The sequence below is a fragment of the Strix aluco genome, chromosome 26 (genome assembly GCF_031877795.1).
Source record: "Strix aluco isolate bStrAlu1 chromosome 26, bStrAlu1.hap1, whole genome shotgun sequence".
NCBI classification, from domain to species: Eukaryota; Metazoa; Chordata; class Aves; order Strigiformes; family Strigidae; genus Strix; species Strix aluco.
The window spans coordinates 2,348,676-2,414,779 of record NC_133956.1 but is presented as its reverse complement, the minus strand read 5'-3'; the positions used below and the strand labels follow the sequence as shown (position 1 = coordinate 2,414,779).

General features: G+C 55.3%; 3 protein-coding genes across 7 annotated transcripts; 2 read left to right on the top strand and 1 right to left on the bottom strand.

The window, feature by feature from the left end:
* Positions 1–12,399: 12,399 nt before the first annotated feature.
* RIMS3 (regulating synaptic membrane exocytosis 3) lies at positions 12,400–27,912 on the top strand. 3 transcript variants are annotated; one of them, XR_012620981.1, is made up of 8 exons: positions 12,400–12,469; positions 15,263–15,532; positions 17,655–17,796; positions 17,900–18,012; positions 19,558–19,659; positions 19,766–19,905; positions 20,109–20,753; positions 20,871–27,912. XR_012620981.1 is itself a non-coding variant. In XM_074807209.1 (7 exons), exons 2-7 carry the CDS (start codon positions 15,313–15,315, stop codon positions 20,319–20,321), a joined length of 930 nt encoding a protein of 309 aa, XP_074663310.1. In that variant the 5' UTR covers positions 12,400–12,469; positions 15,263–15,312; the 3' UTR covers positions 20,322–27,912. The 3 variants fall into 3 exon arrangements, 1 of the variants encoding a protein (XP_074663310.1); XR_012620982.1 differs by having other exon boundaries at positions 20,109–24,195; positions 24,795–27,912; XM_074807209.1 differs by having other exon boundaries at positions 20,109–27,912.
* Positions 27,913–28,653: 741 nt separating this feature from the next.
* Positions 28,654–47,820, bottom strand: SMAP2 (small ArfGAP2). 3 transcript variants are annotated; one of them, XM_074807207.1, is made up of 12 exons: positions 47,638–47,747; positions 43,042–43,149; positions 41,745–41,864; positions 34,226–34,359; positions 33,563–33,648; positions 32,624–32,702; positions 32,187–32,273; positions 31,635–31,716; positions 31,048–31,148; positions 30,779–30,944; positions 30,197–30,519; positions 28,654–29,780 (listed from the first exon to the last, which is right to left on the bottom strand). In XM_074807207.1, exons 3-12 carry the CDS (start codon positions 41,758–41,760, stop codon positions 29,655–29,657), a joined length of 1,200 nt encoding a protein of 399 aa, XP_074663308.1. In that variant the 5' UTR covers positions 41,761–41,864; positions 43,042–43,149; positions 47,638–47,747; the 3' UTR covers positions 28,654–29,654. The 3 variants fall into 3 exon arrangements, with proteins under 3 accessions (XP_074663308.1, XP_074663309.1, XP_074663307.1); XM_074807208.1 differs by lacking the exons at positions 43,042–43,149; positions 47,638–47,747 and adding an exon at positions 40,313–40,621; XM_074807206.1 differs by lacking the exons at positions 41,745–41,864; positions 43,042–43,149 and having other exon boundaries at positions 47,638–47,820.
* Positions 47,821–50,237: 2,417 nt separating this feature from the next.
* Positions 50,238–64,549, top strand: COL9A2 (collagen type IX alpha 2 chain). Its single transcript, XM_074807210.1, has 32 exons — positions 50,238–50,369; positions 52,270–52,344; positions 53,165–53,200; positions 53,296–53,358; positions 54,711–54,764; positions 55,015–55,050; positions 55,270–55,293; positions 55,440–55,493; positions 55,828–55,881; positions 56,089–56,136; positions 56,421–56,477; positions 57,089–57,142; positions 57,434–57,487; positions 58,193–58,246; positions 58,474–58,527; positions 58,616–58,669; positions 58,871–58,924; positions 59,138–59,191; positions 59,472–59,525; positions 59,721–59,765; positions 59,916–59,969; positions 60,349–60,402; positions 60,481–60,534; positions 61,180–61,251; positions 61,347–61,382; positions 61,610–61,654; positions 61,858–61,890; positions 62,152–62,298; positions 62,868–62,922; positions 63,003–63,191; positions 63,349–63,426; positions 63,759–64,549. Exons 1-32 carry the CDS (start codon positions 50,298–50,300, stop codon positions 63,962–63,964), a joined length of 2,073 nt encoding a protein of 690 aa, XP_074663311.1. The 5' UTR covers positions 50,238–50,297; the 3' UTR covers positions 63,965–64,549.
* Positions 64,550–66,104: the final 1,555 nt, after the last annotated feature.

The following is a 66,104-nucleotide window of genomic DNA, read 5'->3' as shown; positions in this document are numbered from 1 at the left end:
GGGCCTGCGCTCCAGAGTAGTATCAGCACTAGCGTGGCCAGCAGGGACAGGGAAGGGATCTGACCCCTGTGCTCGGCACTGGTGAGGCCGCCCCTCGATGAGTGGGTTCAGTTTTGGGCCCCTCACTCCAAAAAGGCCATTGAATGACTCGAGCGTGTCCAGAGAAGGGCAACGGAGCTGGTGCAGGGTCTGGAGCACAGGTCTGATGGGGAGCGGCTGAGGGAACTGGGGGGGTTTAGTCTGGAGAAGAGGAGGCTGAGGGGAGACCTCATGGCCCTCTCCAACTCCCTGAAAGGAGGGTGCAGAGAGGGCGGATGAGTCTCTTGAGCCAAGGACCCAGCGCCAGGACAAGAGGGAATGGCCTCAAGCTGCGCCAGGGCAGGGTCAGACTGGCTCTTAGGAAGGATTTCTTTGCAGAAGGGGCTGTTGGACGTTGGAATGGGCTGCCCAGGGCAGGGGGGGAGTCCCCATCCCTGGAGGGGTTGAAGAGTCGGGTTGAGCCAGCGCTGAGGGATCTGGTGGAGTTGGGAACGGTCAGGGTGAGGTTCATGGTTGAACTGGAGGAGCTTCAAGGGCTTTTCCAACCGAGATGATCCTGGGATTCTGAAGCCTCAGGCCAAGGCAGGCTGGCGTGGGGCAATGCCCTGGGCAGGGAGGCAGCTGCCTCGCTGAGGGCCTCTCAGCTGAGATGTTGAAGGAAGCTGAGGCTGTTGCTCATTGTCTCTGGGGGCCTGGCTCTCCCCAGGCAGCTGCCTGGCAGCACTGTGACCACAGCCAGAGGGTCTTGCCGGGACCCTGCTGCTGGGGCTGGCAGGTAGAGCCCTGCATGCCTCAGCCAGCCCAGCCACGGTGGAGGAGCTGCTCCTCCGTTCGCCTGTTGGCTCACCCAGCCCTGCCTGGCATGGCCCTGAGAGCTGTCCAAATTAAACCTCGGTGAGCTGTCCAACACTCTTCACGCAGGCCTCTGATCTATCATCACAGGGTAACTTTCTGCTACTATCCTGCCGGAGCTGGAGCCGATTCAAGCAAAAGTCTGTGCTCCAGTTCAGCCAGCTATCTCATTTCCCAGGGACTGCTTTTCTGGCTCAGGGACATGTTACACTGAAGCGTGACTCAGGCTGCTTCAGTATTTTTCCCATGAAAAAGTGCACCCTGAAAATGACTCCATCTTTGCCTCTTTATTGTCTTTCTGGTGCCCAAATCATTTGCATCCAATTGACCATTAGGAAGAGGGTTTGCCTGGCTGGTGCTTTAAATGTCATTTGAGGTGGGAGAGGAAAGTCAGGCCCTGTGTGGCTGCTGCACTTTCCCTCACCCTTTCCCTGGAGTTTCCAAAATTGGTGAGGTCTGCTGGTGAAGTTTCTGGTACGGCGGTTTGCTGTGTGAGCTCTGCACGCTGCACAAGAGAGAAGAAAAACCCTCCTGCGTCCTGCAAACACAGAGAGTTCAGATCTGTGGTTTCTGTTGCGTGACATTTGCCCAAATGTAGGAAATGGGACGAGTTTCTGCGTACGCTGTGGTTTCAGAGCTCGGCTGCCCTGAAGGCTACGTGTTGGCACCGAACTAGGAGATATCTTGCAGCAAATTCCTGCAGTTTTATTGAAGTCTTGCAACTTCATGATCTCAGGGCACTTGTAAAGCAGCCAAGAACAATAAAAGTTATGCTAGTTGGTTTTGTTTTTTTTTAAAATTCTCACAATTTCTAAGCTAGCCTTTTTGTTGTAACGTTTAAGGGTGATGATATGCAGCGCTATATGGCCCCTCTTCAAAATGACTCATTTATAAATCAATTAGCCAGCACTGCTGCTGACTTTGCTGCCAGGCACAGCTGTCAAACCAACCAGCTGTTTTTCCTGCCAGGACCAGGCCCCACTCGAGGGCTTTCTGCACAATACCCTGCTCCTCCTCCCGCTGAATCCTTTTGTGTGCCGTCGCGCTGTGCCTGTGATGCTCCGTTTCCTCCCCACCTGCTCTCTCGGCACCAATGGCCGCATTGTCTGGAGCCGCTCAGCTTCCCCGCGAAGGATCGCAGCCATCTGCGAACACAGAGGTCTCTGTGTCAGCCTGGCCGAAACGTGGAGGAGCCAAGAAAAACAAGAAAGAAAAAAAAAAAGAGTGCTTTAGCGCTTTTCCTCTCCCTGCTTTGTCAGTGCTTGCATAAATTTGTTCGTGGTTTGTTGAGTTTGCACTTAATGAACATCTGCTACCTGGCCAGCCGATTCCCTCCTGCACCGCGGGGACCCCGAGGAGTGGTGCTGCACCGACTGCACCCCCCGGGCAGGTTTGGGAAGGGCTGGATTTGTCTGACACTTCGGAAAATCATTCTCTTGGAGCAGAGGTGACCTGCCTGGCCCTCCTCGGCTCAGCCCCCTCCCGCTACAGCCGTCCTCTGGACTCATCCCAAATAAGCTGTTGCTTTGCAGCAATTATCCCCAAGCAAAGAAAAGTGCAGAAAAGAAAAAACTGGGTATAAACATGTATGGACATGGACACGCTACCTTGTAGATTTGGGGGAAAAAAAAGGCTATTTAAGGCCAGATTTTGGGCCCATTGGCCCTGCAGGCTGCCCCATCTGGGTTCACACCTGGTGCGGGCTGCAAACCGGGCTCCCAACCCAGCTTGCACGTGCCACGTCCCACATCTCCCAGTTGGGGACCATCTATATGATATTTAAGTATATTTAAGTTAAAAGTATATCTCTGTATGCCTGCGCACATACACACATTTTGAAGCGCCTGTAGAAACGTCTTCTGTGTCGAAAGAAAAACCCAGAAAGCTAATTTGACACGAGGGAGATGATGTTTTGGGTGTCGCAAATGGATTCTTTAGGAGACCAAAGGACCTGAAGGACGATCTAGTGTCAGCCGCGGTGCTGTGGGTCACCAGCAGCTTTCGTACTCGGGTAGTTTGAGGTTCAAACTGGTCTCCCAGAGCAGCGAGGGGCTTTTACCTCCTCTGGCCCAGATAGGAGCCCCCAAACAACCATCACACTCTCCCTAATTCTCCCAGCCCTCCGTCCCCAGGGCGGAGCCAACAGAAGGTTTTAAAAACCCCCAGAGTTGTGAGATCTAGAATTCTTCACACCTGCAGATGAGCCACTCGGCGCCGGGATGCTCAGCCCGGCTCTAACGTTCCCAGGGACGTGCTTTCACCTTGCGGCAGTGGGGAGAGGCTGCAGCTCCCAGCTCAGCACTGGGATTCGGTTCAGCTCGTCTGGTCCCGCCGCAGGACAGCGGCGTTCCCGGTCCCTGCAGCATCCCGAGGAGAAGCAGATGGTGTGCTAGTGCCTCTTGCCTGGCGGGTGCCCAGCACAGATCAGCCATGCTGGCTTTCCCAGTAGGATACTGGTGAGCCCACGTGATTGCTCCCTACAGAATGGCGAAAGGAGATTTTACAGCATCTCGGCGTAGCTCTTTCTCCTGCGAGAAGTGGGACACAGCACCGGAGCGAGACAACAAGCTGCAGAGCTGACGCAGCACCGACAACCTCCCCAAGCACCGACAGCAACATGCTCTTCCCTGTGGGCAAGGGAGAAGCCCCCCTGCCCACCTGGGGCCCACCCCACAGCCTGGCTCTCTGGGCAGGGACTAGCAGCATCATTCTGGAAAAGCCTCTCCAAAACATGCCGGGTTTACCCAGTCCCAGCATAAACCATCCTCTCCCCATGACCCTTCACGAGGTGCAGCCCTCTCCCTCTGCAGCGCCCAGCCCCAGGGCAGCCCCGCTCCCCTGGTGTTTCTGCCCCCTCCTTTGTGTTTTCTGTTTCCCGTTACATCCACCTCTCACCGGGACGAGCAGCAGCCACGCTGCGGACAGATGTCAGCCCTGCAGAGGCAGGGGAAAGGTGGCACGTGGCACCCACGAGGTCTGCAGAATCCCGGGGTCACCCTTGCAGGGACACCACGGTTTGGGGTGCCTACGATGGCAGGGCTTGCAAAGCCTCTTCCGCGCGTTCCGTTAGCCCGCAGCCAGCACACTCATCCCCGTGCCGCATGCTGCCGATAGCCCCTGCAGTGCTGCGAAGCCAAGCCCCATGAATCCTCTTACATGGTCTTTACCGCGTTAAACCACCCCCTTTTCACCGGCACAAAACCAAAAGGAGAAGGTGGTAAGGAGCTGACAAACCAGAGCACTGAGCTCCTTAACGAATTAAAAGACATTAGAGATGGGAGAGCCCTGATGGGATCCCAGCACAAGACCAAGTCCGGGGCTTTTGTCCATCCCGCTCCCGGGAAGCGCTTCCCAGGGGACTGGCTGCAGGGGCTGTCGGTGCCGCACACCCCCGGACTCGAGCACAGGGGAATGAGCCACCGAGTCCCTGCCAGCGGGAGGTCAGCGAGGGATCCCGCAGCAACCTGCCAAGGGAAGCAGAAAAGCAGAGACAGTCAGACAGTTTCCTACGAGTCAGACTGAAAACTTTGTCATTATTATTTTGTTATTGCCATGAAACTTCATGTTTTATCATCGAAATGTGGCAGCTGAAAAAAAATCTTAAAGGGAGAAGCTTTTCGCCACTGAGGCACATGTTTTCACTATCTCTTCCCCCAAAACAATACGTTCCCTGGACTGACACTTTCCTCACAAAACTGGAAGTTTGCTTTGATGAAATAGCCTTCCCTACCAAGATATTTTCAGCTAGTTTTTCTAAATATTACTCATAAAGGCCCCCTCCAGACAACCTCTCTCCCTCCCTGAGTTTGTTTATATGCTTTGAATTCTGTTAGGAAACCATCTCCCTACTTCAGCGATGTTTTATCCAAGTTTCCATATTTAGTTCTTTCAGCTATTCCTGCTCCTTAACCAGCTTTCCCGTGCACAACGCCGGGACCCGCCACATCTTGGCTCTCCCTGGTGTCCCCTTTCCCTCCAGCAGCCGCCGCAGGGGGAATTTTCCCCCCATTTTCCCTCCATCGATGGATGCCCGTTGAGCACCGTACTCACCAACCCACCCCGGGGCCGTGGTCCCAAATCACCCCCCAGACCCTGACCCCCATATGGGGAACCCAGCGGAGGCTTTGCCCACGAGGGCCGGGTGGTTCCCCGCAGCCTGGGGTGCCGGTGGCAGCCCCGGGACCCCCGGCACGACGAGGATGGGGAGCCCACCCACCGGGAAATCCAAGCCCGGCACTATTTTAGGGAGGGACAGAGTTAAAGTCGGCGAAGGAGGGTTTCCTCCTGGCACGTGGCTCTATGTCAGCCGCGGTGTGCAGCCTGCAGAGGCAACGCAGGGAAAGCACTGGAGGAATTTACCATGAGTAAAAAGAGACGCTGCTTAGAGAGAAATTAGTGTTTGTATTCAGGGAGCCAAGGTGAGTCCAAGGGCAGCACAGAAACTGGGGCCGCCTCTCTGCTCAAACTTTCTTCTTTGGAAGGAACCAGGGCACAAGAAGTGCCCCCTGGGTCCCCGTCCCCCCAGGAGGGCCACGCTCGCACTCTGGTGGCAGCCAAAAGGGATCGGAGCTGGGAGGTTTATGTGCTCCCTCAGGAGCAGGCACCGCGGCCACCCAGGCTGAGCAGGGACCGGCTGGCAGCGCTTCAGGTCTGGCTGGAGGCTCCCGCGGTCCCGCGGGCAGCTCTGGGAGTCTGGTGGGTGGGTGCGGGGTCTGGCTGGTGGTTCTTGGGGTCTGGGTGGCCACTCTTGGGGTCTGGTTGGTGGGTGCGGGGTCTGGCCAGGAGCTCTTGGGGTCCAGCTGGTGGGAGAAGGGTCAGGCTGGCAGGTGGGAGAAGGGTCAGCTGGGTGTAGACTCTGGCTGGTGGCTCTTGGGGTCCAGTTGATGGGTGTAGGGTCCAACTGGAGGCTCTTGGGGTCTGGTTGATGAATGTAGGGTCTAACTGGAGGATTTTGGGGTCTGCTTGATGAGTGTAGGGTCTAACTGGAGGATTTTAGGGTCTGCTTGATGAGTGTAGGGTCTAACTGGAGGATTTTGGGGTCTGCTTGATGAGTGTAGGGTCCAGCTGGAGGCTTTTGGGGTCTAGTTGATGGGTGTAGGGTCCAACTGGAAGCTCTTGGTGTCCAGTTGGTGGGTGTAGGGTCCAACTGGAAGCTCTTGGTGTCCAGTTGATGGGTGTAGGGTGCAGCTGGAGGCTTTTGGGGTCCAGTTGATGGGTGTAGGGTCCAGCTGGAGGCTCTTGGGGTCCGGCTGGCAGGTATAGGGTGCAGCCAGCAGCCCTTAGGATCTGACAGATGGGCGTCGGGTCCAGCCGGTGGCTTTTGGGGTCCAGCTGGCAGCTCTCAACGCGCAGCTGCTGGGAGCAGGATGCAGCCGGCAGCTTTCGGGGGGCACCCGGCAGCGCCGGGTCGGACCCTCGGGGGGATGCCAGCCCCTCTCGGCGGCAGCCCGGGCCGGGGCTCCCCCGCCCGCCGCTCCCAGCAGCCCGCCGGGGCCGAGGGGAGGAGCGGGCACGGGCGGCGGCGGCGGCGGCGGCGGCAGCGGCGGTGGGTGAGTGCCCGCGGCGGCGGTGCGGGGTGGGGCGCTCCCGGGCGCCCGGGACGGCCACCGCCTCGGTCCCCGTGGCCACCGGCGGGGAGCGGGGCCGCACCTGCCTCGGAGCATCCCCCGCGGCGGCAGGGGTGGGGGGGTGGGGTGGGGGGGCAGTGATTTTTGGGGATGCCCGTCGTGGATGCGGTGCCAGGGAGGAGCAGGATGGGAGCTCCGGTAGCCACGGGGAGGGGGAAAAGGAGGGATGGAGGGGTCCTGACCCCGGTGGGACAGCCCCGGTGCTCCCCCTGCACCCCGCGGTTGCCGATGAGGTGCGCCTGGCACCCCTAAAATATACCCCAGGCTCCGAGCCGAGACGTGAACACCCCAAAACCACCGCTGCACTGGAAGTGTGGGGGCTGTGACCGCGCTCCCCCCATCCCCAAGGGTTCCCTGGCTCGGGGCGCTGCCGGGGCTGGTTTACCGGAGCCCTCCCCAGCTCGGGGCGGCGGGCAGCGTTTCCCAGCCAGCGGCTCGGGAACGGGAGCGCTTTCCCGTGCCATCCATCATCCCCGCTGAAAGCCCGTTGACGTCAACCCCGTCCCGTGCACGCTGGTCCCCGCCGCTGGGGAAACGGGGGGTAGGGACAGGTGAAAGTGGGGGGTCCCGCCTGGGAAGGGCTTGCCTCGAGGCCTCATCCGCACTCCGAGCAGCCCACGTAACGCCGGTGCTCACCTCTCCCAGTGTCTCCAGCCTGTGCTTCGTACATCGATTTGCCTCTGCTCGATCCAGAGAGCCCGCTCTGCCCTCCGTGATGTTTTGGGCAGATTCTAGGGAATCTGTTAAAGAACTGGTGAGGAAGAGTGAGAGCGATGCCCTGGGATGGGCAGAGGTCCCTGCGCTGCTCCCTGCTTGCTCTGACTGGGGTTACCATAAGTGGGGAGAAGCCCGAGGGCAGCATGGGCATCACTTGTCCCCCACAGTGGGGAAGCACCCGAATGGGCAAGGACCTGCCCAGCTGCCGTGTCTGCTGAGCCACCAAAATGGTCCCCAGAGCCAGGGCCACCGCTTGGGTGCTTCCACCGAGCTGCAGCATTGTCCCCGCAGGAGCTGGTGGCTGTGCTGGGCTCTGCGATGGCCAGTGCCTGCTCCCAGGAGCCCGGGAAGCATCATGAGGAGTCTTTTGAGACCGAGCAAAACAATTAGCCCTGGGCTGAATTGCATCACTTAGTGCACAGGGAACATCCCGTGGGGCTGCGCTGCTTATTTCATTAGTGTGCTGGGAGCAGGAGCCTGTGGATCCCGGCGGCGCGGGGATGGGCTTCGCTTGCAGCACAAACCCAGCGGCTTTGCTGCCAGGCCCGGCAGCCCAGGGTCATCCCTCCGCCGCAGGACAAGGGGCCACCTCCCCGACCCAGCCCCGGCATGGCCGGCTGCGTCGCACGGCCCCTTCCCCGAGCAGCAGAGCAGCTGCTCCCTCACCTCTTGCTTCCAGCCCCGGTTTAGACGCGTGCCCGTTTCTTTCTGCATCAACACCTCCTGAAAGCCAGCCCTTCTGCTGTGCTTACGCACCTCTCCCAGGGAGCCATGTACCTTCTCCGACAGCCCTTTGCGAGGGCAAACTCCTGCGCTCCGCTCTGCGGGCACGGCACTCCCTGCGCTCTCGCTTCGTCCCCCTTTCAGCCCCGTCCTCACAGCACCGGGCGCAAGAGCCTTTGTGGGATGTGGACAGAGGATGAGATCGCAGCATCTTGGTCCACTCCCTGCACCCCAAAAATCCCCCGCACACCCCAGGTCTGTCCTCCCTCAGCTTCTGCTGCCCCTCGAGCTCAGGCCCTCCGCGGGCTCCCTCCTGCTCCAGCTGCGGCACAGCCCTACGGGAAGCATCGCATTGATTGAAGATGCAGTTTAAGGTTATGAAAACGCCTATTTTTCCTGCTTATTAAAACCCGAGCCGTGTGGCACCATCTCCTTACAGCCATTTCAATGCACTTAAAAACGTTTCGTCACAGCGTCTCAAGTAGCAGGGAAACAGGCTCATTTAATAATTATTTTAAAGTGATTTAGCGCAGGATTGACAACCCCGCTGACACTGCTCGCTGCCTGCCGGGTTCAGGGGCTCCCCGCCTGCCCCGGGTGCTGTGTCAGACCATGGAGGGACCATGGTGGGAGCCTCCCCAGGCTCCTCATCCTTCCCGCGGACAAATGGAGTCCCAGAGCTGGAGGTCTCTCAGCCTGCAAATTCCAAATCGCACCTATTTTAGTTAGTCATTGCGTGGTGGAGCGATGCGAGAGCAGTTGGCCTTCACTTCGGGTACACTCGTGCATCGCCCCTCTCCCCAGTGCCCCACCGCCCGTCCTCCCGCTCTGCCGGGGACGCAGGTGCTGGCGCCAGTCCAGGGACCTGCCCCAGCTCCTCTCACCAGGTTGGGTGCAGACCGTGGCGGAGCGATGGGTGTTTGCCAGGGGCAGTGCCAAGGTCCCGCCGTCTCTTGGCATCACTCCGGCTCACAGAAGTCTTCCTACGGCAAGCAAGTTTTCTGCTGATCCCTTAAGAAGCTTTTTGCTATAATAGTGCAGTCTTAGCATTTAAAAAGCAACTTTTTTTGCAGACAGCCTGCCTTACCCCCTGGCTCCTGCTGGGCTCTGGAACAAGCTGGGAGCTGTGGGCTGGATGTGGCCAGGCAGGGTGGATCGGACCCAGTCAGATGGAGTCTGGGCTGCTGGCACCAAGCACGGGGCAGAGTATGGTCAGTACTTTGATTTAAACCCGAGGAGACTTCAGAGCTCTTGGCCCGTGCGGGATGCAGAGCCCCTGAAAAGCAAAGCAATATTTGCTGATGCAGAAAGGGGAGGGAAAGGGGGGGCTGTTGGGTGCTGGCTGCCGGGGGAAGAAAATCAGATGTTGTCTGCAAGAAGAGGAGTGCTGGTGGGAGCAGCAGAAAGCTGGAGCTGATAGCAGCCCTTCCCCTGGAGGAAGCAGCTCCATGAAATATTGATGGGATTCACACACAGCAGACGAGCGGTGTGAGCTGCATTGCAGAGCTCGGAGCCGTGCAGCCGGGAAGGCAGCGGCTGCTGGGTAACGGGAAAAACTCCTTCCCACAGCCCCTCCGTGCTGGTGGAGACTGGTACCAGCCCTGGCCGCGCTGTGGCGGTGCAAGCCCTCAGTGCCCGAGCACCAGGCGAGGGGTTGGGGTCTGAGCAGAGGTGACCCCACCGCTGGGGGCCACCAAAGGCCCTGGGCTGGTTTCTTACATCCCCACTGCCTCCCCGTGGAAGTGGCCCAGTTTTGGGGGTCGCAGCATCACGCTACCCAAGGCGGCTGCTCCGCGCTTACTCCTGCACGTCCCCAGCGAGGTTCTGCTCCCGCCCAAGCTGCCCATCGCGGCCAAAACCAGCACCGGGGTGCAGCAGCACTGGGCTCTGCCCTGCGGGAGCCTGGCCCAGACAGCATGGCTGCGGGATGAGACCGGACCACCAGGGATGCCCTGGTGCTTGCCGCAGAGCCATGAGCCCTCGGCCGCCGGCAGCTAACCTGGCACGCTGGGCTCAGCGGGAGCTGCTGTCCCCGAGCCACAGCCCCGCCGGGTGGCTTTTGCTCCTCTGATTCTTTTATGTTACCTAGGAAACGACGGGATTCAGCACAGATCTGATTTAACTGAGCAGCAGACGTCATGCAGGGACATGGGGGAAAGGGCTGCTGTGGTCAGGGCACTAGCCCGGGGCTCCTGGTGTCTTGGAGGGGGCTTAGCCCAAGATCAGGCCACCAGGCAGGGACAGATATGGGTGTCCCTGGCTCCCACCCCCCACCCCGTGAATGATGGCCACGAGGTGGGTGCGGGAAGGTGCTGTGTTCCTGCCTGTCCCTGCGGAGGTACTTGGTTCCCTGTCCCGGTGCTCCCGGAGGGATCCTGGCTGTGAGATGGACACGCGCTTTGTGCGTGGGGATGGAAGTTAATCCCCGCGGCCGAGGTGCGCTGGGACGTGGCGGGACGGGGGAAAACACACTCCAGTGTGGCACAGTCGGTTCTTCTGCATCATTGCTGCACTGGAGACCCCCACGCAGGGCTGCGGCTCCATTAGCTCCTGCTCTGGGTCCCAGGGGGGCTCCCAATCCCCCTCCCTGCACAGGAGGAGAGCATCCGGAGCAGAAAGGGTGTTCAGACCCGACCTGCTCCCAGGCTTGAGGAAATCCATCACACTGCTTATCCCAGAAGAGAGGGGGTGGGTCGCTGGAAGAGCTGGTCTCCATGAGCCATCTCAGCCCTTGGGGACGTCCCCAGGCCACAGTGCTGGCTGCTGTCACCACCATCCCATCAGCAGGTCTATGCAGGGGGCTGAGCTTTCGCCCACACCACGACCACCAGCACTTCCCACCCCTCCGGCTGCCGCAGACGGACCCGACTGCGCGGCCGCCGTCTCGTGGGCCCAGGCACTGCCCACACAAGCAGCTCCTGGTGTTTTCTACTCCTGCTCCCACCCAATCCTGCCTTTTGGAGAATCATCCGGACTGAAGCAACCCAGCAGGAGAATGCCCCATGGCCTTCCTCCTCTTCTTCCTCCCAGACACAGGCTTGATGAACCTCGCTCACACAACAGTCGGGTGTTTTTCCAGGGGCAGGGGCTGGAGCACCCTCAGGCAGGAGGATCCCTCCAAACTTCTCCCCTCTGAGCTCCACTTTTCCTACAAATGGAACACATTTGGACCCATCCTTTAATTTCAAGGTTTCTGTTGCCCGTGGAGGTTGTGCAGGAGGATTAATGCTGTGCCTGCAGCAAGTTGCAGCCAGAATATAACTTTTATAACCTGCCTGAGCAATGAGATGTTTAACCCCAGTAGCTGGAATTGCAAGTTCTCAGCTCATGTGTGCTGAATTATACTTCTTGCAGGGCAATTAGATTTATATGAGCAACTGCCTATCAAACCTGAAGCAATTAATTAGAATTAAGTACTTTTAGGGGAAATAAGCCCTTGCCTTACTTCCTAATACAAGGAGGAGCATGTGCTTGCGAGCTGTGCTGCTGCAGCTTGCCCCAGCGCGTTGCACCCTGCTCAGAACTGGCAGTGCCTCGTAGTGGCAGCTCTACAAGCTTTTCTTTCCCCAGAAGTGCTGATTTTAGGGCCTACCTGCTCCAGATGTCAGCAGCACTTCAGTGCTCTCCCTCCAGGCTGGAGGCAGGCCCAGAGCAGGGGTTTGGGGGCTGCAGGGGCAGCCCCAGGGGCAAGAGGACCTGCTGCCCCACTGCTGGGGCTTGCCAACCCCATCTCTCCCTGGCGACACCCACCCTGAGGGCTTTGAGGGAGAAAACAGCCCCAAAAAATCCCTCTGCCTCCTTCCCTGGCAAGGCAACCCCACCATGCTCATTTATCACCTCCCTCCTCCTCATTCTCCTCCTCCTCCGCCTTCTCCTCCTCTCCCCACCTGCTGTCAGGGGCCCTTCCCCACCTGTGTGGGGGCACCCACTGGGCTCTTCTCTCCTTCCCCACAGCCTTTGCCAAAGCACCCCACTTTTCCCATCAATATTTTCCCCCTCATTTCTATTTCGGTGGGATATTTGGGGCCAGGGCTCCCTCGCAACCCCTGACACCGTCCAGTCCGTGGGATGCACCAGCAGTGGGGCTGTACAGCCCCATCCACTCCCTGGGGTCACCTGTGACCCCCCACCCTCTGTGCTGCCTCGCTCCCCGCTTTTCCAAGCTCCGTCATCCCCCGGCACGGCCGTGACACCCGGCTGGGGGGACCCAGCGGGGTCATGGGGTGCCCGAAGCTGGGCACAGGGATGCCCCCAGCCCCACCGAGGAGCATCCCACCCAGCTCTGCCCCAGCTCGGGGCTGGGAGGAGAACTGGGTCAGCGATGTAACCATGGAGATGCTGAAGGAGATGCTGAAGCAGCGCCGGCACAGCCCCGCTCTCCAGAACCCTTTAAAGATTAACCAGACCCGTCACCCTCCGTCTCCAGCCGGGGATGGGGCTGGGGGGCTGAGCCTCCTCGGCAGGGAGAGCTGGGTGGGTGCTGCCCAGTCCTCCTCCACCGGCGCAGGGCGGTAAGATGCCTCCGTCTCCTCTTTTCCTTTGGGGTGCCAGTGTGGGGAGGGCAGGGCTCGGCCTCGGCAGCCTCACCGGGGCTCCTGCGCCGCAGCGGCGGCGATCCAAATGCAACAGGGAACCTGTTTTCCTGCTGGTTGTGCTCAGCTGCGCGTTGTGCATCGGGCGCTGGCTGCGTGTCCGCCGAGCAGCCGGGGGGGTGCTACAGCCATGACACCTCTCCCGGCTGCTCGGCCGGTGCCCGGTGGCTCCGTGCATCCCGCAGCCATCGCGGCCCGCGGGGGAACCGGGGCTGGCTCGTGGGGGAACTTCTCGGGGCTCGCGGTGGTGGTTGTCGTTTCCCGCAAGGACGGTGCGTGGTGGCGGTAAGAGCTGGTGGGGGCTGTGGGTGCTGCCCCCCACCCTGGCGGCTTGGGGACGTGTTTCCATGGCAAGGAGGGAGGGGGCTCTCTGAATCCCGGTGGTTTGCAATATAGAGAATAAATAAAATACAGAGGGAGCAGGGGTGAAGGGAAACCTGGTGTCGTTCCTTGAATCCCCCACCCGCTGGGGAAAGGGAGCTGGGGGAGAGGCAGCGTCGGGAGCTGCGGACTCTGGTGCTCGGGCACAGGCTCCGGCCGAGCTCATCTCAGCACCGAGCACTGGGCACTTCCCTGATCGCCCCGTCCGGCACCCGCTCTCCGCAGAGGCCAAAGCGGATTGTGAGAAGAGATAAGGGGTAAAATTATGGGCAGGGTAAAGAATATCCTTTGGGCTGAGGAGCGCGCGCTCCGCTTCCTTTGCGGTGGATTATCCTTGTGTGTGTTGCATTGGAAATGATCCCATTAGCGCTCTCCTGATCTAATTTGCTTCCACCAGAGCCCAGTGCTCTCGTGGTGGCCGAAGCACCGGGCGGGGAAAACAGCAGCAGGAGCCTTTTGTGTTTTCCTGGCCGTAGAAATAACGGGGCTCGCTTGTCCCCTGACTCTTCTCACCGTAACGTTGCGTGGAGAGGCCTGAGCTGGGCGCTGCGCCTGGCTGAGCCCTCGTGCAAAGGGACGTGCATTTGCTTAGGCACAGTCTAGTGTCGGGTTTGCAGGTGGGGAAACTGAGGCGAGGGGAAGGGAAGCGGCGTGAGACCGGGGATGCGTGGGGGCTGCACCTGGGGAAGCGTCTGGGGCCCGTTCCCTGCTGCAGGGGCTTCCCAAGAGCAACCCCAGCCCTTGTGAGTGGCCGCAGCGGGTTTGGAGCCTGGAGGGTGCCTGGAGGTGTGGGAAAATGCTCATTCCAGGGGTCCCAAAGGTCCCAAAGGTCGTAGCTCAGCCCTGACCCATCTTGAGCAAATGCTGAGCATAGGGTGAGTGCTGCTGGCTGCTCTCACCCATCTTGGCTTCCCGTCAGCACACGGCCACACCGGGTGGCTCCGGGCTGAGGGGCTGGTGCTCGCCCAGTGCCGATGGCTTTATCTGAGGGGCTCGAGCCCTCGTGCAAGCGTCTGTTCAGCAGCGAGGGCAGAAGATCCCACATGCACACGAGGGGAAGCGTGTGCTACGGTCGTGGCATACCCCACACCTTGCCAAACGCAAGTGGCTGTGCCGGGGTCCTGCTGGGCGTGAGGAGGGGAGGGTGACAGCGAGGGGTCACTGCCACACGCTCGCCCGAGGGAGCCTGGGCAGAGCAGGGGAGGAAAACACCAGCCGGAAGGGAAACGTGGATGGGCTGCTGCTCTCTGGGAGCTCATTAACAATATTAATGACTAATTGCCCACTTGCCCCTGTTCGCATCCCTTCTGTAATTGATAAACTGTGAGCTCAGCGGTGCTGGAGCTGAGCCCACGGCTCCCGTCAGGTCTTGGCCCAACCGTGCCCCTGCGAAGCTCCTTCCCCTGATGGCAGCAGAAACCCCCCACCTTGCCCCACTCCCCCACTCCCAGCCATAACTAATCCTCTACGTTTGTGGCCACCTTTCCCTCTTGAAAGAGAAATATTTTTCCAGGCGCTCCCTCCATCCATTATCATAAAGTGGCTTCGCTTGGCCTGGAGTTAATAATTCACCTTTCCTTGGAAGATGGATGCTCCCATCCCACTGGAGTTTAAATATTCATGGTGAAGGGAAAGCAGCAGCCACTGTGCTGGGGTGGGGGGAGGTCTGGCAGCTGCGTCGCAGCAAAAGCCACAGTCCCTGTCACCCCGTCACCCTTGGCACATCTGCGGGGCCCCTCCAGGCACTGGCTGCTGCCAGGGCATCACGGTGGACCCCAGCAGCAGCCCGGTGAGGTCTGCGGGGTCGGGGCCACATCCAGCCCCCGGGGCAGGCAGCCATCTGGGGCTGGAGCAGAGGCACGCCCGGAGCAGCACGTAGGGATGCTGCAGCCGCTGTTCGGAGGAGGAGATGCGCGGGAGGAACTTTGCTGCTTGCAATTTTGGATACCTTCAGTGGGGGTGGACAGGGCTGTCCCCAAGCCTCAGAGTCCCACTTGTAAGCGGGGTGGGTTGGTGACACACCGAGCGCTCTGCCCACCTGGACTCAGGGGCTCCCCACGTCCCCCAGGGCGCTGGGACAGGGCTGGGGGCGTCACCCCATGACCTGGCTGCATGGGGGGGGGTCCTGCACCCCTTCCCTCACCAGCCCCTGCCCCCATGGGTGGAAAAAAATGGTCCCGATGGGTTGTGTCAGCGGAATTTCATGGCTTTGTAAGCGCCTTGGGGGACTGTCTATCCCTTGGGGCTGCTCTGGGTGTGACAGCAGTGACACGGCCAGTGCCACCACCCGGCGTTACTGGTCTTCACACGTCCCCCGGCTTCCCCCTGCAGCTGATCCCACCCAGCAGAGCCGGGGCGGGCGAGCACGCGAGCGGCTGACCATGTTCAACGGGGATGCCAGCTCCTCGGCGGCCAGGAATGTCGTCCGCAGCTCCAGCATCAGCGGCGAGATGTACAACCTCGAGAAGAGCGCGCGGGGCAGCGCCGACTCCGTCGCCGTCACCGCCAGCAAGAAGAGACGCTCCAGCCTGGGCGCCAAGATGGTGGCAATCGTGGGGCTGTCCCAGTGGAGCAAGAGCACGCTGCAGCTCAACCAGACCGGTGAGCACCCTGCGCCCCCCGCCGCTGCCAGCTCCCCCCCTTGGCCCTTTGCTTTAGGAGCCCCACGCGCTCCCGACTGCCCAAAGCAACGCTCGAGCTGCCCGTGTCTGACGAAGACACCTAAAAAATCCCCTTGTAAATCCCCCTCCTCGACACACCGGCACTTCTCCAGGTGCCAAAACCATCTGCAAACCTGAGGTGGGGATGTTGCCGGAGCTCTGCCAGTGTGGGGGATCTGGGGTCAGTGTCCCCCCCCAGAGTAATGGCCAGTCCTGGCTGAGGGCAGAGAGGGAGGGAGCTCGGAGAACGGACTTGTCAAATGGTCTGGCTCTGGGAAATATTTAAATGCTTAAAATAGCTTTTTAAAGGGCAGGCGAAGCAAAATGCTCATTTTAGTGCAGGCCTTTTCTCTAGTTACTGCTTTTTTCTTCCAGTTCTTGTTGGCATTTCATGATTTGGGAACTGTTCTATAAAGAAACGAGTTAATTTGGAGCCCTCCAACCCTGCACATCCGCAGTGTTTCTGAAGGGGTATAATTATCCCCAAAAGCCAAGCAAAAAGTGCCAGAGCTGGGCAGAACCTCACCTGGGGACGGCAGGACCGGGACCCTCCTGGCTGCCAGTGCCCAGGGGAGCGACGCCCGCTCGGGGGGGGGCTGCCAGGCTCAGGCAACCGCTTCCACAGGGGCAGCCCTGGATTAGCAGGACAAACCTGGCTCCCCCAGGAGCAGCCGCGGCACGGTGCCGACACACACACACCCCCACATGGCAGGAGCGGGGCTGCCGGCGATGCCAGCGGTGGATACTCGTGCCACACTCCTCCTCCTGCCATCTGCCACCGCCTGGGACATGTGGCTGCGGGGATGGTGGAACCGCGTGGAGAAAGACAGAGATCAGTCAGTGTGGGGGCTGGGCCCGCTTGCGGCACTGGGAGTGCCTGTCCTCTGTGGTACGGGGACATCGGCACATGCTGATAGGGCCCTGGGGATTTTTTGGAGGCTGCGAGGTGGCTTGGCAGCAGCACAGGCCAGGCAGCGGGCTGGGATGGTGTCAGCACGTGTGAGCTGAGTCTGGCAGGTCTCAGCAGGTGGGGGAGATGGCTGAGGCGATGGCATCCGTGGGGGGACGGGGCTAGGACATGGCGGGGGCAGCCTGTGGCTCTCCAGCTCGGTGTGCGTGGCACCGGGACGTGTGTGCCCATACAGGGTCCTGCGGGGTTTCATCCCCAGGGAAAGTCTGTAAAAATCACGATGCAGAATGTACTGAGGGCTTGGGGAGGAGTGGCTGGAGAGCTGCCAGTCAGAGAGGGACCTGGGGGGGGGTGATTGCCAGCCGGCTGAATAGGAGCCAGCGGTGTGCCCAGGTGGCCAAGAAGGCCAATGGCATCCTGGCTTGTATCAGCACTAGCGCGGCCAGCAGGGACAGGGAAGGGATCTGACCCCTGTGCTCGGCACTGGTGAGGCCGCCCCTCGATGAGTGGGTTCAGTTTTGGGCCCCTCACTCCAAAAAGGCCATTGAATGACTCGAGCGTGTCCAGAGAAGGGCAACGGAGCTGGTGCAGGGTCTGGAGCACAGGTCTGATGGGGAGCGGCTGAGGGAACTGGGGGGGTTTAGTCTGGAGAAGAGGAGGTGAGGGGAGACCTCATGGCCCTCTGCAACTCCCTGAAAGGAGGGTGCAGAGAGGGGGGATGAGTCTCTTGAGCCAAGGAACCAGCGGCAGGACAAGAGGGAATGGCCTCAAGCTGCGCCAGGGCAGGGTCAGACTGGCTCTTAGGAAGGATTTCTTTGCAGAAGGGGTTGTTGGGCGTTGGAATGGGCTGCCCAGGGCAGGGGGGGAGTCCCCATCCCTGGAGGGGTTGAAGAGTTGGGTTGAGCCAGCGCTGAGGGATCTGGTGGAGTTGGGAATGGTCAGGGTGAGGTTCATGGTTGGACTGGAGGAGCTTCAAGGGCTTTTCCAACTGAGATGATTCTGGGATTCTGTGAAGGAGGGCAGGGAGCAGCACACGGGGAGGCTCTGGCCATGCGCCGCACCCTGGTTCTTCCATCTGGTCCCACAGGAGGGGTGGGGAGTGGGGGGGGGGCAGCGAGCACTTCCCAGTCTCACCCCCTGTTTTGGCTTCCAGAGGGTGGCCCCAAAAAGCTTCGCAGCAACATCCGTCGGAGCACAGAGACCGGCATCGCGGTGGAGATGAGGACCAGGGTCACCCGACAAGGCAGCCGGGAATCCACCGACGGCAGCACCAACAGCAACAGCTCTGACGGCACGTAAGGCACCGCGGGGGGGACGGGAGCCGGGGCTGGGCACCCTCCCGGAGGATCTCGCTCGAGAGCCGGCAGCCCGATGCTCTCCCTGCTCTCCCCGGCACAGGTTCATCTTCCCCACCACCCGGTTGGGCGCCGAGAGTCAGTTCAGCGACTTCCTCGACGGGCTGGGGCCGGGCCAGCTGGTGGGGCGGCAGACACTGGCCACCCCGCCGATGGGTGAGTGGCCGGCCAAGGGGGCTCCCTGTCCCGGGGATGGGGGTGCCGGCTCCAGCCCCCCAGAGCGAGGGCTGCGTCGTGGCTGGTGCGGGGCTGGGTGGTGCAAAAGGAGGCTCCAGGCTGAGGGGGAGAAAGTGGCTGCGGGCTCCTGGCAGGGCACCGGTGCTGGGGGACGGGCTCGATGCCGGCAGCACGGGCTGGGTCGGTAAACAGCTTGGGGATGCTCTGTGAGGGGGGGAACGTCCCATGCAGGGCTCGGGGAAGGACACACCCCAGGGGAAGCAGCAGCTCTGCCTTTTCCCAAGGCTTCCTTGACCCCTCTGCTGCCCATCGGCTCCCCCGAGCATCCCGCTGCAGAGGGGACCCAACAAAACCGTGTTTTGTTCCATTTTTCCCTTTTAAATCCAAAATGGTTATAGAAAGTCACGCCCTAAGTCTCAGTTTCCAGCCAGCATGTCCCCAGCTGCTCCCAGGGCACACCAAGGTGTCTGTCCCGTGTCCTGCTGAGAGGCCAGAGCTGCCCCAGGGGGTCACCATGATCAGGGTCCCCCGTCCTGCCCCCCCAGCCCTGGGACCTGGTCCCACTGGCCCTGCATTAACCCCCAGTGGGAGGGAAGGGAACTGGGGGCAGTTGGACGCCTCTGTGTTTGCCCACTGTTCCCGGGAGGGAACAACGTTGGCTGCCCTTGGGGCAAGGTCCCACACACCGAATCCCTACGGCTCCTGCCATCCCCCACCACAGCATCAGCTCATTCCTCTCCCGCCGGCCGGTTCCTCGCGCAGCCCCCGGCACTGGGCCTGACTTGCCGTTGAACCACCAAGTGTGTTTTGAGAACATCCAGGTTCATCTCGCTCCTATTAAACCCCACTGGGACATCAGCTCGCCCCTTCCCCGTCCCCACTCCCCCCTCCCCAGGGCCACAAGGCAGCGAGCGACGGGGACCCGCCGGCCGGGGGATATTCGTATGTACGAGCGGGAGGGCGTAAGTGGGAGAACAACTTCACACCCAGCTCCAGAGGCACCTGGCCACGTTTTTTCCTGCAGATGCTTCTCCGCAGGGAGCGGGGAAGGACCCCAGTGAAGTGCCCCGGGGAGATGGGGGCTGGTGGGGTGCTCAGCATCCAACCCCTCCTGCCCCAGCCTCTCCCGCTCTTGCCAGGGTCTCGCCTGCCCCCTTGGCATCGCCCGGCCGAGGCACAGCCCCGGTTAATCCCAGCCCCTTTTCCCATCACGAGGGAAAAAATCCCCCTGCAAGGCTGCCGTGGGATGGAGCTGGCGGGGAGGAGGGGGCTCTCACCCAGTTCTCCCTTTGCTGCTCAAATCCAAGCGTCTTCACATCAGCTCGTCCTTCCTCCAAATCCACGAGAAATCCTGGGGGCAGGATGCTGGGTGTGCTGAGGCTGGGGAGCAGGCAGCGGCGTGGGGGTGCTAGCCCTGGAGATGACATCTCCCCCCCCCCCTGCTTTTTGGCAGCACCGAAAGGGAGAGCTGGTGGGAGGTGGCCGTCGGGGAGGGTGCTGAGCGCGTCTCGTCCCTCCGCCTAGGCGATGTCCACATCGGCATGGCTGACCGCAATGGGCAGCTGGAGGTGGAGGTGATCCAGGCAAGGGGCCTTATCCCGAAGATGGGCTCCAAGTCCATCCCTGGTAGGTGGCTGTGGGGAGGGACGGGGTTGGGGATGGAGGTGCTGTGCTGGGACCAGCCCAGGAGCCTGCTCCGAGTCAAGAGTTTCTCGCCCATTTTCCAATGCAGCCACCTACGTGAAAGTTTACCTGTTGGAGAACGGCGTCTGCCTGGCCAAGAAGAAGACCAAGGTGGTGAAGAAAACCTGCGACCCGTCGTACCAGCAGCCTCTGCTCTTCGAGGAGAGTCCCCAGGGCAAAGTCCTGCAGGTGATGTTCTCCCGGCACAGGTACTTGGGGACAGGGAGGGATCAGGGGAGCAGAAACACAGCGTCCTCACTGCTGCCCTTCAGCCTCCCTACCCCGATCGCGGCAGGTCCCTTCCAGCTGGGAACGCCGAGTTTGCTGAGTTTTCCCCAAAACTCCCACCTGGGAGCGAGGCAGCTCCCCCCAACGCCTTCTCTGCCCCACAGGTGATTGTCTGGGGAGATTACGGGCGCATGGACCACAAGTGCTTCATGGGGATGGCCCAGATCGTCTTGGAGGAGCTTGACCTCTCCAGCGCGGTCGCGGGCTGGTACAAACTCTTCCCCACCTCCTCGCTGGCCGACTCCAGCATCGGACCCCTGACGCGCCGCCTCTCCCAGTCCTCCCTGGAGAGCTCCACCAGCCCCTCCTGCCCGTAGGCGGCAGGTGGGTGGGAGAGGCCGGGAGGGGGACGCAGACATCCTGACCTACCAAAACTGTTAGTGGATAGCTGTAAATACCCTGTCCTTTTTTTTTTTTTTCCTTTTTTGTTTTTTTTTTATTTTTAAAAATCTCCTTCCCGAAACAAACTCGCTCTCGACATGCTCCTCCCCGAGCACGCGTCCTGGCGTGCAGAGGGGGAAGGCGGAGAGGGAGCGAGGGCCGTGTGTTTTGAGGCAGGGGGAAGGAGAAGCAAAAAGAAAACCCCCTCCCCGTGAGGCAGACCGAGGGCTGCGACTGCCGACCGATCCCGAGACTGTTACCGCACCTCGTCCCGTCGGAATCGAAGCGACGCGTCTCTCTCCTGACCACCTGGCGAGAGCAGCTCGGTCTGATTCATTCAGCGCCGCTGCAGGCAGCATGTTGACGAGGTTTCTTTTCCTTCGATTTCATTTCCTTGCCTCTGAGGAAAAGGTAGCTTTTCAAAGAAAAAAAACCTCAGAAAAAAAATCCAACTCAGCACTGTTTTTTTTTTTTTTCTTTCCAAGGAATGTAGCATCTTCTATTATGTAGCTTGCCACGTGCTAACAACACACTCACTCTCTGCAATATCTAAGAGACTCTGGATTGACCGGAAACATCTGCCAGTCACTTCCCATTTGTTTGTTTTCTGACACAATTCCTGCGACACTGAGCAAGCACTTCTGGTGGCCATTTTTTCTTTTTTATTTAACTTTTTTTTTTTTCGGTAGCATGTAGCTTGTGACCAGTGACATTGCCAAAGCGAGAGAGAACAGAAAAAGGTGCACTCACCTCACCTAAGCATACGCTGGTCTTATCCTCGTGTTTCACCACTGACCGTGGTCTTGTACGGCCAAAGCAAGACCCGAAACAGAAACTTGGTGATGCCTCACGTGAAAATTCGAGTCAGGAGAAGGTGACCCGACGGAGCAGGAATACCGTGATGCTGGTTGTTCGTCTGCCTCCCTGCCCCTTCCTCCCGCGAGGGCCAGCTCGAGGTCTGGGGTGCTCTCCTCGGGTCTGAGGTGCTCTCCTCAGGTCTGGGGTCCCCTCCTCGGGTCTACTTGAATTTCAAGTAGAAGCAGAGGGTTTGCCAGGCCCCGCGGCAGGACGCACCTTTCTCTGACTCTCGACTTGGTGGTACGCTACAGGGGAACATCTCAACAGCATCTTCTGCTGATCTGGAATTAGGGTGACTGAGAGGTTACGAACAAAGGACTAGATGCTTTGAATTTATTATCAGGATGAGTGTTTTGGGTTTTTTTTGTTTGTATGTTTTGTTTGTTTGTTTTTAAAGCAGCATTTTGGTTCCCCCCGAGGGACCAGTTCTTGTAGCAAAACCGAGAATTACGGAAGCTTTTTTTGAAGGTGCCTAATGAAATTTGCTGAAAATACTCAGGGGAGACACCACTAGAAACTCTGGTTTCTTCATAAAATACACTTAACACAATGACTGTCCTGAAGGATCAGTTTCCAAAAGAGAGGAAAAAAACCAACACACCAAAAGAGGAGCAGTCTTGAGACTGGAAGAGGACAAAAGGTTAATAGGGAATTTTTGCCGACCAGATGGCTCTGACCTTCAGTCTTTAACACAAATCAACCCACAGCACAGTTGGGATTTTTTACAATTATTTATTGGCAAAGCAGAGAATTTCACAATGCACAGAGCACAACGAAACCAACCTGTGGTTCTCCTGGTGACACCAGGAACAACGAACCAGCTCGAACCTGTTGCCACAACGGAACAAAACCAAACCTGAAGGAAAAGACTGTTGCGATGAAGCTGTCCCTTCCACAAACCCAAAACCGGGGGTCAGCAAAACTCCACTGCTCGGTGGCTGGTTTACCCCACACCACCACGATTTTAGTGACATCGTGTCAAGGAATTTCAGCTGCTGTCGTGGACTTTGGATCTTTACCAAATCAAAATCACTCTAGACCTCTGAGAGGAGAGTAGGCTGGATGCTGCTGACCGGGGATGGAGAGGGGTCTGCTTCAGACCCCAACAACTGCCTTGTAAAGGATTAAATCTCATCTGCTAGAGCAATACCTGCTGATTTCTGAGCTCGTGCTGAACGGCAATGCGCAGGACCATGAGACGCACTGTCTCGAGCAGTTTGAGGAAGCAAACTCGGTGCCCTGACTACTGAAACAGGAATAAACAATGGTTTGAACATGACGTTCCTTCCAGAGCACGAAGCAGTTATATGAGGTCAACGACGCCTGGATGAGGCTAAACTCTCCCTGCCCCGGCATGCTGGAGTTTTGAATATACATGAGAGAAGGCATCTTAAGAGGAAAAGCTTTCTGCTCCTTCAAGCTAAAATTATTTGCTTTTGCTTTACTAACTCCATTTCAATAGAAAAAATGAAAAATCTGCCTGTGGCAGGACAATAACCACGTCCACGGGGAGGTGGAAGAGCAGCGTGGGCAGAGCAGGGAGCTCTGTGGGTATTTTCTGCTTGCTGGTGCGGACACAGCATCCCACCCCCTTCCCCTTCCAGCACAGAGCTCGCTGGCTGCACATTCCTGCAGCGAGCTGCAGAGCTTTACTACTCCCCCTCTTCATGAGCAAGAAAACGCTGTTCTTGAGATAGAGAACAGAAGTGGATGAAGAGCAGCAGCAACACCGAGTCAGCCGGGCGTGCAGATGCCTGAGGTCTAGACAAAGGCTCACTCGTTCTGCACCAGTTGAAAACCCTACCCTTGCTGGCACGTGGAAAACTCAGAGCAAAGAATTATCATCTGGAAGGCACACCCGGGTACTCCAGGGAACAGGGAAAACCCAAATATTTTGGCTTATTTTTTACCGTTAAGACTGAGGATGCACTGGAGGGGAACAGCGTAGCTCACATCAGAACAGGCCGTCCCCCAGCTCTTTCTCAGTGGTGAATCCTCGTTTGCTGCAACATGACGGCTTTGTGGGAACGACTCCTCCTGCTCATCGAGACCAGCAAGGTGGAGCCACCCTGCCCATGACGTGAAATGACTGTCACTTACTCACTAGACTAACTGAAATCCATCAAGACTTTAACTTCTTCACTTCCAGCACTACGTGCCCAGTCCCCGCAGGGAGTTGGTACTCACTTCTCTGGGGAAGCACCTGGGTCAGGACCCACCTTGGACTTGCGTGGAGAAACTAAAACAGGAGGAGACCGAAGTGCATCACGTTTACATTGCAACATCAGCTCCTTCTCATTTCCTAACCCATGAGACCACGTGTCGGATGTTTTCCCCCTCGAACAACAAGAACAAAAAAGCCAAGACACCCAGTTGCTTCCTACAGGCAACACACCCGAAAAACCACAAGCTTCTGGACTCCAGGTTTTTTTCTGGGGGAATGTTTTATTGCAAAGGGCATTTTTTTTTTTTTTAATGTACTATATGATTTGCAGAAAGTGGCTGCACTGACGAGGCATTATGTGTTAGATTATTTCCTTCCTTTCCTCCACCTTCCATCAGGAAAGGAAATTCAAATCATTTGACTTTCCAGGTATTTTCCCCTAGAAAGAATAATTCATATTAAACTGAAGCAGCTTTGCAGCCTGTTTTATGCCCAGCACCCTCAGCAGTAAGTGAGCAGCACGTAGCACCCACCCAAGACACAGATGACCTTACTAGAGCGCAGCTGACAGTGGATGCTGGTGTCAGAATCAAGGCACCCTGATGGAGTAACAAGGATGGATTTTGCCAAAACAGCCTTGAAATGATACTTAAACATCCCCTGAACTCTAATAAAAAAAAGAGTCACAGCCACGCAGCAAAGCACGGAAAACACTACATGATTTCACGCCCAGGTCTAAGTTAGCCCTGGGTTTTCTACAAGCCTGGAATGGGCTTTATTTGCCAAAGGTGAGTGATAATTTTCTAGGGCACCAGAAGGTGGGCCAGGCTTCTGGGCTTAATCAGAAATTAGCTCCCATTTCATCAACGTCATAGCATGTTGAAAGCGTGGGGAGAAGATGCTTAGACATAGTTTTCCTGAAATCAAGTGAGATACAGAACCAACTACCTGGTCAGCAATCAGAAAACTAAACCTATTCAGTGGCTTTGGGAAATGCCACGGAGCAGCTGAGACGGTGGGAAGCATTCCCTCCACAGCCACCTTTTCCAGCTCTTAAAACCTTTTCTCCAGAAGCAGTTACAGATGTAGCTTTTGACTGCAAATACGAGACCAGAAACTCCTGCGGGAGCGGGATCAGGATTCCCTTCGCTGACAGGGAATCGCTTCTGGTCACTGTCTCACGCGACTGCTCCAGCAGCGATGAGACTGGAGGAGCCAAGCCTGTTTTGTACGTTTGTGCACATCAGTGCACGTGAGAGGAGTTAACACTGAAGTACCTTCACTTCTTTAAGTGGGCTTGCAGATACTCAGCAGCAGTGAGTACACTGTAAGGGTCTTTACTGATCTAAGGCTATTTATAAAAACAGCACTGGTGATGTTTTTTCAGGCATAAAGAATCCACCTTCTACCTTCTTCCAGTTGACTCGGACACTTCTTCCCAGATTGATGTGAAACACTTGGACAATGCACATCTGTAAACTTCCTTAAGGGTGTGCATTTGGCTACTGATTTGGAAAATAACTGCATTTTAAAGGTCAAGGAACAGTGTTCAGGCACCGTTCTTCTCGATGGCTGAATTCAAAGTCTAAATGTGTTTTGCATCACAGACGGAAAAAGATATTAAGAGCGCTCTCTGCTTTTCTTTGGGTTTTCATGCCTCCAGACAGATCTGTAAAGTTACCTTCAGTAAAAGCACGGTTTGCATCCCGTGATGTGCCAAAGGCATGACGGCCCGCTCCAGTGGTTCTCTAGCAAAGCTGTTTCAACTGGAAGTCTTCCTTCTACTTCACGTTCACAAGCATAAAAAACACCCCAACCCTTGGCTGGCTGTTAGAGGTGCAAGAGTTGCGTTTATGAGCTAAAAAGAAGGTTGAAAGGCTGCAGAAAAGACTTCCTATGGAAAAAAAAGTGTCTGCAATAAGCATGGTTGGAATTGGTGGGGTAAAGACGTGCTACGTGTGACACAGCTGAAGTGATCCAAAACAGACTCAGCGCCCAGATGTGACAATAACGCTCACCCTAACTGAGCTGGTCCGTATTTGGGGAAGATTTAGGTTTTAAAAGTAGACTTGGAAAAAATGTACAGTAAAGGGCCTAAGTGTTTGTCTTGCTGTCTGAATAACCGCCACACTGTTTAACCCCGACCATCCGCCTCGGGCACCGCCGCAGGACGGAGCGCGGCAGCAGCCGGGAACCCGGGAGAAAGCAGCTGCCACCAAGGCGCAAGAGCTGGTGTGACCACTGTGCCTGGCTGGAGCTCCGATTATTGGTATACCTCATTCTTTTTTTTTTTTTTTTCTTCTTCTTCTTCCCCTCCTTTTCCTGTTTTTTTTAAGAACCAGAGCTTAGTGCACTCGATCACATTCAGGTTATTTTTTGTTGTAACTGTGCAATGAAGAGCAATTCTACGGGGTGTGCATTTCCCACCTGCTCCCACGCTGGCTCCTGCCAGCTCCACCTCTGCTTCCTTTGGCACTTGCACTATTGATCGCTGAGCTACAGGGCAAGGGAAGCAAGAGGCCAGAGTGCTCCTCTGGAGGGAGGGATGATTTGGCCAGACAGGAGGAACCCCCCTTTCTTCTCTCTGTTAAAAAGCACAGAGAGAAATAGTGCTCCCAAGGCTGCCCCTTCGCCCGACGCAGGCGGGCACTTGCAGTCGTGCTCCCCCTGTCGCCCTCCCCTCCCACGAAGGGCTGGCGAGGAGGCGAGTGTCCCGAAGGATGCCGAGGACAGCGCAGCTGCTCTTGGAGGGGCACTAAGCCCTCACTAAAGCTTTTGCCTGTAGCACAGATGGAGAGGGAGTCCCTCCGTCGGGGGACAGGTACTGAACATCGATCCAGTTCGCTAACGGGATCGGTCTGTGTGTATCTGCTAGATCCCAGCGCTCGCTGAAAAAAGGGACCTTTGTCCTAACACTTGCAGTGAGACGTGAGCAATGTTTGATGGCAGAGGGCCTCTGGAAGGAGCAGCACCCCCTCTTTGTACCCAACTGGCCAGGGACCCTGGCAGCGGATGCCTCTTGAATGTTAGCACTTTGAAGTTGGTGGCCTTGTTTTCTTAAAAGGGCTTGATCTTTTCATGCAGTTAAAAGTAAATAATCTTCCCCATCATGTTGTCCTACTCCCCACCTCAAATTTAAGCTATGAACAAGCACCTGGATCATTTAAGATATTATCCAGGACTCAAGAATCTGTCATTAATCTCAGAAGTTTATACCTCAACTGTAAAAACATATACATCTGTCTTGGTAACAACACTTGGTAAAGTAGCAGCTCCCAAGTCTGAATTGAAGTTTGTCCTTGAATTTGATTGCTAACAGCACCACGGGAAAAAAAACACAAAACCAAACCCCCACAAACATACAGAGAAAAAGCACCAGTGAATTTTTTAGAAGCACCCAAACTGAAGCATTCATCCTATCAAAAAAATCAGAATTTATATTCCCAAACAAGTCACGTGAGGGATTTTACCGATACCTCACCCGTCTTTAAACACAGCCTATGCCTTTTAAACTGCGTTAGCCCCCTAAAAAGCACGAGAGGGCATAAAAGGGTCCAAGACTGTTAAAGGTACGAGGCAGTGAGAGAGGCACCCAGGACAACTCAGGCAGCCGTTTCTAACCGTAGCCCTTCCCCAGGCTTCAGAAGGTTAAAGCGAGTGTCTTGACAGGGGTGCGTCCCGCGAGAGCGATACAGCCAAGCAAGGACACAGACATCTACGCTACTTCACATTTTCCATCCTAAAGTCCCCAGCAAGTTGCATTGAAAAGAATTACCTAAACCAAGAGAGTCCCATTAGACTGGGAAGTTGTCAGAACTCCGTCAGCCACGAGTTAATTGTCACTACGAGCTTGGCCTCCAATCCCTAAGGAGAGAGGCAGCAGCCAGCTCACCAGGCGGGTGGCACACGTCGAGCTGACGTCTGTCCGCGTGCAGCTGCTACCTGCAGGGAAAAGGAGAGTTAGTTGCAGAACTCGGACAGGACTGACACACTCACCCTGGGGAGCTTTGTGCTTCTGGAAGCCAGGATGTAATTGCATAAGTGAACAAATCTGGCTGCCTTCACTAGCCCACTCGTATTCTGTGATAAACTTGGCTTTGATGACAGATTCGCAAGTTTAACAACTCCACTTTAAAATAAATGCCGCAGAGGGGTGAATGTGGGGTCCTTTAAGCCCCAGTTCCGTGTTCAAGACAAGGGGATGGGCTTGTGATGGATACTTGAGAACGGGAATAGATTTAAAAAGAAGCAAATGGCAATTTTATACCTGTGTTATGTAATGTTTTATATGTGTGTGGTCTTTCTTAATGTAAAACTCTTGTATTTTTGTGGTTTATATGCAGCAGGACTGATGGCTGTGAGGGTGCACGCTATTTTGTAAAATATTCTTAGCCAGTTTTCCCAAGGAGGAAAAAACTGAAGTATTCACATTTTCATTGGCTTGTACCTGCATGTACAGTATTGGGGCAGCAAGTGAAGATGATTAAAGCCAGCTTGAAAACTTTTTTCTGTGCTTGAGTTGAGCTTCTCAAAACATCCAGCCCAAAACCACGTGGAGCTTAAGAAAGCCAACCCTCCCCCTGCTCCAAACCAGATACGCTGGGGAGGAAGGAACCCTCTTTTTTTCTGACAAGAGCGGGTTTTGACTTGAGGAAAGAAATACCATAATTAATATGCACGCAGAGTACCATCAGCTCAGGGCTCACACAATTAGCTGAGCTCCCTCCCCTGCAGCTGCACAAAGCCACCCACACACCCAAGGAAAACCAGCCTTCATACCTGTTCTTTAGGTGACTCCTAAATCCCCCCAGACTTTCACACTCTCACTGTTACCACTTTTTGTAAAAGCTTAAAATTTACCTTTTGGATAGGCCTTGGTCAGGATTTGTTGAACATCAGCGTAAAGTTGCAGTCATAATAATTTAAGTTTTCCCTGCGGCCACAGCTGCAGGAACGTGGCGTTTACCCCAGCCCTGAGCTGCGATTCTCTCTTGTATATAAAAGTGTCAAGTGACCCGATTCTGCCTCCGCTGAGCCTGGTTCTTTGCGTGCTGCGAGTCCTTCGCTTCCAGGCCAACACTGTTCTCGCCTGGCATTTGGGACACAGCCCTGCTACAAAGCAGATGGAGTTGGTTTGATTCGGATGAAAGGCTCCAAACCCCCACACCTGAAGTGAACAACTCGCACCGACCACAGCAGTGTTTAACACAATCTGTTACACTGTTTAAAAACAAGCTAAAGTCAGCTGAGGTTTCACTGCAATATTTTATTTGGGAATTTACATATACACAGGATAAAGTAGACCGCAGAAGTCTGACTTCTTGCTCACGCTGATGAATTTAAGCAGTTGTGTTCTACTGAAGATGAGAAAAGAAATCTGACCCACCCACTTCTTATGCCTAGATTAAAATGTCAAAAGCTAGCTGGGAAGGGGTACCAGGATTACACAGGAACAAAAAAAATATGAAAAAAGTATAAATTAGGATGTCATAGTCATTTTAAAAGTGTAAGAAAACTTGCAGTGGGCTCTCAGCCCTTGATAAGTTAACTCTCAGTTAGATCGTTAAAAGTTAAATACATCAATACCACATATTAGACAGAAAAGCCACTCTGAAGTGCAAGTTTCACATTCCAAACAGCTTGCCCCCACACTGTGCGAGAATCCTGCTTGCTCACGGGGGGAGGGAGAGGGGTCTTCAAAATGACTTTGGTTCCAATGAGGGTTGGCGAGCCAAGCACAGCGAGGCCTCAGCTCCGGAGAACTCCACTCAAGGGAAGAGGTAGCAAGGCTTGCTTGCCCCTGGGCTTGGGTTAAAATCCAGTTCCTCAGCACCAAACAAGGCTTCCACCCCTCTGCTAACCAAAACCCCTACTAATACTAGAGTTTAAGTGATTCTTAAAAGGCCTGACATTCCAGGCAGTATTAAGGACAGATTTCCCAAGTTCCTCAGTCACATCTCTGCCAAGATACCCAGCAGGACACTAAGTGCTACCCAGAAGCATTAGTGGAGGTTTGTGCAAGGAGGGGGTCCACCCCAGAAGTGTGCATTGACTGTGCTAAATACAGGGGAGCTCATGTTCTGACCACTGAGGTTTCACCGTGTCTGACAGTGAAAAGGCAGAGATGGGTCTCAGTTATGGAAAGAGGTTCAGGCTGGGTGGCCAGCCAGAAAGAAAAACCCTGAATGTCTCATGGAGCAGTTTTGAAGAACAGAACAGAAGGCAAAAACGGTCACAACGCAAGGGATCATTTCCACATCTGAGTGCTGAGGGACTGATTGCTTCCCTGGGCACCTCCTCCACCCATTGACTGTCCATAGCCCATCATGCCATTAGCTCCATAGAAGTTCATCCCAGCCATCTGCTGGGTCATCTGCAAAGGGGAGAGGAGAGAAGTCAAGGCTACATCAAGGAGGCTGCCAGCCCACAGCAGTTAAAGGCAAAACTCTTGCTCCCCAACATATTACAGGCTTAAGCAAGTTCTTCTAAAGAGTTACAGTGAACAGAAGTCACTGGCTTCCCAGGCATACACCCGTCTAGCAAGCTGAGGAAGTTTTCATTTTAGCTGATGTTGCACTGATTTTTGTTCTCCACCGAGCACTGAGACCTCTGCACAAGTTACTCCTCTGTGATCCCTCGGTTCACCTGCAGTATCAGCAGACCTCACCCAACCCCAGGAGCCAGGCTACGACAGCACTGAAGCCTTCAGGTAATGAGCTAGGTTTAACGGCACATGCCTCCTCCCCTGCCCTCCATCCAGCTGTGGGTCAGCAGCAGATCACCCCTCACCTGAGCAATGTTCCACTGAAGCTGCTGCGCTGGCTGCACACCGTAGACAGGCTGGGGAACCGCTGCCATACCAGCTACGTAGCCGGCCTGCTGCGCGGCCATCATCCCATTAGGGACACCGATGACCGCGGCCTGCACGTTACCCACGTATCCAGCTGGAATGGCCATGGGGGTCACCATCCCTGTGGCTCCAGGCTGGGCCATCATTCCCACCGAGGGTGCCATCATGCCTCCCATCATGCTGCTGGAGGGGGCTACTCCTGGGAAGCCAGTATATGCCGCTGCAGGATATGCCATCTGAGCTGGGGCCATGAACATTGCTCCTAGAAAAAGGCAGGGAAGCAACAAAGGGAAGAACTGCTGCCGTTGTTATCAGGGGCTGAAATGCCAACCTTCAAATCCGAGACTATCACAACATTCACTTGGCCATGACACCCAGACTAAGCTGCTCAGTATGCTACTCACCAGTTCTCAAGAAGGACCACCTACATTCCCACATCTTTGCTTGTCAGCTATCGGGACACCCCACGCACTCTGAATTAGTGTGCTGCCGTTCAACAGCTCTATTCTGAGATCTGTTACCTTGCGCAGGCAGCTGAGGTGTTTGAGAGCCGTACAAGGAGAGGATAGAGTCTTTAGAGAGCTGCTTCTTTGCCACTTCCTCCCCTTTGCCTCCTGGCTCAGGGAAGAGATTCAGGTTTTCGGGAACAGAACCAGCACTTCCAGATGTCGGCATAGAGCCACTGACCTGAGACAGAGACAGCACAAGGGCAGGAGCTGCACTCAGCACCAAGGGAAGACACAGATCAGCGTCGCATTGCAGCATCTACCTCAGCTTTGTCAACACTTACCTTCCTGGAGTCAGAGTTTGATCCCACCGATGCGAAAAGATCAAGATCCTTCTCTAAGCTGCTGGGCCTGCCGTTTGTAACGGCGGCCGTCACGGGAGCATCTGGGGAGACAAAGCTGTGACGGACGGTCCCGCTGAGGGGCAGCCACTGAAGCACTTTGCACATACACCACTCAATCCAGCGACCCGACCTGTAACCTCCGTTAGCCAACACGTGTTGCCAGCTCTTCGCTCGTCCTGGTGCTGAGGAGGAACTGGCTCAGGAGCAAGTGCCCTGCACCGTATCTGTCCTACTAACCTCAGAGCAGCCAGGAGCCACGCTGTCTGGAGCCCACTACGGCTGCTCCTGTAATACTACAGGCACCACCACGGCACCAGCATAAAGGAAAACATAAGGAAAACTGTTTCTGCTGCAGTGCCGAGCACTGGGCTTGAGTTGCACTGGAGCAGTTTAAGCAAAACACTCTGGTATTCCCATCACCTATTCTTCACCTGACATGGAAAGTAAAGTACTAAAAGCTCACCAAATTCCCCAGATGGTCTATAGGGTCATTGTAGCAAGTGCAATAAGGCTGGAAAGGCTCTTACCAAGTCCTAGCAAGTCCATTACTGGCTCAGCAGATTTAGGAGAACTTTTTCTAGACTGCTGTGTTTCTTCTTTCTTTTGAGGCTAGGGAAAAAGAACACCAGAAATCTTGTTCAAATTTTGGTTTTACTCTGATACATTAGAGGCTCTAATGAGAGATTAACCCTTAAAATTCTTTTTTTCCCAGTGGACATAAGCGCTTCCAAAGCAAACCATTTCAGAGCAAGTATTACATGGTTGTTTTATTGTCCCGTTATGTTGCAACCCACTGTCAAATTCAAGCATGCTCTGAACTAGGAAAGAAATAACTGCTCAAGCTGGAAAGCTAAGCAGGGAGTAGCTGGATTCCAATCTGCTCTGCACTGCGAGGCAGAACACGTCTGCTTAGTATCTGGGTGAGCAGAGGAAAACAAGCTACTACCATTAGTGTGACTCAATGCACCCCCTGCTATGACTGAGGCCAGAAAAAATGCTTCCATATCAAGCTGGGTTACCTCTGTTCTGCTTGAGAGAAATCTTTACAATTGATCCATGATCATGCCTTCTGCTCTTACCATTTTCACCTTCTCAAAGATGATAGGTTCCAGTTTTCTTTCTGATACTGGCTCATTATTCCTTTTCCATTTGTCATCCTTTTCTTTCTGTAAGGAAAAACACACTGACATGAGGGTCAAAACACATGTCACCATATCAAAAGTTCACACAGCTTTACATGATGTTGTTACTAATCTAAAAAGCCTCAAAGATAGAGCTGAAGGCCTATATTTGAAGCTAGTCCAACTCCCTGCTCAGAGCAGAACAAGATGGCCTTCAAAGGTCCCCGCCAATTTAAATTCTTTCTACAGAATGACTGAATGCAATCAGCCTTGGAGAAGAGATTAGTCACTAATACAGGAAATGTTTTCATAGAGTCACTGCTTACTCATAAGACAGACATACACTTATATCTTAACATGTATTCAAGCTTCTGTAGAGGTGATTAGAAACTGACCCTAAATGCACTGATGTCAATACTTCGGTCCATGTATTTCTTCTTTTCATATTTATCCCGAATGAAGCTCTCCACAGCTCTGCAAGCAGCTTGTTAAAGACAAATGATTCAAGAATAGAAGACTTACGTAGTATTATTTGACATGTGGATACAAAGTACAGGATGTAACTAAACTAACGACTGTTTAAAGAGCATTTCCAGCAGTAACTTTCTTAAAATAATTCAGTGTTGGATCCAACTACTTTAGCTACTCAATTTTTGCCCTCGGGTTATTCCGAGCCTGACGGTGCTATAAAAGGTACATTAAATCAGGGCTTAAATTCCTAGTCTATTTTCTTCGCTGATGTGTATTTACTTCAACCATCACTTAAGAGCATACATGTCATCAGCACAAATCACACAGTGGTCAGAAATGGATCCTGCGCATACAAAAGCACCTCAGCCACCAGCTTAAGACAAAAAATGATGGCAGAGAGGTGCTCTGATGTTTCTTTAGGCTCACGTCACTATAACCCTGCTGCTCTCAGCATCTAGAAATCCTCCTGTAAGGTAAGAGTTATACCTTAATTTTTCAGAAGTGTTAAACCTTTTTATCTGTCTTTACTGAGAATTCTAAATGCTCAGCACTTTCGAAAGACAACCCTCCTATTTGCCACAGACTCTAAAGTGCATCTCATGCAATAGCTTCAGGTCGTAACATTTGCGTTCCAGTTCTGCACCCTTAGAGCTCAGAGCAATCCTTTCAGCCCACTTCTGCTTCATTCTGTAAGCAAGCAGCCCGTGGGTGAAGCGACGCTGGGAGGGTGCCTAGCTAGGAACTCATTCTCACAGCTGATGCCCAGGCACATGAAGTTAAACCTCCCATGCAAGGAGCGCAGCTACAAAGCGACAAGATGAAAAGACTCCGTGTTTCCCCAGCAGCAGAGGAAGAAAGGATGCTGATCTGTTTGAGGTCGCCTGAAGTTCTCTGGCAGGTAGGCTTCATACAGACGATTTGCTTTTCCATTTCCCATCTCTTGCATGCACTGAAATTCAAAAGAATTCTTGAACCGTTTGCTTCACGGATATTAAAGCTCTTACATGTGCTAGCGGGCCAGGCTACCAAGCAAGAGTGTTAACTAGAAGGCAGGTGTAGACTTCTGAAGTCTGTTCTGTACCTGAAAGCCACTCTTAGGCTTTTGGTGCAAGCCTACTGGCTGGGAATCCCCAATGCAGGGGCTATGATCCCCCCACCCACTACAATTAGCCAATCCTAAGCACCACAGCACAATATTTATTCAACCACAAGATAAATACCACATTAGCATCCTAAAATCACTCTGGTAGTCCAGGATTTGACTTCTGGAAACCTCAAGGAGAGGAGGTGGGGAGCAGCTCCAGACAACAGCGGCCTTTGGCAGTTTTACAGAAGCTTGCAGAGCATTTGTCTTTACCCTCTGATGTTCGCTGACCCTCAAATAATGACATTTTCCCTCCCAATCTAACCTAGCTCGGTATCTTCTTCCTGCTTCCCTTCCCACGTTTGGCCTATTCAGACTTTGGTTACTTCCCCGTTAATGAAGCCCCGCTAACAGACCACCGTTCACATTTCACTCGCGTTACCTGTATCTGTTCTTGTGTCCACTGGTCAAGATTGACAGATTTTACCCTGGATATATGAACTCCGAGGTTCCTGTGGATCCCAGCACATCGAATACAGATGAACACACCGATATTCCAGGATGCCCATCGTGGCCCTGCAAAGAGACACAAGCGTTTTACACCATCAAGTCAACCTGTAGTTGCCCCAAGCAACTGAGAAACTGTACCAAGTGAACTGGGACTGAGGTGTTTGCATTTTCATCCAGATTAGGAATTGGAATCAGACATCAGCAGGATGTTTAAAGGTTGTCTCCCAATCATTATACTTAGAGCTAGTATTTTATAGCCTCCCTCTTCCATTTGGAGAGCTCTACGCAAGACAAACAACTCTAAGAGGAGGAGGGAAGAAAATAGGCATTCAACCACCCAAGACACTATAAACCTCTGATTTCATCTTGCTTAAACCAACATAACGGTCACGTCAATATAAATCTGTGGTCCTGCTCTCGGATAACCTTATTGCAGTGGAATCAGCTCCAGAATATTCACTACCGCTCTAGGAAAAGCAGCATCAAATACTCAGCATTTGACATACGGACTGCATCATCAAATCTTCTGTCAGCCTTGTGCAGGAAGATACAGCTGAGTAAGGAGAACAGCACAAAGCCCAGTGCTTTGGCCACCAAAAATGTAGAGCCAGGGTCAGAACCCCAGATTGTGATCCCAGCCCAAGGCTGATTAACAGTTCACTCCACAGTTTCGACAGCTCTGATCAGATTCACAGTTTGCATGCGGCTTTCAGACAGGCAGGAGAGCCCCAAGGAGCAGAAGGGAGATCATGCCAGGGAAAAAAACCACGAGGGAAAGATTAACAAGCTTAATTTTACTCACTGCAAACAGTTCCTCTGAAGGAAACCCAGCAATGCATTACCCAGGGGACGGCAGAGGTCCACAGGCACTCACAGCCCCCCTCCCAGCCAGGGCCAACAGCCCCTGGCCATCGAAACCCTCAGTCCTGCTGAAGGAATACCAGCTTGGGCAGTAATCCTCTGCAGGGCAAGACAAGCAGGTTTTAAAACAAAATCATCTGGCTAGAACTGTCAGCCAGCCACACAGCTAACGTGGCCAGCTTCCACCGTGGGTTGGCTAGCACTGTCCACGGGTGACTGGCCAGATAGCCACAGCGAAGCCACAGCCTGAACAAAGGACCTGAGAGCCTCCAATAAACTGTGCTAGCCCTTTTTATAGGCATTACTGCAGATGAAGAGTTATTCTGTCTTTTCTTGCCATAGTTAAAATAGCAAGCCTCAAAGTTAATGAGACTGAGGTGGGAGGGGGAAGAGGGGGAAAGTGTAATTTCAAAGCCCTAAAAAAGCAGCACTGTATTTGACTCTCCTGGATATGCTAGCTGGTTGTTAACAGTTTAATTCCTATTCACTGGGAAAGTCTAGAGTATCCTGAGGGATCTGGTGCTGCTAATGCAACTGGTGGCTCACGGTCCCTTCCAGGGCAAGCGCATGCAACCTCTAACTTACTCCACCTAACTTACGTAGTGATTTTTAGAAAGTCTTTATCAAGTCTTCTGTCCTCTCCTGCCATTACTTTCTGCTTTTTCACTAGAAGAGTGACCCTTCAGAACGATACTAATTTAACGAAGCTGATCGAAGTCACTTCCCAGCTTAGGAACAGCTCTTGGCAAAGACCTTAACAGAAGCATAGTCTTGCCTATACCTCAGTTCCTTTATTATACCTACTGAAATCTAGGACTGAATGCATCAAAGCTGGGGCCCATACTTTTAGCAGCACCTAAGTATGCCAGTTACAAAGTAGAGCATGAGAATAAAAGGCTTGTTCAGTGTTACGCCTGTCACACACCAAGGTGAAGCCAGGAACCCTGATCCTTCATTTGATTTATGTGTGGACTTCTCTCCCAGATACACCCTGAAGGCTATAACGTGAGACTGCCAGCAGGATTAAGCATGAGATTCAAGGTTAGATTTAAACTCTAGATATATTTAGCCTTTATAGGACCAGAAGGATTAATAAACAGCTAGATACTACATCAGGGCTGTAGTAATCAGCTCACTGGTTTGTCACATGTGCTAGCTCAAGCCACTGCAACCTCCTACCCCACGATGCCACATAAGAGAATGACTCAGTGGTACAGTCTGTTATACCCACCCTGCTTTAGTGCTACTTCATTCGTGATGCAGGATCTGAAATAGCAAGGGCTGAGTACGGAAATAACAGCTGACCATTGCTGCAACTTGTAGATCCCAGCTCTGGAAGACCCCAGTACTGAAACAGCTTCATTATGTCAGTGAATATTTTAAAAAGAATATGTAGTGTTTCAAAAGTCCTCCTAGCAGCTAGCATTTGGCTTAGTGATAAATAGATATTATACAAGCAAGGGTAGTTCTCTTCACTGATGCTTGTTCCAGCCAGGGTCTGGGCATCCTTGCAGTGCCAATATGTGCCATAAGAAGGGCTTCAGGTCTACAGACCAGAGGAAATGCCAGAAGTTTGGGGATGTGGGGTCATTTTTGTCCAGAGCCAGGAGGAAGATGCGATCCCAGTAGTTCAGTAGTCTGCTCGGACACAGCGGTGACTCTAGAGCCACACAAGCAGGATATCTGGACAGTTCTCCGAAACACTGCACAAAGGCTGCAGCCAGCTCCGCAGTTCCACAGGGCAAGTGAATTTGAACTCTAGCTCTAAGCACCCCATGCTTTGGGATATAACTAGTAATTTCTTTAGCCTACTGACACAGCCCTGTATTCTATGAACACTGATAAAAAAGAGGAACAAGATGCAGCTACACCCCTCGAGAGTGAAAAGCAGCTGCACAAGAGAACCACTTGCCTGGACAGCAGCAAAGCGTTGGCACAGCGAGGGGCAACATCACAGGGCAAGAGCTGAAGAGTCAGTGCTGAGCACAACTGTAGCCTGGCCACAGCGGTGCGAGGTGCGAGGCAAATGAAGTTTGTCCGGTTGAATCGAACTCCAAATAACTTCATGCTCATTAAAATTACCATTTGGTGCCTAGGGCAGTGAGGAACATCACAGTTTCTTCTACTGAAAGCGAGGGTGTCCCAAGCAAGATGGCCTGTCCTAATCCAGCTGCCACCGAGGACGCAGCGGGCCAAAGGCCAGACGTCCCAGTTAGGTTGGGTCAGATGTAACATGCAGAGGCACCAGCCCAAACACACACTCTTATGAGACCTTCACCTTTCCTAGTATCTAATGTCCCCAACCATTAAGCTAAAAATGCCATTTTTACCATTTCATTTCTTATAAAGCACTTAGTTTTGTGGGCAAGGGCAGGATGGGTTTCGATGCAGATGTAAACAAGCCTCCCACTTCCCTCTTTTGAGGCCACAATGAAGGAGCTCGTGCTAGAAATCACACAAGGAAGTGCCCAGTAAAGATCTGGCTGGGGAGAACTCTGTACAGTCATTTCCCCACAGCTTCACATGCCATTTTCAAGGTGACTGACTTGCAGAAAGCCCCAGGTGGTATTTACAGATGAAAGTTCGGTCACATGTTGCAGCTTTTAACTTCCCAAAAACTAAACCGAGCTGCAGACTGAGCACTGACAGAAGGGGCAAAACGCCTTAGTGGAAGTTAAGGGCAAAAGTTTGACAAATTTTTTTCTGTCAGTTCAGTCACTTTAGAGATCAACACAGCAGCGTTTATCAGCGTTACCAGAGCTGCCGTGGAGCTCTATCTTCCCTTGCAGCCTTTGTGCACGCCCTGACACTCACCACTGACTGCTTGCACGAGGGCACGGCACAGGGAGCACTTTACCCTCTGGGTTCAGTGAGTCATGGACACTTATATGCAAAAGGTTTTAGGACAAGGCTAACAAACATTTAGCTTGTTAAACCACTAGAAAGAAACATGAAAGAAGTTGGTCCTCGCATGAATACTCTCGCTAATGTTATAAAAATAGTTCCCTTGAGGCTGGCATCCTCACAGCCTCCAGATGGCTTTAGAGCTTGAGGCCTAAATGAAAACTCACTCCCCATATGCAAAACTGGGAGTTCGCTGCAATGACAACCAGTATCAGACAGGCAAGCCTGATGCTGCAGACACTTTTGTTTCAGCGTTACCACTAATTTTAACATCCATGGTAAGCAAGTTACTTGGCACTAACCTGAGCTGGGCATAGCTTGCTCTGTTTAAGCATCGCATGCCCCTGTGCATCACCTCATATGTGCACAAATTCTTTCTGGAGAATGCCAACCATCTGCAGGTGAACGTGAGATTAAAGAAAATGACAGTTCTGAGTAATAATCAAAACAGATTTAAGAGCCCAGCTACACACTCAATTCTGGCACAATATTAAAGCTAGATCAGCCCACCTTGGGATATATTCCTAGCCTGGCAGTGGTCATAGGAAGATCACGAGTTTAAAAGCATCTACTGCTCACTTTTCATTTTAGAAAGCTGCACTGAACATTTGGGTGCATTCCTAAGCGAGGATGCACCACCACCCAACAGAGACTACAAAGCTATGTGCGAGAAACTCAGCTGCCCAGCCAGTGCTTCCACGAGACAGTTTCACAGCCTGTTTTATATCCCAGCCTGTCAAAATAAACACCACATACCAAGCTGGTCATACCAGCTTCAGTTAGCATCGAAGCCAGAATCATGAATGCCTACAAGGGCTGCCTGAATGATCTGCCCTTACTGAAAAGGCTCCCAATTCCCTTTAAAACCCCAGCACAGCCTGGCTAGTCCACCTCACACCATGTCACTTGCTGAAAGTTCACACCCTTGAGTGTTTTTAAATCAAGGAATCCCAAGGGGATTCATTCCTCACCCTTTATTCCAGCATTAAATTTTGGCTCAAGCTACTCACTCAAGTTTCTTCGGTAATAACCCTCCAGAAGGGATTTAAAAATAAAGCAGAAGTTGGCTGCAAAGCCACTGCTCTTTTGAGAAGAGGGGTCAGGAAAAAATAGATGCTTTCATAGGCAGGAAGGAGAGAGCATCGCTATTCAAAGCCTAATGAAATATTCTTCGTGCAAACAATCATTTGCCTCGCAGGCTCCCAGCCTGTGAGCACTCCAGCAAAAGCCCAGCTGTAACAGGGAAATGTGCCTGCTCAGCCCATTGATCCCAGCTAACACTGCTGCATGTGTTGGACTACGGCGTCGTACAGCCAACCCCTCAGCACTCGCAGGGGAAGTGGATGTGGGAAATTCTCCTTGGAGCCGGATAATCCCTGCGAGATGACATTCACATCCTCTCGTACAAGCCTTCACCAGTACTTGGAAATTTCTCATCGAGTCAAAAGTTGAAAAGCCCTACTTTTTGCAGAGCCAAATGAGGAAATAGCCAAGTATCCAAGAGCTTCCTTTGACTTGTGGTTTCCTTATTCTGGAAAGAGATTGCTTAATGACTTACTGAAATTCATTCTGCTCATAGAAAAGCTATGACAAAGGCTGTCTTACAAAACAACTTCCTCTGCTCTTTACTGTAGATGTCTGTTCTACAGTCAAGTGTTCAGATTAGCGTGGGGAAACAAGGTAAGCTCTGCTAGTGAGTAAAAAGCAGAGTTAAACTCAACTTCAAGACCTCTAGATTATGCTGTTTAGTTATTGACACAGTACTGGCCTGGGCATGCATCCTGACACAGGGTTTGTGGACCTATCTGAAATTTGAGGAGCACTAATACCCGCTGTACCCCCAGATTTTGCACCAGACTAAGCTATTTGTGTAGTTTTCAGGAAGCCATTGGAACCCAGCAAAACAGGGACGCTAAAGCCAAAAAGCTCTGTAGCAAGGGAGTTCGATAAGGATATATGCCTAGTTAAGTAGCTTAGTGGTTCAAAAATTCAACTTTATGCCATCCTTTGTAAGATGAAAGAGCTGTTTTCGGGGTTTTTCTTTGTCTTTTTTATTTCAGTAAAAGATTGCTGCAGTAATTATAGGCTTTAACCACTCTTTGCAGGAAAAGGGAAGAGCCAGAGGCGTCTATGGGGGTTGAGAATATTGCTTCCGACAACAGCTTGGAGCTTTGCCTTAAAAATCTTCTTGGCTGTATTAGCAGCAACCAGTATACTCTCTCCTTCCCCAAACCGTAATGTTGACTACAGGTACCTTACTGGCCAAGTCAGACCAAGTTGACTGGTGCTGGCTCCATTGCCTCTCAGGAACAGACTCTGAATCTTCTAACAGTTCACCAGAAACATGTAACATCTGAGCACCCAGTCACCCTGAAGGCAGCACTGGCTGGGAGTAGCAGTACGCTTGCAGAAGCGGCCTTCAGTGCACATCTTATCAGTGTTACCATCTTGTTCTTTGAAGAAGTGCAGTGATGATACAGACGCAGATGGAGCAAGGTGGAGGAAATTAAAATAGATGCTGTGAACATCTGTGATAGATGCTGTGAAGGGTGGGTCCTTCCTGCTGTTTAAGAAAGTGATGTTTATTACTTCAGTAAATAAACGGAAAGTGACAATTTCAAGCAGATGCTGTAGCAAGAATCCATGCAAGAGGACTGGTTAACATTACCAATACTGATGGCAACACAGCCTCAAGATCTAAAAATCAGTCAAGTTCCACGATCCACATATTTCCTGTGGTCACTAGGTTTGGACCAGAACTACACACTAGTCAGTCCCAGAAGTTGCTAGGCTAAAGGCAGCAGATACCGAGGACTCCAGAATTCCCATGAAACGCAAAAAATTGAGGTAGTAGGTCAACACCATCCCCATGCCCAAATGCCCATGTAAACAGCAGGATGCAAACTCACACTATCACTACTATTTTACACCATCAAAATTCAACTTAGAATTGTTCCACCATAAAATCCCTTGCAAGATGTCTTTAATTCTTCACTGCATGTTAAAAAAAAAATACTTGGACCCTATCTTCCAATCTCATTTGAGTTGTGGAGATAGTAGAAGTCACTAAGTCCTTAAAATAGTTTTGAACAGAGGAAGGAGTCTCAGTTCCTGGGCCACTTTTTGTTTGATTAAGAATCTCCTCAATATCCAGAGCTAGACATGAACTATTTTTCACTATCACAGTTACCAAAAAGGACTTGACATTCATAAGGAAAGGGCATAACCTGGCCAGTAAGGAATGGAATGTTTTGCCAAAAATAGGAGGTAAGCAGTTTAACAAGGCACTGAAGGTCTGATCATAGCACAGGTAAATCCAGCTTCGCAGCCAGAGGAAGCTTTGCTCTAAGACAGTTTCTCTTAAAAGCTCAAACTCTGTCCTAGATTTCTGGGGACACATGAAGTAATCACTATTCTGGATCAACCTGAAGGAGACTGAAGCTATTCTTGATTCTCTAGTTGGTTTTGATAACCTACTTGCATTTTGAAAGATGAATTACCTTTAAACTGCAGAGAAATTTTCTGAAGAGGCTGGCACACAAGTTCCTGAGCGTGTTTGAGATCTTATGTAATTCCTCTGGCAGTTACTATAGGAACAAACTTTTACTAAAGTTGCAGCTATGCTCTGGGAATCACATGGCATTTTTTGACCCTTAAGTTACACCCTCTGCTATACAGCCACTCACCACACAGGCTCTCCATGTCACTGGAGGTCAATAGAGTTGGTACAGAAGAACGATGGTATTAAAGCTGACGTGGTTTGCCAAGATGCCCTCTGCTTGGAGGATTATCTTCGTTACCTATTTCTGGCAGATGTAGAGACATGCATTCAGGGATGTGATTCAGAGCTCTGCGTCTCTTTTCTTAAAGGGTATCTTCCTACAACTCTCCTAAGCACAAACCAATTCCAGGGTAAGTCCCCACTGGAAAGGCTGATGTTTTTTTCCTCACTTTGTGGCTTGAATGGGAAGTCACAACTTAACTTCGAGCAGGTGTGTGTAGGGTCAGGCTCAGGCTAGACAGAGCTGTGTTCCCTCCCTGCCAGAGTCTTCCACCACAGCAGCACCACTCACACTCCAGGTGAGGATCACTAAGGCATAAAGCCAGTCTCACAAACTTAATTTCTGAACATTTACACTCACCTGAAATTAATACTGCTTTATGCAGAAGTCTAGTCTTTTCAGACCTGACTTTAGAAGGGTAGAACAGTTCGAAAGCAGAAGAGAAAATGTAGTGCTCATTAAGATAACTGCAGAATATTGTGACTGCAGCTAAGAATTAAAATGAGTATGCAAGCACATATGCACCCCTCTGGCAAGCTTCCATTACATAAGACTGAGTTTTCTCCTAATACAAGATTTTTCTAAGGCAAGCTGAGAAGCTTTAGTCCTACCGCTTTGGTTTTTGAAGCCCATTGCAGGCAAACAGTATGCATCACTACCCACTGCTCAGTTTTCCCATAATGATCATTTCTTCATCACATGCAGTTGTTCTAGGCAGCTATTTAAAAAGTTACTCTTCATATTGCTTTTGCTGAAAAGGAAATTCAGCTGCGACTCAATAGTCTGCTGATGGAGGAGTTGAGTCACAACAGATTTTTGTTGACTATTAGCAACATGTTTTATATTAATACTAGCTTGGCTGGACTAAACCAACTGTAATAAGCTAACTCCCCCATTCCACTGGAAGTCATCCTTCTTTAACTGCACCTACTCTAACCCTAAGCTTTTCATCCTGCTCTTCCAGCTTCCCATCCAATATTTAACCACCTCTTCACAGATATTTTCAAAGTTCTACCCCTCTTTCAGAAAAGACTGCTCGAGGAATTAGCTCTGCGTTTCTGTTGTGCTCAGCAACAAATAGTTTCCCACCTAAGCACTAAAGTTAGAAGAAGGGGTTGATTTCAGCATGGAGCCCACAGTTCTCACAAGACACAAGGGACAAAGGGAAGAGTCAGACAAACCAGGAGCAGCACAGGGCAACCTGAACTGATGGACAGACACAGCAGTCCTCGCTGGTGCTCCCGGCGGAGGAACCTGCCGTTCCGACGTCAACGAAACTGGATCCAAGGAGCCTGTTGGATAGATAGGACTGGAAGAGCAGAGGGGAAGAGTTTGGGAGGAGGAGAGAATCAAATAGAATTAGCTGTATGTTACAGAAGTTCAGCACAGAGCTTTAGAGTCAGAAATGCAGAGAAGAATCCAGTTAATGTAAGTGTTACTCATCACAAGACATTTCCCATTTACTGGAAGACATCTGAATGCTCCGGTCAAGTCCAACTTGCACAGATTACACCACATCTCTCCCTCACCTACGTTGCAATTTCAGCCTCCAGACTCACTCCGATGTTCAGCAGCGTATCTTCTGACAGATACCTGATACAGTCAGACGGCCCAACAGTCACACTATCTTACACACACGCGAAGCCACAACTGCCCTCAGAAGGCCCTTTGCCATGAGAAACACACTGCTAGAAGAGATCCCACTCACTCATCAACAGCTTCTCTTCAAAGGTGTTTTGTTCAAGCAATTCATGCAGCAACGGCCTTCAAAAAGAGGATTATGACAATTCATAACTCCAGCTTTTAGTAAAGACAGCCACTCTACCACCTTAACCACGCTGGGCAGTCCTGAGGGAGAGCTGCATGACTGCTGGCGGTGCAGTGCTGCTAGGACTCCGTGCTGGATCACGGCTTTTGATCATTGATATTACTATCGTGACAGCATTCAGAGCTGCACGTCAAAACCACCGAGATGAGTAACCTTTGATAGCACTTGCAAGGGGCAATACGCTGTTCTGTTTGTGCCTAACGTGGCCCGGAAGGCTGCCAGTGAGCTCCTGAGCCCTGTTTTGATCAAGTCATGAAGACCACTCTCACATACACATAAGTTTTCAGTCCTAAGCTCCACTGCCAGAAGGCAGTCTAGCCACACTGCTTCGGCACAGGATGTACTACTTACTACCCAGCCACCCACTTTTGATCAGATCACCCAGTTTACCCAGGTACTTTTGACAGAAAGTTTGCAAAGCAAAGAGGAAGAAGCAGGCGAGAGATCTCACCCAACTTCCTCCAATACAAGAGCCTCTAACCACTGCGGTGCTTTTTGTCACAGAAGCAAAAACCATCCTGAGCTCTCTTTCCCAGTTTCCTTGTCCTTTTTTCCTCACCAGCAACTTAGACCCAGGACACTGACAGCAAGGAAGCCATCAGGCTCACACTTCTGCAGTTCTCCTTTCAGGCTCAGCTGTGTAACTCTTACAGAAAAGTTATGCAGAGAAAGCATGTGAAGCCATCACTGTCTCCAATAGCTCGTCGGAAGAAAAGCCTTGGGAAGAGTGACGTGCCCCATGGAAGCTACTTGAATCCCAGACATACGAGGGAAGGAGAATATATTGGAGAAACTAGTTTTCCACCCTTATCACACTTAAAGATGCAAGTCGGACTAGGAATCACTTGTACGCACTGCCTGATGGCAGGACAGTAATAACAAGAAACAGAAGATGACCTTCTCTCCAAGCAATCACTTTGATGAGGGCAGAAGAGATGGAAGATACCCAACTGTTTGCTATACTGGTCCCAGAGTGCCGGGCCCAACATTAGAGAGACGATATTCCTGAAAACTAGACTTCCACCCTAACACTGAGAATTTCTGTAGAGCATGAAATCAAGTGGGTACATACCAGCTCTGCAGCTCACACTAACAGGTACTGTAATCTCATTTAGTTCTGTATATAGAAGTGGAAAAAAAAATACAGTAATGAAACCCAGCAAGTAGCTAGGTCATTGGGAACAGGCATAATGGAAGTGTGGGTGGCATCTGAACAGTCTCTGCCTATGTGTCACACCAGCTCTGAAACGCTCAGATCAAGCAGCGAATCACTACAAAATTCAGTAACTTCAGCATAAAAACAGATGGTCAAAAGTCAGTGGTTTATTGTAAAAGTGTCTTGTAGGTGCTATGTGAGCTGCCAGGTTCTTACTCTGCCTTCAACTTTGTTGAAACTCATGCAAAAATCCTTATGATCTTGAACGTGAGCTGACAAAAGAGGGAGATGGCGTAAGAAACACCACCTGCCACCACCAACCAACCCCCCCAGCATCATTTACTAAGCAACCAGATCTCAGCCCTGACCTTGGCAACCTACTATTGACAAAGCTGTAGACAAGTACATTCTTCATGTATCTCAACTAGCGGAGCCAGACTTGCAATCAGCTAAAAACAGAGCAACAATCAGCTGCACAGAAAAGCTGCTGTTCTTCCAGGTAGCAGTGGAAACATTGAGGGAAGCCATCTGGAGCTAGCAAATACCACGTGGCCTCTCGTTAGCGCAGACTTGCAGAGTTTTAGTTATTAAGAAGCCATGTATCAAATAAAATGCGCTCTTTACTCTGCAGAAGTACACCTGGGGCTCGTTTCCATATGCGGAATGTCACCGTTACTTTCAGCAGCTGGAAGAACATCAGGCCTGCCTTGCCATCGCCACAAACCAGCTCCAGTGCCTTGCTGGGAGACCACCACATCAAGCCCCAGTAACCAAAACGCAGCCCAATATGATGCTTTGGCTGGCACCAACTCCCAGTCGGACACCTGGCTGGAGAGCTTACTGCATATACACCTCCTGTGGCCACAGATGCCGTATGCTGCCCTCAAGAATGAGATTTCACATCCCCATAAACCTCATTAGTATAGCAGATAATTATTTTGCCAGATAACTCAGTACAAGAGAAGCCTACTCGTCATGTCTGATGCAACCTATCTTCCCAGACACAGGCAGCTTCCGGCTTTAGTGGCAACACTGAACTGTACACTTTGACTTTTATGTGTAATTAACTGGAATACTGTGTTTCCAGGAGGTACTACGAACAGGAGAAGCTACAGAACCACATCAAAACACGTAACCTGGAACTGCGATGAGAAGTTGTTTCCATAGTGTGTACGTTACTGTCTCACGCCTCAAAAGACAAGATAAGACAGCTATTTCTGCCCTTGGCACCGGCATTAGGAGCCAAGAGATAAGCGATTTGCGAGGAACATTCTGCTCTCTGCCAACAACACCATCTTCAAACTACATGGTCAACCAAAGCCAGGTGTGAAACATCTCAAAATACACCATCTCCAAGATAAGACAGGTTGCTACAAGGAGGTTATTATGTTTGGGGTTTTTTTTTGAAGCAGGGCTGAAAACAAACCCTAATACCACCATTTTTAATGTTGTTCAGCAGTGCTCTCTGCAGTTTTTAGAGGTTGTACGGAGGTGATTAAGTCTCCCACTTACAGACTGACACAGAAAGACAGCCCCTGCTCAGAGTTCATTTACTGCAGCTACTGGGAAACAAGGCTCAAGTTCAATCTCTGAATCATTATAATAGCTCATTAAAATAGGATTTTAGGTAGGCATGGGCATAATCTTAACTCTTTTGCTACAGGAAAGCAAAGCATTTTACAGTAGCAAACTACAGAAAGGTATCTGCATCACCATGGAACAAGTAACAGTTGTTTTATTAATTTGTTTTGTCCTCTGGAATTCAAACATTTACATCTGACTTCCTCTCTGCCTCCCTCCCACTCCTTTCTAAGAAAGGTAAGGATCACAACATGCCTTGAAACCAATATTAAGTGGAAAAGGAAGCACAGAACAAAAATCTGAAATTCCTTCAGTGGTACGTGGTTCCAGGGCTAGGTTACAATTCCTTCCTTTCCCTGACACGCTGCACTTCCAACTGCTGCTCCTGTCTGATCCTCTGAAGATGATCTGCTGCTCACAGCACAGCTGACTTACAGGATATTACTCCTCAGCTGGAATGCCCTCCAAAATTACGCAACATCAGCTTTCCAGGTTCCTCTTAACACAAGACTTCTCCAGAAGAGCAGTCCCCACACGTGATTGTTTTCAGACTGACATTTCGGACCAAGCCCCAGCGCTGCCGGAAAGCCGATGAGTTGCCATAAGCAGATTTTGGGCAGTTTTCTGTTCAACTCACTTGCCGAAGGAACAAGAGCTGCAGAAGCAGGGTTAGAGGCCCCGGGAGCAGTTTCTCTGACAGGAGCACTGCCAGCACAGCCCTGCTGCAGCACGGCTGCTGCGACTAACAGTGATAAACTCTGCTGAAACCAAATCTGGGTTGTTTTGTTGGTTTTTTTTTTTCCCCTCAAATACCAAGCGCCTGCTCAACCAAAGGGGAAACCACCTGCCGTTCTATGAACCCCCAAACCGCCCAGGTCCCCGCTGCAGCAGCCTTAGGCAGCCCACTGCCCCAGCCCGCGGCAGGAGCTTTCCCATCTGCTCACGGGGAGGCGGGGGTGGCTGGGGCGCGGAACCGTCGCCCCCCAGGGCCCAGCCGGGCCTGGCGCCCCTCCTCCCGCCGCTGCAGCGGCCCCCGGGGAGGGGGGAACGGACACCGGAGGGCCCCGAGAGCTCACGGCCCCGGCAGCAAGCTGCGGGTGGGGAAGAGGGGGGCAGCGCCCCACCACACGCCGGCACTGAGGGGGTGGCAACCGCGCCGGCCCGGGCCCACCGGCCCCACCAGGCCCCGCCGCCCCCTCAACCGGCGCGGCCCGCGGGGAGGCCGCCGGTACCTTTGGCCTGGCAGTCGGCGCAGTACTTGTTCTCCTCCTCCACCAGCAGGCCGGCCAGCACCGCCTGGTAGCGGTCCACGTCGCGGACCGACTTGCCCGTCATGGCGCGGCCGGCGCAGCCCGCCCGCGGGTCACGGCGCCGCCGTCCCGGGCCCCCGCCGCTTCCTGCTTCCGGCCGCGGGGGGCGGGACAACGAGGGGGAGGAGCCAATGAGCGGCAGCGCGCGCGCTTTAAGGCCTTTCCCCCCACCGCCCTCCTCCCCGCCGCTCCCCCTCGGCGCCGATTGGCTACGGCACCGACCAGCGCCCGCGGGAGCCAATCGGAGGAGGCGGGGGCGGGACGGGGGAGGCATGAATGGGCAGGGTCACGTGCCGGGCCGAGCTGGGGGCGTGGGGCTGCTGCGGGGGGGGGGGTGGGAGGGGGCGGGACGGGGGTAGGGGGGCTCGGGGGGGTGGATGAGGGGGTGCTGGGTGGGGGTACAGGGCTGTGGGGGGCTGGCTGGGGGTGCAAGGGCTAGGTGGGGGGGTTCGGGGTGCTGGGGGGGGTACAGGGTTACTGCGTGGGGGCTTGGGGAGGATGGCTGTGGGATGGAGGGGGGCTGTGGGGGACTGGCTGGGGGTTTGGGGAGGCGGGATGTGCTGGCTGGGGTGCAGGGGGGCTGTGGGTTGCAGGGGGCTGGCAGGGGGTTTTGGGGGGCCTAAGCAGAGGGGTGCTCCCAGGAGGAGGCAGAGCAGGGAGGAGGTCCCTGCTCAGCGCCTCCATCCCTGCCTGGGCCAGCCACTGCCCCAGATCTCTGCCCCACAGAGGCACCCGTGGCTCGGGGCCACCCCACGGTTCTCCTGGGGCCCCGGCCTGCAGCAGCCCATGGGGCCAGGGCTGTGCAGGGCCTGGCTCCTCCTAACCCCGTTTCTCACCCTGTCATGGCTCTCTGGGACACGGCTGCGCCCGGTGCCAGGTCACTGCGGGCCCCATCCTCCCGCAGCTCCTCTGGGGAGGTGTGGGGGACCCCAAGGTCAGTAGGGCTGACCCAGCGACACTTACCCCTGGGTCCGTGTGGGGACCACTGGTCAAAGGCAAATGTTCTGGTTGGATCCCACAGTAAAATATTGGGGGAGAAGAAGACTGAGTCTTAAACAAGATGGAGATCATAAAACAAACCCCGGTGTTCCCATGCTGGGGTGCTGGGAGGAGAATCTGAGAAATGGCAATACATGAAAAGCTGCAATCAAATGAGCAGTGGCATCAAAAGGAGAAAAAAATATGTCACTATGTAGTAATCTGAGAAACACTTGAAATTACATAATTCTTCCAAAAGTGACACTCATGTCCCAGAAGGGTGCTGAGCTCGGTGGCGACGTTGGGATGCATCTGCCTTGGGCACAAGCAGAAATATCCCAGCAGCTCCATGAATGGTGAGGATCCAAATTTAGATGCTCTGAAAACAAGGTGCTCTCAGCCTAGAGCCAAAAGGATTTTTGTACCAAAACACCAGGTTTTGGTGTTACCTTGCTGCCGCGGAGGCTTGGAGCGGCTTTTGCTGGCTGTCGGAGGAGTGGGGAGGGCAGGTGCCCATCGGTCTTCCCCGTGCTGGACTGGGACACGGGGAGAAAGACCCGGAGAGGAGATATTAGCCCAGAGCGTGCATCCCCAGTCCCAACTGGTCCGTGTACTGGGATGGCCTCGTGCCCACTGGAGAGGATGCAGACCACTGCTCTGCCATCCCTGACCAGCGCCGGGGTGCAGGCAGCAGCGTGCCCACTCGGGGGGGGGGGTGGGCACTGAGCCCCCCCCAATACCGATGAATCAGTCTGCAGCAGCTCATCACGGAGCCTTCGAGCCCTCGTGAGGAGGAGGAAGAAATCGCCAAGATGAATCATCCCCGTGTTCCCCGGGAGCTGGGGGGCGGCTGCCAGCGAAGGCAGGAGCTGGCTGGGGGGAGCTGGGCACAGGGCGGGGGGGGTGATGAGTGGGCCATCCCTCCCCCCCCCAGATACGGACCTCGTGCCCTGCCAGCGCTGTGGGGTGCAGTTGGGTGACCCCCTGGCACAGCCCCCCCTTCCCCTCCCAGTGCCACACTGGGGCCACAGGGGCATTTCTCAGGGATGCCCCAGGACCCGCAGTGGGGTGGCCGCCCTGCCTGGGGCTGCACGGGGGCTGAAATAGGGTCAGGAATGTCAGAAAACCCCCAGGACCCTCCCCAGGGTGGCTGACCCATCACAGGGGGGTGGGGGCAACCGCAGCCCCAGCCCCGGCAGCACAGTGCCCTGTGGCACTGGCACAGGCATCATGATGGGGACAGCACAGGGGACACCCTGGCACTCCTGGGGGGGCCCTCACAGATATCCTGGCTGGGGTCTCACCATGCAGCTCCAACGACAGCCCCCCCAGCTCGTCCCCCTCCTCTCCCAGCCCCTTGTCTGCATTAAAGCCCCTTTGTGCCACTCGTGCCAAATCCTCCGCCACCGTCCAGCCCAAAATAGCCACGGGCTCACCTGAGCAGGGGCGGGGGGCCGGGGCTGTCCGCCTGCCCTCGTCCCACTGCTCCATATTAATGAGCCCCCTCCTCCCCCCGCGGTGTCCGGCCGTGCAGTTCGGGGCTGCAGCCGTACCTGAGCGCAGCGAGACGAGGCCACCGCCGCTCGGTGCCAGCCGCCCTTGCCATGGCCGCCTGCTCCCCCATGCTCCGGCTCTGGCTCTTGCTCCAAGCCGCCTGCCTCTGCCTGGCCCAAATCGTAAGTCTCTGCTTAGTCCCGGCTCTGCGCTGGGCTGGGCTGGGGGACAGAGAGGGGACAGAGAAGGGACAGAGAGGGGACGGACCCCATCTCCCCCATCGCAGATGCTCGCTCGTAGCGCTGAGCACCCCTGGAACTTTCTGCTTATTTTCCCAACACCTTTCACTCGGTTTTCCTAGGAATACCCTATGGGGGGGGGGTGTGGGACCAGCCCCCACCCAGGACCCACCGCCCCGACCCTCCGGGGACCTCTCTGAGCTGAAAGCTGCCTCCGGCCCCGCGGGACGGGGACAGGGCTGGACTGCACGCCTTGAAGTTTGGGACTTGTTAGCTTAATAAGTTTAGTTTTATTTCCCCCTTGGGGCAGCAATGAGGGACTCTCCACCGTTTCCCTCCCCAGCAGCTGCCAGACCTTCTGCCTCCCATTGCCTGGGAAAATGCTTATCTGTTTCTGCTTTAGCGTGATGCGCTGTGGATCTGGGCTGAGGGGGGCTGAACAGAACTGGGGGGCGGTTCTGACCCTCCCAGGGCTGCCCTGGGGCTCCGCAGGGGCTTCCTGAGGGGCAGCGGGGAGAGACACCAGCAGTGGAGGTGCTGGGGGTCGGGGGTTCCCGTGGGCTGTCCGGACTCCCCCAGGGGCAGGAGAAAACACATCGGAGAGAAGCGAAGGGAAGGTGTCCCTCTGCTCCTTGGGGCGAGCGCTGCGAGCAGGGCAGGCAGTGTTCCTCCTGGGAGCTCACCCGAAAAGAGAAAAAACCTTGCCTTGCATCTGCAAAAATCAGATTTTGAGTAAAGATTTTGGAAAAAATCTTCCTGTGTGGCCCCTGAGCTGCCTGCCGGCAGAGCCAGCCTCGCTGCAGAGAGCTGGGGGGGGCCAGCTGCCTTCCTGAAACAGCCCCCCGGGATGCTCCTGGGCTTGTGGTGGCAGGGTCTGGCTGGGGGAGCGGGCTCGGGTCGGAGCGAGGGGGACGTGGGAGCTCTTGGAACAAGGAACCATTTGGAAATCATTCGGGCAGGACAAAGGTGCCATTCACGGGCGCTCCCAGGGACGGGTGCTCGCTCCCACCCCGACCCGACCACGGGGTTTGCTTCCAAGGCGAAGCCGGGACTCTCCTGTGAACAAACCAGCAATACCTCTCATCCTTATATATTTCACTTTAAAATAAATAAGCCTGGAAGGACGGAGGAGTCACAGGCATGCGGCCCCAGCCAGCCTGTCTGGTTTTCATTTCCAGGAACACCAGGGGTTTGGTCTCCGGGACTGGAGTCTCTTCCCCCCCAAACACCCCGTTCGGATAACAGAGATTTCTTTACAAAATTGCTCCTGCGGAGTCCTGTGCAAACCTCAAAGCTGGGGCCAGGCTGCTCAGGGAGCTCCCCTGCCGCCGGCTGAATGGTGCTTTTGTGTGATGCTGCGGAGCGGTGCTGCGGGCAGCGAGCCAGCCCGACGCGGGGGGGAGAGCCCACGGAGGGGCTGGGGGTCCCCGTTTCATACCAGGGCTTCAGGCACCTAAATCGGTGCTTTTAGAAATCCCAGCGCTGGGTTTGCACCCCGAGCCGAGAGGGGCCTTTGCAAGCGCTGCCATCGCCCCATCGAGACCCAGGGCGGGAGGGGGGTGATGGGGTAAAAACTCAACAGGGGATGGGGAGCTGGTTGTGTCAGTGTGGGGGAAGATTTCCTGGATTTCTCCATCCAAGCCCTTGCTGGGGGGTACAGCCTGGGCAGCGGAGGACTCATGGGGAGGGGCAGAGCTCTGACACCTTGGGGTGCTCACTCCATCCCAGCTCTCCAGAGATGGGTCCCCAGCACACTGCACCTTGGGCTCCCACTGACTCCCATCATCTCTTGGGGTCTGGATTCTCCTTCCTGACGTGGGTCCTGTCCATTTTTCCCCCTTAGCGAGGGCCACCGGGAGAGCCCGGCCCACGAGGGCCCCCCGGTCCCCCAGGAGTGCCGGGAGCAGATGGCATTGACGTGAGTACCGGGAACCGTGCGGGCTGGAGGGAGGGAGGGAGGGGACCTGCGGCACAAAGAGGGACATTGTGTCAGGGCAGAGGCTCTGCGGAGGGCAGGGGGTGCCGATGCTGTCCTGCTCCCAGGCTGGGGCAGATGGAGCATCCCCGGCTTTGCCGGTGGCCCCGGGCAGCAGTGATGGAGTGGGGGAGCACAGCTCCTGCACCGCGGCTCCATCCACCTCCCCGCAACAGCAGCCCGTGGCCTCCCCACCGCCTTGGGAAATGGGGTCCAAAGTGCTTTTTGGGGAGCACAACAGCAAGGAGGTTTGGGTGCAGGGTGCTGGGGGCACCCCTGTCCAGGCAGCGGAGGCTTCTCAGAGCAGTTGGGTGCAGGGATCAGCCCAGAGATGCCCCGTGAGGAGGGGGAGCAGGGGGGGGCAGTGGGGAGCAGGACACCCAGGTTGGGTGCCCGCAGAGCAGCGAGGTGGCCGAGGGCTGTGGCCAGCAGCCATCGTCCGGACCCTCCCCAGGGCTGTGGGGAGCCTGAACAGGGGAGACCTGTGAGCCAGCAGAAAGCTCCCTTTCTCCGAGACTCACCCCAGGGTGTTATTTTAGTGCTATTTATACCCAGAACAGCCGCAGCCCCCCCACAGCCCCAGCCCAGCCCTCTCTTCTCAACGCTGGCCCCATCCTGACCTGGCTGCTGCGCTGGGGTATCCAGCACCTCGCTCGGACTTGGGGAGGCGGATGGGAGACACGGGTCCTGAGCCCCCTGCGCTGCCAGGCCTGGCTCTGGGGGGTGACAGACCCCTTTTTACAACCTTCTTCCCTTTCCCCAGGGTGACAAAGGCTCTGCCGGAGCCCCCGGGTCCCCGGTGAGTATCCATGCCTCCCCGCAGCTCACCGATGGTCTCACCCCTTCTGGAGGAGCTCCTTTCCATCTGTCCCCCATGCCTCTTCTCTTTTAAAGGGTGTCAAGGGGGAGCCTGGAGCCCCCGGTCCAGATGGGCCCCCAGGGAAGCCGGGCATCGACGTGAGTACTGACCCCCCGTCCCCTCTGCGGCGTCCCTGGCCGCAGCCCCCGTGTCACAGCAGGGTCTCAGCAAACTCCTCATGCCCCCGGCACAGGGATCCTTTTCTGTCACACATAAGAAAGTGCCAAAATCTCTTCATGCGGGAGCTGAAAGCACCTTTTGAAGCCCAACAGGAAACACGGGCAGAGCTCGGGCAGAGCTGCTGCCACCCCTCCCACCGCCCGGGCTCCGAAAGCGTGTCCCCCTCCACCCCACGCAGGCGAGAGCTGTGCCAGGAAAGCCACGGCACGGCACCAACACCCTTGAACATGCAAAGGCTTTTCCTTGTCCTTTACTGCAGCTGCTGCCCTGAGCCCTGGTTCAGCTGTCCTTTCCTCCAGAATAAATCTGGAGCAATCCTGTGGCCCCCCCCTGGAGCCACCCCCTTGGCACCCATGTAGGTGACATCAGTGACTTCCCCCACTGTCCCCTCTCCAGCCTGGGGCAGGTGGGGGGCTGAAAGGGGATGGAGCTGCCTCCTTGTCCTGCCTTGATGCCGTGAGGGGCCAGCTCCCAGCCCCACGCTCTGGGCACGCAGGGGTGAGTGACGGGTGGCCGGGGAGGTTTGGGTGGGGTGCCCGATGCCACCCCCAGTGCCGCGCTGCACGGGGAAGTGCCTGCGAGTGTCAGACATTTACTCATCAGAAGGAAACCCAAACTGCAGGCTCCTCTTTTGTGTCTCTGGGCGGCATTTCATAAATCTTTGGGGTTTTAGTTATTCTTCAATGAGAAAAGAATAGAATAATAACTGTCATTATAAGCATACATTATTCATCCAGTCTAATCTGGCTGTGAAAGAGTTTGGTTGCTCTGAATATGGGAGCAGAGCCGGGCTGAGCGAGGGGCTCTCCACCCATGAATCAGCCCGTGGGTGACGCTCAGGCCATCAGCTGCAGGGATCCAAACCCCGGCACAGGCACAGCCCTCGCTGGAGTGGGGGACGGGGCATCCAGGGAGTGACTCGGAATTGCTATAAGTAGGATCACAGAGGGGCTGAGCTCCCCACGTGCCTCTGCTGGGGCTGGATGTGCGCGGCGGTGCGAGGGTCCCTGCCGAGCCCCGGCGTGGGGGCTCAGAGCTGGGCATCTCGGGGTGGGGGGGCGGGGTGCGGGGCATCGCTGTGGGGCTCTCTGTGCCATCGGGGCCTGAGTCCAGGTGCCAGCCTCAGTGCCGGGTTTGCTGCATGCAGGGACATGCACAAAGTCCCCATCGACAACCCGCAGCCCCTTGTGACGGGAAAAGCCCCAGTGTGAAGGTCTGGCTGGCGAGCCAAAGGGCTGGCGATAACCTCCTGCTGTCTCTCCTCTTGCAGGGCCTGACGGGAGCAAAGGGGGAGGCAGGGCCCATCGGCGGGCCAGGACTTAAAGTGAGTGAGGGGCCACTCCAGGGCAACCACTCCAGGCTCCCACCTTGCCCTCCTGGAGCCAGCGGGGCCTGGCCAGGCTGGGACCAGCCCCGTCACTGTGCAGGGATGCAGGGATGGGGTGATGGAATATTTGGCAACGAGGGGACACTGAGGTTGGGTCCATGGGAGGATGAATTTTAGGGGCTGACACAGCTTGGTAGGGCCAGACCCTCCTGTTTCAGCTCCTGACTCTCCCCTTCCATCCCGGCAGGGCCAGTCTGGACTCCCAGGGCCACCAGGGCTCCCCGTGAGTATCTGCCTCTCCCACAGGCACCAGCGATGCCCCCGCTCCTGGCTCCAGCACCCACTCCCTGAGCACCCATGAGCAGGGTGGGAGCAGAGCAGGGATCCAGCCCCCTCAGCTGCATCCTTGGTGGCGGCGTGGGCATTGCTCAGGGCAGGGATGCTGATGTTTTGGGGGGAGGTTGGAGAATTTGGACCAACTGTGTCTTTCTTCTTGTTGCAGGGTCCTTCGCTGCCAGGACCACCCGTAAGTGCCACACGTGTGGGGCTGGGGCAGCTGCCAGGGACCCTGCTTGGGGTTGTGCTGGAAGAGCTCAAATCTCAGCACCCCCAAAGTGGGGGGTCTCAAGGCTCGACCTCTCTCACTCAGTGAATGTCTCTCTTCTCCTTAAGGGGCTTCCAGGCCAGGTTGGGCTTCCTGGAGAGATTGGAGTGCTGGGACCCAAGGTGAGGGGTCAGGAGGGGGAGTGGGAAAACCTCCCTTCCTTATCCCAGCATCCACTTCTCCACACTTTGGGGCTCCTGGAATAAATAGGGGTGACACCATAATGTGGGCAAGCAGGGCACTACAGTGGGGAGGGAGGGGTGACGGACTCTGTGCCTGCAGACAGGACCCCTGGTGCCATCCATCCCCTCCCAGCTCACAGCTGGGAGATGCCCCAGTTCCCACTGTGACAGTCTGGGTCTTTGGTGCTTCATCACCCCTCTCCACCCCGGCTCAAGCAGTACCTGCTCCCTCCCCCACCCCTAAATCTCCTTTCCTGGGGTTGTTCTCTCCTAGGGCGACCCTGGACCTGACGGCCCGAGGGGTCCCCCAGGCCCTCCAGGGAAACCTGTGAGTATCTCCCCAGTCACCAGCACTTTCTGCAGGAGGGAAAAGTCCCCCCGCCCCTCAGCCCAGGGTCTGGGGCTGGGGCTTGGGCTCTGGCACACACCTCCTGCCCTGTGCCTTGCTCCCCTCCCTCCCAGGTGAAACATTCACCCCTCCTGTAAAATAGTGCCAGTATTAAACCGCGGATGCTGATGGTCTCCTTCCCTCCAGGGCCCCCCAGGACACATCCAAGGACTGGAAGGCAGCGCTGATTTCTTGGTGAGAGCTGCCATTACCTTGTCCCTTCAGCAGGCCTTTGCAGGGTAACGGCTGCTGGAAGAGCGTGTGCTGCACTGGCCTGAAATACAGACACCAGTGTAATCTGGTAACTGGGGGCCGACGGAGCGGGGAGGAGCAGGGTCCCCAGCCGAGCCGTGCGTCCCCTGCGTCACCGCACAGCCCAGCTTCACCGCGTGGCGCGGGAGCCTGTCCTTCCCAACACAGCTTCTCCGCAACCTCCGGGTCCTTTCCCAACTCAACCCGCACTTCTTCTTCCCCACCAGTGCCCGACCAGTTGCCCACCAGGTCCCAAGGGCCCCCAGGGACTGCAGGGACTGAAGGTAAGGGAGCCCTGGAGCTGCCAGGGAGCAGACAGGGACTGTCACCTTCAGCACGCTGTGCCTGAGCGGAGGAGCCTTCCCCAGTCTGGAGGGACGGGGAGCTCAGGAGCTGCTCTGCTCCCTTGGGAGCATGAGGACATGAATGCACAATACCCTGGGGGCAAGGGTGCTATGGCAGAGGTCCCCTGTGGCTCCCCAGCTCCTGCCAGACCCTTCCTGGGGGGCAAGACCCTGTGCCGAAGCCCTGGCCGTGCCTCTGTGTAGCTCCCTGCACTGCGAGGCCTGGAGGGTTAAACCCCACAAGCATCCCCACCACATGCCCTCAAGGCTGCGGGATGCTGGGCCCCACCATGTCACCGGTGGGATGCTGAGCCCCACCACGTCACCAGTGGGATGCTGAGCCCCACCATGTCACCAGTGGGATGCTGAGCCCCACCACATCACCAGTGGGATGCTGAGCCCCACCACGTCACCAGTGGGATGCTGAGCCTCACCTCATCACCAGCAGGCAGCCCAGGGTGGCATGTCACAGGCAGGGTGGCTCCGGGTGATGCAGCTGTGAGGATGCTGCTCTGCCCAGGGATGCTCACCATCTTCCTCTCCACCCTTAGGGACACAGAGGCCGCCCCGGTGCCCTTGGGGAGACCGGCAGGCAGGGCGGGCAGGTGAGTGACCTCTCCGGCAGCTCCCCAGCTGCCTCTGGGGGAGCTGGGGCTGGGCTGGACGGTGCGGGGCTCTGGGGAGAAGAAGGGGGAAGGAAAGAAAAAGGTAGGAGAGGGGGGAGGAAGACCCAGGGCTGGGAAATGGAGGGTGGACAGGGTGGTCTTCCCACTGTGGCTCCCTGGACCTGGCCCCATCCCCTGCCAAGTCCCAGGTGAGGGGTCTCGTGTCCCCAGGGCAGTTTGTACCCCTGTTCCACCCCAACACTCACCTCACTCCTCTCCATCCTTCCCCAGGGCCCCAAGGGTGACGTTGGCGTCTCCGGAGAACAAGGTGTCCCAGGCCCTCCGGTAACATATTTATTTCTCTTTGCTGCTCTGTCCCCCGAGTACCCCAGGGGCTGGGGGTGGCCGGTTTGTGCTTGGCCCCAGACACCAGGGACAGGATATCCCTGTGTTCCTGCTCCCAGGGACCCACCGCGGGGACCGGAGCGAAGCCTTCATCCCATCCATCTCCCTCCTCCCAGCTGCGAAGCTGCTGCCAGGAAGGTGGCAAAGCCACGTCCTGATGGAGACCTCTGTGGTCAGTGCTGGCTCAGTCATTAGTGCACGTTAACGAGGATAACTCACCGGCCAGGGACAAATTGCTCATGTACGCTGAGCCCCCCTTACCCCACCTGAACGGGGGGTGCAGTGCCCAGCTCACCACAGGGACATGGGGATTAAAGCTGTCTGAGCTCGCGGAGCACTTTGAAGATGAAAAGTAATTAATGGGCTGAGCCCTTCGGTCCGAGAAAGGGCAAAACCACTTTGAAGCTGAGAGTTTTGCTGGGGGAAGCAGCACCAGTTTGGGCCCATTGCTGTTATTGAACTGACAACTGGAAAGGTGCCTGGTGGGAGGCTGCAGAATTAGGAGCAAGTAGCAGGACTGAAATACCTCGTATTTGGCAAAACCAGCTGATTTCCAGTACCAGCTTTTGCTTTAATTGCGGCTCCCCCCTGGGCTGCTCCTGGGGCCGTTTCCAGCTAAGCCGGCTGTTGTTTCCTTCCCCGCAGGGACCGCAGGGCCTGAGGGGTTACCCTGGGATGGCAGGACCCAAGGGCGAGACGGTAAGTGCCGTTGGGATGCCGGGGTGGCTGTGCCCGGCTCCGGGGTCAGAGGGACCAGCTCCCACGGGGATGCTCCCCAGGTGGGATGCTGCTTCTCTGGAGCATCACTAACACGGCTCCTTGGCCATCTCAGGGAGCTGGATGCTGCCTCTTGCTAGTGGGGTCAGACCCGGCTGGGGGCTGAGGGTGGGATGGGAGGAATTGACCCCCCCATGCTCTTTTTTCAGGGTCCCGCTGGTTACAAGGGGATGGTCGGGACCATCGGAGCGGCCGGGCGGCCAGTGAGTGCCCTCCCTCATCCCTGGGGGCTGCGGGGCAGGCGGGGGACCCCGCACTTCGCCACTCAGCCCCCATCTTTCTCCCCTCCAGGGCCGGGAAGGCCCCAAGGGACCACCTGGGGACCCTGGTGAGAAGGGAGATCTGGTAGGTGACCTTGCCCCGATGGGGAGGGCAGCGCCATGCCTTGTGTGACGCCAATGCCCCCTTTTCCCCAGCTCGGCCCCGCTCCCCGGCGCAGACAGGGGCTCTGCTCGGGGTGCCTCGATGGGCATCTCCTCCCTCTCCCTGCTCCGTCCCCTGCACCAAGAGGGCAGCTGAAATAACACTCGCGCTCTCCTGCTCTAGGGTGGCCGTGGCATCAGGGGCCCCCAAGGAGACATCGGGCCCAAGGGGGAGAACGTAAGTACAGCCACATCGAGGGCTAAGCCCCTTGCGAGGAGAGGATCTCTCTGTCCCTCTCTGTCCTGCTCGGAACCATCCTGCGTCCTTGCACCCTGGCTCAGCGCTGGGCTGGAGCTTTCCTTCCCCTTCCCAGCCTTTTTTTACCCCCACCACGAGCCTTTCAGTCCCTCTCGGAGGTGTCAGACCGAGCGAGTCTTCCCTCTTTCACAGGGTCTGCCGGGCATCGATGGCAAAGACGGCACCCCAGGAATCCCGGGCGTGAAGGTGAGCTGCTGCAGGCAGGGGCTGCTGGGTGCTGCCTGCGCTGGCAATGGGGCACAGACACGCTGTTCCTCGTACCAGTGCTTGCTGGAAATAACGGGGATGGCAAGTGGCGGAAGGTCCTGGCCCTTGATGTGGCATCTCCTGACTAGGGGAGCGTGGCTGTCCCCGCAGGGTCAAGCGCAGAGTCCCCCTGTGTCCAGGAGTCCCTTTTCCCACCTGTGGACACCCCATTTCTGCACCTTTCTCTGCCATGTGGTGACATCCTCTCTGTCCCTCGCAGGGCAGCGTGGGACAGGCTGGCCGCCCTGGAACGCCAGGACACCGGGGACAAGCTGTGAGTACAGGAATGTGGGAGCCCCCCGCCCGGGCAGGTACCCTCTTACCTGTGGGGAGGCACCCCCCTCTCCGGGTGGTGCTGGGGTGCAGGGACAGCACCCAGCGGGGACACTGCCTCTGAGCATGGGGTACCGGGCAGGGTGGCTGCCTCCGGTGCTGTGCACTGGGTTTGATCCCAGCTTTGTGTCCACAGGGCTTGCCAGGTCAGCCAGGAAGCAAAGGTGGCCCAGGAGACAAGGTGGGTCTGGGGGCAGCTGGGGCCAGAGTAACCCCCCACCGAGCATCTGCCCTGTCCCCTGCAGTGCTGTGGCTGCCTCCATGCTTGTCCCCATGTCATCCCCTCCCCTGTCCTCGCTGCCCCTGATCCACCTCTATCTCCTGTTCACAGGGTGGAGCGGGTGCTCGAGGCCAGGCTGGTGTCACCGGTGCCCCAGGGCAGATTGTAAGTACGGAGAGGTCACCGTGTGCCTCCTGGGCACAGCCTGGGGGTTGCTCTCTCTCTTTCTCTCTCTCTCTCTCTCTCTCTCTCGTTCTTTTTGTCTCTATTTGCTGTCAAAAAGAAGGCAGATTTGGGATCTTCATCCCACCCCAACCCTCCTCTTCCCTCTGCCCCCACAGCAGCTTCCTCACGGGGAAGCCCCTGGGGCCACTTCTCCAGCAGCTCCTTGGCCACCGGTGCAGTGGCAGCCCTTGGCGTGGCTGCAGGGGACAAGGACAGGGCCACACATCCCTCAGGGAAGGATGAAGGGCAGATGATGCCACACAAATGCAAGAGAGGCCTCTGGTCTCGGTTGTTTTTTTTTTTTTTCCCCCCCTCTTAGGGTGAACCTGGACCTCGGGGTGAGCAGGGACCGCAGGGCGTCCCTGGGATGAAGGTGAGTCTGGGGCACCGTGGGGTTTGTGGCAGTGCCGGGAGCTGCCCCTGACTCTGGTCTCTTCTTGGGTCTCCGCAGGGTGACCGGGGTGAGCGTGGCCCCGTGGGCCCCATCGGCGAGCAGGGGAAAGCGGTGAGTTGCACCCACAGCTGGGCTGGGAAACGGGCTTCACCTTGGCACGGCTTGGGGATGCTCAGCCGCGGGCGTGCGGCTGGGGAGCAGGGATGGGGGCACGGCCGGCACCCCCCGCACGGACCTCTGGCTTTGATCATGGCCAGGGTCAATCCCGCGCCCTGTCCCGCTGTGCCTAGCTGCCGGGGTCGGGGATTAGCCGATGGGGCAGGTAGTGCAGGGATTAGTGGTCCGGGGCCATGCTGGGTTCGCAGCCCCAGCCAGGAGAGGAATTTCCTGCCAGCCCAGCAAGAGCAGGGAGGCTGTCTGGCCCCCCTCGGAGGATTTTCTGGGGTGGAAAAATGGCCCAAAAGTGACCTTTGTCCTTCTGGCTTCCTGGGGAACTGGGGCCCATCCCTGGCAGAGCCCCCTGCTCTTGGTGCAGCTGGAGGGGAGGCTCCTCCATCGTTTTCTGCCCTGTCCCCACACAGAGGCTGGATTCAGGGCAGGTTGGGATGCTGTGGGGCAGCCTGAGCCGCTGGAGGGGATGGGGGCTGCCCAAGCACCTCATTGCCTTGGGGAGGATGCTCTGATGGGGGAGGAGGGTCTTTCCACTGCCTCTTCTCACTCGTTTTTCTCTTGTTCCTGTGTTATCTTGATTTCCAGGGGCCAAAGGGCGAGCAGGGTCCACCGGGGATCCCAGGACCCCAAGGCTTGCTGGGAGTCAAAGGAGACAAGGTGACTGCTCCTGGCTGCGGGACACAGGCTGCTCTGGGGTCTGGCTCAGGGAAGCGGCGCTGAGCTGGGCTGACCCTGCCATCTCCTTTCTCTAGGGCTCCCCAGGGAAAACTGGCCCCAAAGGCGGTACTGTGAGTACATCACCCTCCTGCCCGGGCTGGGGGGTCGGTGGGAGATCACTGACACTCCTGTTTAACAGGGCTGGCACCCACCTTTGTGGGGAGCTGACACCCACTGACACCAGGTGCTTTTTCTGTCATTACCCCCAGCAAAAGCGGGGAAAAAGGGGGTTAAAGTGGCTGCGGAGGAGGTGGGTGCTGGCAGTGAAGGGTCACATTTCTTGTTGCCTTTCATCTAGGGAGACACCGGCGTTCACGGCCTCGCGGGGCTGAAGGGAGAGAAGGTGGGTCCCTGCAGATGGTTCCTGGGGCGGAGGGATGTGGGGTGGATGTGGGTCCCTGCCCGTGCTGGGGTCTCCTGGCACTGCAGCGCTGCACCCCAGTGCAGCTGCGGTGAGCTTCAGGGAGGGTATGTGTGCCTCCCCCTCACTGCAACTCTAAATTTGTGCCATCTCCCCATTCCATTTCTGGTGTCCTCTGTCCCCAGGGTGAATCAGGCGAGCCAGGGCCGAAGGGACAGGTGAGTGACTGAGGGCTTGGGAGCGAGGGACTCCCTGCAACTTCATGGCGGGACCCTCAGCTTGAGGCTGGTGGGCTGAGAAAGTATTTTCACTGGAGAGGGGCTTCAGGATTCAGCTCAGATCCCAGATTCAAGTTCAGACCCTATTCAGGGTTCAGACCGCGGCTGCAGCCGTCGGTACTGGAGGTCCTCGGGGTCTTGGGGTGCTCAGGACAGGGCTGAGCTCCCCACTCCTGACGCCCCTCTCCATCCCCACCACAGCAAGGCATCCAGGGTGAGCTCGGCTTCCCCGGCCCCTCGGGGGATGCAGGTGCACCCGGTGTGCGAGGCTACCCAGGACCCCCCGGCCCGCGAGGACTCGTCGGGGAGCGCGGCGTGCCGGGGATGCCTGGCCAGAGGGGTGTAGCGGTAAGTACCCCCAGAGCACCCCCTCCTCACCTCTGGATCATGTACGTGGTGACCTGGGGTCTGCCGCCGTCAGCTTGTTCAGTTCTGCAGGTGATTTGCCTCCGACCTTTCCTTACCAACCAGTTCCTCTGGGAAACAGCCACTGTTTATCTCAGGAGCTGCCAGTGCTCCCCCACGAGCTCTCCAGGAGGGCTGAGCTGGGATCGCACTCTTCTAGAAAAGAGGAATTCTTTATTTCTCACCATATACAGCACCAGGAGCAGGCTTACCTCCAATGTGCGCCTTTGCAGCCTGCCTGGGGGACAGAATTTTCCCATATAAGCCTCGTTTTATACTTACAAAATGGCACTGCAGAAAGGGAGGTCACAGCATGGCTGGGCACGACGTGAGCCAAGGCTGGAGCACTTGTACTGGGACTGAACAGAAAATGGAGAAAGGGGGAAGGCGGCATCGGGTGTGGGGAGGTGCTCTGGTCTGGGGCATTGGGATGGGACTGGCTCTGCGGGTGCAAATGGGGATGGAAAGGGTGATCTCCCTTTGTGCCGTGTCCCTCTTCTCACCGCTGGCAGGGCCGGGATGCCGGGGACCAGCACATCGTCGACGTGGTCCTGAAGATGCTGCAAGGTGAGGGGGGAAGCGGGGCACGGCCGGCGGGGCGGCTGCCACCACATCCCATCCCACATCGGCCTCTCCCTGTCCTACAGAGCAGCTGGCGGAGGTGGCGGTCAGCGCCAAGAGAGCTGCCCTGGGTGGAGTCGGTGCCATGGGACCCCCTGGACCCCCTGGTCCCCCTGGGCCACCTGGTGAGCAGGGCCCACACGGACCCATGGGACCTCGAGGTGTCCCCGGCATCCTGGGTGCTGTCGGGCAGATCGGCAACGTAGGACCTAAAGGTGGGTGGCCGTACCCACACCATGCCGGGAAAAATCCTCCTCGGGGCTGACCCTGCCTCCTCCCGCCACACTTGTCCCCGACCTCAGTCCCCTGCAGGGTCTGTGTTTCCCGCTGTGGCTCCAGCGAGTCCTTCCCTCCCTTTTTCTTTCCTCACAGGGAAGCGAGGTGAGAAGGGTGAGCGGGGAGAAGCTGGCCGTGGCCACCCAGGCATGCCGGGTCCCCCGGGGATCCCAGGTAAGCCCCAGCACAGGCAGCGGCGGGTCCCTGCCAGGCAGCAGCAGCCCCCATGCCCCTTGCCGGTGCGATGACGAGCCCAGCAGTGGCTCAGGACCTTCTGACCCATTCCTGCATGGGGTTCACCTGGCAAACCTCCAGCCTGCAGCACCCTTGTCTGCCTCCTCGCTGCCTGTGCCTCTGCCAGCCGCTTGCCTGGCCCCTGGGTATCGCTCACGTGCTGTGCTAACGCATCCCCAGCCTCGCCAGCAGCGCTTCCCAAACCCCAGGCCCCTGCTCTGCCCCGGCAAAGGCCGGGCTCAGCACCCACGCACCCGCTCCCATCGTTGCAGGTCTCCCCGGCATTCCTGGCCATGCACTCGATGGCAAGGCCGGCGAGCGGGGCTTGCCAGGCTCCCCAGGAGAGGCTGGCCGGCCGGGCTTGCCCGGTCCCGCTGGCCTGCCGGGGTTTTGCGAGCCGGCCGCCTGCCTGGGAGCCTCGGCGTACGCCGCCGCACGCCTGACCGAGCCGGGGGCCGTCAAGGGACCCGTCTACTGAGGAGGCCCCGGCACCGTGGCCGAGCTGGCCAGCAAACCCGCGCCGGGGCTGGCAGCGAAGAGACCAGAAAACTGCAAATCCATAGGGAGCAACTTCTGCCCGTCCCGGCTGCGGGAGGGCGCTGGGCTCGGGGCAGCTGCCAGAGGGGAAACGCGGCCTCGGGAATTTAATTTGGTGTAGGTATCATCCCCCCTCCCACAGCTTGGGGGATGGTGAAGAATAAAGAGAGGTCGCCCCGAGTCCCGCTCTTGTTACTGGGGTTCGTGCCCCCTCTGCCCATCCCTGTGCCCCTTCCCAAAGAAATAAATTGTCTTTTATACAAACCCTCTCACTCTGTTATGTCCTGTTTGGTGCTGAATCGGCTCACTGCCAACTTCCTTTTTGTCCCTTTTTTTTTTTTAAAAAAAACAAAAATTGTGGTTTAATTATTTAAGAGACTTGCCAGATCCAGCCTTGTTCACTGCTGGGCACTCACAGAGCTGTAAATCTTTGTAAAATAGGATTATTTTATAACTATGAACAGAAAAACACCAACTTTTAAAAAAATGGACAATAAAAATGAGATGGATTGTTAATGAACTGAAATGATGTGTTGATTTCTTTGAATCAAACCAAGACTCTGCTGGGGGGGGTGTGTGGTATTATTTGAGGACTGAAGTTAGCTTTTCTGTTGTTTCAAGCCCCTTATTGGGTATCTCAACTGCTCATTCCCATCCTTGGGGACAATTTCAGCCTCTCAATAAGTTCTTTAAGCAAAAGCTCCTTCTTTTTCCCCTCTTGCACCACTGCAAATGTGCAGAGGAATTTGCCAGCCCTGAACCCCCCATGTCAGAGACTGAGCAAATTTTCCAGAAATACATCAGGCGCCTTCAACTAGGGCCAAGTCAACCCAAGTCCCCTCGCAGTCAAGTGGGCCAGAAAACTATTAGCAACGATGCAAAGGGTATTGATCCCTTAATAGTTAAAAAGGAGGCCTGCAGCTCTAACAGGATCCGGAGGTGTCTTTCTCATTATTGCCATCGACAGCAGAAAGGATTAAAGCTGTGCGGTGGGAGCAATGGGGCTTCGCTTTGTAAGATAAATAAAAATCAATTTTTGTTTATTAGCAAAGCATGTTCGGCTTGGCAGGGTAACAAATCCCGGGGAGCTGTGGTGGGGAGGACTGGTGGGTCCCTCCTGTGGCACAGAGCATCGCTGCCACCGGCCCAGGGGCCACCAGCCCAGGGGCCACCGGCATATCACAGCCCCGGCGGGGGTCAGCAGGAGGGGGCTAATCCTGGCAAGGCCCAGCTCTGGGCCTAGGCAGACCCAGCACCGTGTGCTCTTCCCTCCCTGTACGCACCTCGCCGTGTAGCAGAGCTTTCCCATATGGATCCGTGTCTGTCCCCACACTCTTCAGAAGTGTCCTGTGCTCATCCTCCACCTGAAGTACCTTCCCCAGGCCCTTTGCAAACCGCTGCCTTGTCACCTAACGTGCAATCAGATACCTTTAAGGGGACTGTCTTTTTATTTAAAAAAAAAAAAAAATTTGGAAGTGAATTGCAAATGTTTTATTTTCAAGTTGGAATTTAATCAAGGAATTAAGAAGGCTGCATATTAATTAGGGGCCAGACTCTGGTTCTTTCCAATGAGTGGCAAACACACTCTGAATCTGCCTCTTCATCAGGGCCCTCATAAATATTCATCCAATAAATAGCAGATTGGATGCCATTACAGAGACAAGCGAGATTGAAACCCAAGTATCTGTGGAAATGAAACAGCTGGAAAGCGTCCAATCTCTGCCCCAAATAATAACAAATCATTATTAGGAGAGGTGAAGAAAGAGCCTTGTTGAGCACTTGTCTCCATTTCTGGACAAATGGGGACATTCACCCTAATTCTCTTCAGGGAGGAATTCAGGTTGTCAGACCCCTTCGGGGACAGCCCCAGGCTGGGCTTGCCCCGGGCTCCAGCTGTGCAGCACATCTGGGGCCGCATCCCGGCTGCACAGCCCAAACCATCTTTTTTTTTTTTTTTTAGCCCACGAGAGGGAGCTGCCTGCCCGCTGAATCCCCCTCTTCCCAGGGAGCCCACACTTGGGCTAGTGCCACTAAAACCAGTTTTAAGCCCTGGCAGGGGCTCGCTGGAGGGCTCCCCCCCA

What these genes read in the sequence shown, in the direction of transcription:
- RIMS3 (XM_074807209.1), top strand. Translation starts at nt 15,313, where the DNA reads ATGTTCAACGGGGATGCCAGCTCCTCGGCGGCCAGGAATGTCGTCCGC. An exon ending in GCTGCAGCTCAACCAGACCG is followed by an intron (nt 15,533 to 17,654) that starts GTGAGCACCCTG and finishes TTTGGCTTCCAG; the next exon opens with AGGGTGGCCCCAAAAAGCTT. An exon ending in AGCAACAGCTCTGACGGCAC is followed by an intron (nt 17,797 to 17,899) that starts GTAAGGCACCGC and finishes TCCCCGGCACAG; the next exon opens with GTTCATCTTCCCCACCACCC.
- SMAP2 (XM_074807206.1), bottom strand. Translation starts at nt 47,740, where the DNA reads ATGACGGGCAAGTCGGTCCGCGACGTGGACCGCTACCAGGCGGTGCTG. An exon ending in ACCTCAGCTGCCTGCGCAAG is followed by an intron (nt 30,520 to 30,778) that starts GTAACAGATCTC and finishes GCCTTTTTCTAG; the next exon opens with GAGCAATGTTCATGGCCCCA. An exon ending in TTCAGTGGAACATTGCTCAG is followed by an intron (nt 29,781 to 30,196) that starts GTGAGGGGTGAT and finishes TCCCCTTTGCAG; the next exon opens with ATGACCCAGCAGATGGCTGG.
- COL9A2 (XM_074807210.1), top strand. Translation starts at nt 50,298, where the DNA reads ATGGCCGCCTGCTCCCCCATGCTCCGGCTCTGGCTCTTGCTCCAAGCC. An exon ending in GCCTCTGCCTGGCCCAAATC is followed by an intron (nt 50,370 to 52,269) that starts GTAAGTCTCTGC and finishes TTTCCCCCTTAG; the next exon opens with CGAGGGCCACCGGGAGAGCC. An exon ending in TTGGAGTGCTGGGACCCAAG is followed by an intron (nt 55,494 to 55,827) that starts GTGAGGGGTCAG and finishes GTTCTCTCCTAG; the next exon opens with GGCGACCCTGGACCTGACGG.